Source organism: Quercus lobata, chromosome 8 (assembly GCF_001633185.2).
Source record: "Quercus lobata isolate SW786 chromosome 8, ValleyOak3.0 Primary Assembly, whole genome shotgun sequence".
In the NCBI taxonomy this organism is placed as follows: Eukaryota; Viridiplantae; Streptophyta; class Magnoliopsida; order Fagales; family Fagaceae; genus Quercus; species Quercus lobata.
The window spans coordinates 6,834,845-6,906,933 of NC_044911.1; the positions used below are offsets into that span (position 1 = coordinate 6,834,845).

The window sequence follows — 72,089 nt, forward strand, 5'->3', positions numbered from 1 at the left end:
TGTTTTTGTTTTGATTCATAAAGAATTGAAATTTAGTGGGAAAGTTAGTGGGAAAGTTATAGTGACAGTAAATGGTCAGATCTAGAGATGGTCGGTTTTTGGGGACTCACGTTTGAGAGATGAGTTTTGGGGGAAGGAGATTATCGGTGGTTTTGTTTTTGGGAGAAGGAGATGGGTAGTGTTTGGAAGGAGATGGGTAATGTTTGAGAGATATGAGAAGAGAGAGGACTTGAGTTTTGATTTTTGGAGAAGGAAATGGAGATCGGTAGGAGAGAGTTTTGTCATTATTGGGTTTTGATTTTAGTTTTTAGAAGAAGTATCGGGTGGAAAAATAGTGAGAAAAAGATATATATATATATTTTAAATTGTGCTGACATGGAAAGATGTAAGAGCTCCAAATCCTTCGTGGCAAGCTCTAAGTAAGAGGTTTCAGTTATATAGTATTTATAGGTTATAAATAGATAGATATAAATAATATATTTTCACTTATATCTTTTGAAGAATTTGTATGTGTAACAAAAGAAATTCTAACGTAACACACGATGTGACCTTAATAGATTTAGTGTAAAAAAAAAAAATTAATGATTAAAAATTTTATATTTTATGAAATACTAATTGGCTCTTAATACTAAAATATATTTTCACCTATAGAATTTGGTCTACTGTATGAAATATTAATTGTATCATAATAATAAAATATATTCTTCATCTATAAATTTTGGATTAAATTCAATTTATCTAATTCGAAATTACAGGGTTGCAATTTTCTCTTTGAAAATTTTAAAAGATGTCAATTTTAACTTTCTATCTATTAAAGTATTAGTGTGTAATCTCGTGCATATGTATATTTAAAAATAATCACAGTTACATATATAAATGAGTTCAAATTAAATTTCGTGTAAGAATTATAACTTACACATTTTTTATGCCATGGATTTCTAAAATATGTAATAAGTTCTCATTATATATATATATATATATATATATGATTTAGAATCTAATCGGATCTAAACTCTTCGGTTTTTGCATCCAATAATTCACTTACCACAAAAATTAAAAAATTAGATTGGACACATGACACAAAATAGAACTCCAATTAAAATTCAATTTAAAATCTAATTGAATTTAGACTCTTTGATTTTTGCACCTAATAATTCACTTGACACAAAAATTTAAAAATTAGATGAAACACGTGGCGCAAAATTAGACTCTAATTTAGAATTTAATTAAATTTTCTCTTTGCTTTGGCTATACATACATACATACATACATATATATATATATATATATATATATATTGCATTTGTAACAAATGAAATTTTAACGCAACACATGACGTGGCCTATAATAAATTAGTTGTAAGACAAATCAGTGGTGACCATATTATATATATTCAGTTATACTAATTATCTTTTAATACGCCAAAAACTTTGTAGTTGAATTGACACATCTTCATGTATAAAGTGCTTAGGGGTCTAGGAGGAAAGGGTTCGAGCTGCAGAGTTAGCAGCATGTTGTAATTATTTCTCAAAAAAAAAAAAAATCTCTTAATACTTATAAAAAAAAAAAAAAAAAAATCATCTCTGTTATCAAAAAAAGAAAAAAGAAAAAAAAATCAATCATGTTTTAATACTTTAAAAAAATTATCTCTTAATAATAAAATATATTTCACTCATATCTATTCAGTGTAAGTGTGTAACAAAAGAACGTAATACATGACGTAAACTATAATATATTTAGTGTATGATAAATGGGTAGACAAATTGGATACTTCTTAAGTATTTAAAAACACAAAATTACAACTTCTTAATTCTTATATTTTAAAAATATAAAATCAATATTGAACTATTCTATAAATAAAGAAGTATATTCCAACCTAAAATCAATTTACTAGTTAATTGCAACTAATCACCCTAAATTATAGTAGCATTTGTAAATTGCACTCAAAGTTCATGATGCAAAATTTGCAATCAAACAAATATAATTCGAAAACAATTTGCGATATCCACTCACAATCCAAGTAAATGGTACAAATGCTCTTATACTTTAGGTTTAGGGTATACATTGCAAATTCTCTCATAGTTTAGGATGAACCTTTCTAATACTCTCATTGTCTCATAATATAAAGTTTAAGATATATTATTGCAACTTAACATCGAATTAAAGTGTTGATCGTAAAATTTTGAAGCCGAGAGTGGTTATCATAAAAATAGATAATTAAAAAAACCTTATAATTTAGCTAAAATGATTGTAATTACTCCTAAATTTAGTTGGCAAGCATTTATATATATATATATATATTTATATATTTAAAACCAAAGTTGAGAATATCTTTAGATTTTAATTGCTATCTAATTTTGCACCATATGTTTAATCTTTTTTTTTTTTTTTAATTTGTTCTAGATGAGTTAATGTTGTGTAAAAAATAACGGTTTAATTAATATAAATAAACTATAAAAAACTTAATAAAAATAAATAAATCTTGTGTGTACCTAAAAATAGACGAGAGAGTAAAACTTGTGTTTGTGTTTATATGTGTGTATATATATATGACTTAACAAATATATAACTTTTAACTTATGTTTAATTTAAGCTAATATATGTATATAATTGTACTGTACATGTACACGAATTATTCTCCAATATCGATAAAAATGAGCAAGGTTTTTAAAAATTTATTGTTGTACCTTTTTCGTGCAATTTGGGTATTCATGTAGATTGATTAATATATGAATTGGGCCCTCATTCATTAGTGTAAACCCGACCTCATTCGCAAAAGTTCACACCCCTTTTTGAATAGACGAGGCATAAGAGCCAACTTTAGGAAATTTCCTTTTGGGTACGACCAAAAATATCTCTTGAAGGTCAAGCCTTTGGCCAAGTATACACCATCCTAACCGTCCGTGGAGTGACTTCCACTTGGCTAGGAAATTCCCTGGTGCCAACGCTTTCTCGTGAATGTGAACTAAAATGCCCACGTAGGGACCCATCACACTTTGTGTTATTTGTCTAGACCTGCTAACGAACACGTGGGTTACAGCTTCAACTTTTGATAAGTCAGACAGACACTTGCCCGGTTAAATTTTGTTACAACGCTTTATAATATTTAATCGATAATTGTCAAACAATCTTGTGATACAATTAGTTAATACTAAAAGATATTTTAGATAAAGTTCTAAGTCTCCTATCCCTTATCTCTTATATCTTATTTTCTGTTTAATTATGAAATTATTATAAATAAATAAGTAAATAAAAATCTGGTCGGTAATTTGTGTATGCCATGTGAGTATTGTAATATATTTTTATCTTTTGTAATCTAAAAATTTGATATATATATATATATATATTTTTTTTTTTTTTGAGAAAGACAAATTAATTTGATAGTTATGACTAAAAAAATGATAATTATTATAATTAATAGAAATTTATTATGACTATGTTTGTATATGTAATTATATATTATAGAATTAAACATTTTATTATGATTATTTCAAAAGAAAAAAAAAGTATTTATTATGATTGTATTTGTATAGAAAACTATATATTATACAATTTAAAGAAGATATTAAATTCTATAAAGATGTGAGTTAAAACTCAAGTTTTACACCCTCCAATCCCAACATATTATATCACCATATCACATATTAAAAAATAAGTACATTCACATCCAATTAATTCAATTAAATTGGGAGTTTATTGAAATGTTATTAGATGTTGTAAGTAGAAAAAAGAGTTTTATAAACTTGACCATGGAAATTGAATATGTTTATTCTCTTATACTAAGCAAAATAAACTATACATGAAGGTGTCTATGTAATATTTATATAGACATAGAATCCTTGGGCGGTTAGTAAAATAATATTGCTAAAATAATATTTATATTTATGTAATATTAAAATTATCTTGCTTTCAGTTCTCAAAAAAAAAAAAAAAATCTTGCTTTGAGTTTACGTGACATGTAATGACCATATTATTAACTATTGTAGGTGGAAGGGTGACAATCAAAACACTTTAAAATATTAGGGACTAAAATATAAATTTTGAAACTTGAAGGCAAATCGAAATTGCCCAAAATTAAAAGGTGGATTTTTAATTTTAATCTTTTTTGCATAATTTGTCTAGTTGTGTAATTAAAATGAACACGTGAGTCTGTATCTTGGTAATTGGGACGACACTTGTCTAGTAGCGAGCGATTTTTACCGCCACTGTCGTAGTGTCGTTTGTAGTCTAGCACCAAGTACTTAAAAAAAAAAAAACTTTTCAATTCAAAGTCATCATCATTTGGCAACTTTAAAATTAAATTTTGAACTTCATCATTAGTCAATTTAATATATCCTTTTGTTTTGCAAATTTCTTAATTACAATTAACTTTAACTTAATATTTCATAGCTAGCAATGATGAATTTTTATTTTAAGTAATGCTACGATCACAAACTATTTTATGATAATATTTTTACAAATTGTTAATGTGGTTGACTTCTTATTGGTTTTCATTTAAACCGACCGTTAATATCAATTTTTTATTTACTAATAACCACTCACCACATCAGCAATTTGTAAAAAAAAATTATATCTTTAGCATTATTCTTATATCATGTGGCTATTAATTTTCATAATATAAACTAGCCTCTGAGCACGCACGTGAGACTTTTCTATTTTTTTGGTAAAGATTAATAATTTAAATTTATTATAATTTGAGATTTCTACTTTTTTCAATCACAAAAAAAAAAAAAAAAAAAAAAAAACCTAAGGGTGTAATGAATTTTTTTTTTTATTTAAAAATTGAACAAAAAAGAGGACAGAAGAAACAAATACATCATGATGAAGTAAAAAAAAAATGAATATATGGGATGAGTTTTGTAAATTGAAGGAGTTTTAAAACTAATAAAAGAATAATCCTATTTTGTAAGAAGTTAGTGAGTAGAAGTAGAAATTTAAATTAACGTAAAAGTAAGAATTTATTAAAAGCATGAAAGCATTTTAATGTAGAAGTAGGAATTTATTATATTTGTCAATTTACTATTTTAACCTCATTTGTAAGTTTTAGGTAGAGATATTTTTGATAATAAAAAAAATAATAACTAACTTTATGTTTCCAATTTACTATTTTAACTCTATTTTTAAGTTATTAATTTTAACACTATTTTTAAGTTATTAGTTAATTACTTTAGAAGTATTTTTGAAAAAAAAAATAATACCTAACTGTCTGAATCACTTAATATATACAGATAATAACATGATAGGTGTTTTATTGATAAATTTGACATTTCTCAAAAAAGAAAAGAGAGTGTGAAAATAGGAAGGTGGGATTGTCAAAAAACAAAAAGGAAAGCGGAGGCGCAAGCGCGACCAAACAAATGGATATGAAAAGGTAGAAGATTCTGGAATCTAGGCAGGGATCATTCTACATGATATAACTGCTTACGAATTTCACACGCCTGTCCTCTCTGGGACCACTCTACATTACAATTGATTCACGTTTGCCTCTTTATTGTAAATTGAGAATGGTGGTTTTCTTTTCTTCCACAAATGTCCCTAACTACCTTAGTATTGTCTATTTAAAAATAAACATTAATGATAAATCATACTTGTAATTAAACTATAATAATCGTAATAAATATTAACTAATAAGTGAAAATGCTTGCATCTTGTTATTATCTGAATATAATGTAAGTAGATGGACTCGGCCAAAAAGAGAAAAATCTAGGAAGATGATAAGTAAAGTGGCAAAGTCATACAGATTTTTTAATAGTGTTAAAGTTGTTATGTGATTGTGTGATGAACGGAACGATAAAAGAAATAGTATATATAAAAGTTTATGTAGTTCGGCTCAACAACCTACATTTACAATAAAAAAATAAAAACCCTTGACTGCTACTTATTAATATTAAGCACTTGTGTTACAATGAACTCAATGTAGAATTTGTATACTATGAAATATTTAATTAACTCTAGGCTAACCACAGACTAACCTAAGGTTGATTCATGTGTTCCAATTAGTAGAAATCTACCATCAACAAACACAAACTAGGTAATTAGAGGAAGGAATCACCAAGTAGTGCCCTCAAGGTGCTAACTAAAGATAAATTTGTATAGCATCTATAATAGCATAATTTAAAATAAAATTATTATTATTTTAAAAAATATAAAATATATTTTTTAAGAAAAAATATATATATTAATGCAAAACAAAACTTATACAAGACCAAATATAAAGTGTATGATTTTATTAAATATTAAGGGAATGAAAATGAAATAGAAGATAATAAAGGTCAAATCTTTACAATAATTGTAGTTGTAGACCAGTAGGGAACGATACGAGAGAAAACTATAGGATTAATTACATTTAATTAAAGCTCCACCTTCTAACATAAAATCAGTATACCTATTTCAAGTGAACTTTCCAATGCAAAAAGAGCCGCCTTAGCTCCCACCTCCCGTCGGATAAAGTTTGGTTACAAACTTAGTTATAGTATGAGATTACAATTTTTATTTAAAAAAAAAAAATTAGTATGATTAAATATTTTGAAAATCTAACAGTTAAATTGCATATTTTTTATGCTCTTAATACACATGTCAAATTTTGTATCAATCAGATATTATTTATTATATGATCTATAAATTTATTTTTTATGCATAATTTTAGACTATCAAAACTTGCAATTTAACCAATTTATTAATAACATAGGATATTTTTAACCTTTTGAAAATTTTGTAAACGTGGAGAATATAAGAAAAATATATATAATCTAACGGTGGATTTCTCAAAATTCATGTCCAATACAAAAATATTAAATGAAGTTGTAACCTTAAGGTACAACTAAGTTTGTAATTAAACTCTGTCCCTTCCTAACTATAAAGAATCACCTAAACCTAGGTTGGTAGTAGAAAACCAAAAGAAGACGATTATAGGAGTGAATAATTTTACTATTTTTTTTTTTTTTGGCCATTGAATAATTTTACTATTATTGTAGGAGTGAATGATTTTTTTTTATACAATTATTGTAGGAGTGAAAGATAAAGTTTATTTATTTATATATAATAAAATTGGAAAAGATAAAATCATTACTAAAACTTAACGGTGAGTAAAGCAATAAGGTTTTTGGTAAAATTTTGGGTATGATGGTTATGGATTTGTTGTGCTCTTTTATGGATTTTCTTTGGTTGTTGAGAAAATGTGGTGGTAATGAAAAATCATAGTGGGTTGTGAATTGTGGCAAGTGACAAGGATTTATAAAATATATTATTTTAATGTTATGTATTTTAAAATACGAAATAGAACGTCAAGTATGTTGTAAAAATAATTTCATAAAATAGAAAAAAAATCAAAAATTTTTTTTTTTTATGAGTTGAAATGCAATACTTTTTTAGAGAACCAGATAGGATAGGAATGCCGTTGTTTGAATCAAAGTTTTTTATTTATTTTTTTTTTTTTAGAGAGTTTCAACCTATAACTTCCGCTCTTGATAATGCTCTTTATTATCAGACCATACTAATCAATTTTTTTGAGAGCAATTCTTAAGTAATTACGAAGTACGGAAAATGATGTTTCATCTTCTCACATTTATGGTTGGACTCACTTATTAAATTTATGATAAAATCTACCATAAATATGAAAGAAAAGAGTATTATTTTTCCATACTCTAAAAGTATTTAAAAATTGAGTCATGATAATGAGTGCCTTTAGGTATTGGTTAACAATCCATTTTAGGAAAATTTTGACCACAACTTTTATGGAAAATAAAAAAAACTATCAAAATATTAATTACTTTTTTTTCTTTTCCCATCAAAACTTTTTTTAAATGGATTATTAATCAATACTTTAAGGGCATTCGTTAGCATTTCCCTTAAAAAATAATACTTTGAATGAATGGCGTGAATAAGGATTTGGTGATAAAGATAATTTATTGGGTAAATTCCACAAACCACCCCTGAGGTTTGTGATAAAACTAACTAAGTTCAAAACATTTTAAAACCTATCAATTTCATCCTAAAATACAATTTTGTCCCTGAACTTAAAGAAAAAAAAAAAAAAAGCCCTTACTTTTTTTTATTTTCCCTTCTTTCTCTGTCTTCTGTCTCTTTCCTCTTCCTTTTTCTTTTCTGAGTTCTCCATCTTAGAACTCTCTCCAACGGAACCTTAGCCAGGGCTAGGGGTGGCAATTTTTATCCATATCCATGAACTTGCCCATTACCCACCTTATTTGGATAAGTTTTAACCCAACTCATATAAGTATTTGGGTTAAATTGATAAAGACCCATTTGGTTATTTAATTAGATGGGTCTAAATGGATAAATCCACTAATACCCACTGAACCCATCTAAAATTTAAAATTAAATAAGCCTACTAATACCCACTAAACCCTTCTAAAATCTAAAACTCAAATAAACACCTTCTAAAATCTAAAACTTAAATAAATAGTATGACCTCAGTCTCACTCTCCTTCAGATTTTCTCAGTAACCAAACACTTTAACTTCTAGATTTCTAAACATTTTCTCAAAGAGAGAGAGAGAGAGAGAGAGAATTCAATTCTTTCAAGCCCTAGAAATTTTCAAAGAACGAAGAGAAACCCTAGCTTTTTCAAAGTCAACCATGGACAACGAGAATCAAGCAACGACATCGTCTTCTTTTACATCAAATTCAAGCGCGTTCTCCTTCATATCTAAAGGTTGGCGAGAGGTTCGTGACTCGGTTAACGCAGATATCCAACTCATGCGCCATCGAGCCAACTCGTTCAAGAACTTAGCAACGTCGTTCGACCGAGAGCTCAAGAATTTCTTAAACTCGACTTTGACTCTGTTTTCTATGCTGGCGATTCAATCGCCTCCGACGAAAATTTATTTCGTGAAGAGGCTCTAGCCGAAGCTTTTGGAGTTCTAGTGGGCGTACTAGTCACCGGATTTCAACAAGAAGGTTCTGGAAAAGTGGACTCCGAGGTCATGGCTTCAGATCAATTTGTCAGCGATAAGGAACATGATTGTGGCGGAGGTGGAGGATGGGGATGGAGTTGTTGATTTCGATAAGGTTAGGAAGAGGAACGTGGTGAGTTTCAGAGAGTTTTGAGGGGAGTGGAAAAGTGAGGTTGTAGGAGACGAAGCAGCATAGAGAAGAAAAAAGTCTTCTTCTTTTTTTTTTCTCTTTGTGTGGCTTTGTTTGGTTTAGGGGTGTCCACGGGTCGATTCGGGTCGGGTTTGTGCTCGACCCAAGACCGACCCGATAGAATTAGGTTGAGAAAATCCTGATCCGTCACCGACCGGCGAGGGAGTCAGATCAGCGCGGTTAGTTTTGCGCCGGAAACACGGTCGGTTCGGTTGGAACTGTCCACGGTGAAAAATCTAGTCAAAATAATTGATTTCAGGCGAAAAAACGCCAAATTTGGTTGAGATCTAACCAGATCTGGTGAGATCTCGCTAGATCTGGTGAGATTTCACTAGATTTGGACGAAATATCACTTGATCTACTTGATAAGTCGCCGAAATATGAAAATTTGTTGCAAGAATCTGAAAATTTGAAGTCAGAATCTGGAAATTTGAGGCCGGAATCTAGAAAATCTCGCCGGATTCTGGAAAATTTCACCGGATTCTGGAAATTTCTGCCGAATTTTGGAAATTTTTTGCTGGAAATTCTTAGTACATCGGTCGGATCGAGTTTTTCTGGTTTTGGAGAGGAAAACCGAGACCGACCTGCCGAAGTCGGTTTTTGGAACAAATGACCCGCCGTCGACCGGTGACTTGATCTGGTTGGCCGGTTTTCAGGTCGGATCCGGTCGAAACCTTCGGGTGGGTCGGATTGGATGGACAGCCCTAGTTTGGTTGCTGAGAAATGAATTTTGTGTAGGGAAAATGAAAGGAAAGAACAAGAAAAGTGATTTTTGAATTTTTGTTTTTAAAGTTTTTAACAAGTTATTTATTTATTTGGGTTATATTGGATTAAATGGGAGAGTTACTAATTAAATGGGTTGGGCGGGTAATGGATAATTAATTTATATATAAACGGGTCATAAATGGATAAATGGATAATTACACACCCAACCCATTTATGACTCAACTCGCCCATTTGCCACTCCTAGCAACGGCAAAGCCCATGACTTGGTCAGTGGCATCAACAACACCACCACGCAAGGTCTTCTAGATTCCCACCACAAGATTGACCCTATTAGTGCCATCAACGGACTCTTGCCCTTTCTCTCTGAAATCGGAACCCACACGGTGGTGGTGGTGGTGGTGCTTCGATCTAGAGCTTGCTGTTAACGGACTCTCGCCCCTTCTCTCTCAAATCAGAACCCACACGGTGGTGGTGCTTCAATCTATATCTTGCCTTCAACGGACTCTTTCATCCTCTTTATGGTGGCGTTGTGGATCATGGCACGACATTTGGATTCCAAATTTGGTTACTATCTCTTCAAGAAACGATGAAGCTAATCTTGTCATATGGTGTGTTTTTTCTGGTTTCTTTAATGAGGTTGACAGTTGGGGTTGTGTTGATTTTTTGTGTTGTTTAGCTAAGATTTTTGCTGGTTTTTTAGGTGGGTTTTGTTGGGATTTTTAGGAAATTTCATTGTGAATTTACAAAGGGATTTATGTGTTGTTTGGTTGAGATTTTTGCTGGTTTTTTGGGTGGGTTTTGTTGGGATTTTTAGGAAATTTCATTGTGAATTTACAAAGGGATTTATGTGTTGTTTGGCTTGGATTTTTGCTTGTTTTTTTGGGATATCTGTTGGGAATTTTCAAAGGGATTTATGTGTGTTGTTTGGCTTGGAATTTTGTTTTTTTTTGGGGGGGGGGGGGTTTCTATTGGTTTTGAAAGAGATTTTTATTAGTGGTGCTGTTGATGCCAGTGACCAAGTCATGGGTTTCGCCGTGGCTAAGGTTCCATTAAAGGGAAAGTTTTGAGATGGAGAACTCAAAAGAGAGGGGGAGGGGAAAGAGATAAAAGACCGAGGAGAAAAAAAAAAAAGTAACGGTGTTTGTTTTTTAAATTAAGTGACAAAATTGTTTTTTAGGATTAAATTGGTAGGTTTTAAAATATTTTGGATTTAGTTGGTATTATTACAAACCATAGAGGTGATTTGTGGAATTTACCCTAATTTATTAATAAATCAACACACGTGACTTGTCTGTTTGGGAATATAAAATGTTATTGAAATCATCATGTTCACCTGTCCGAAGATTTTGCCGTGATAATGTTGTTGAGAACCAAAGGACATTTGTTGGCATTTTCTTTAAAAAATTTCCATTTAAATCATACTTTGAATGAATGGCGTGAATAACGGTTTGGTGATAAAGATAATTTATTTTATTCAGAAAAAATAAAAGATAAAGATAATTTATTAATAAATCAACACGTGTGATTTGTCTGTTTGGGAATATAAAATATTATTGAAATCATCATGTTCAGTGTACGAAGATTCTGCCGTGATAATGTTTTTGGGGAAGGGTGAGGTACTGACTACTGAGGCCATATTATTGTATTATTCTATAATGTTTTTGGGGGGAAGGGTGAAGATTTTACTCGTATATAATTCCTGTATTATGCTATCTTAAAATAAAATAATCCTGTATTATTGCTTTTCTTAAATTATTTTATCACGAAATCATTACTTTATCTCAAACCTGACACATCTAAAATTCATTGCATTTTTTTAAATTTCTATTATTTTATTTTCTGTTAAGAGCATTAGCATCGGAAAACTTCAATGCTACTCTATTTTACTATTCTAAAAAGTCACTTTATCATTATACTATACCATTTTACAATACCTTTAACATCTCAAAACTTTATTTTTATTAAAATATTATTTTTTAACATTTCTTTATTATTTCTTTCCAACCGTTTTCAGTCTCATTTTCCTGGACTTTCCAACAGTCATTTTTATTCCTATCTCTCTCTCTCTCTCAACCTCTAGCACCGGTTCAACACACAACACACACACACCCATGATACATCGATCAATCTATCTAAACCCATCACCACACCTACACACACACAAACACAAACCATCAAACCAGCAACAAAGCCACACACAAACACAAACCAGTTGGAGCCAACAACGGCCACCACACCCACCACCCAAGCCATCGATCAGCAAACCCAAGCCACCGATCTGAAACCCACGTCGCCGATTTGAAACTAAGGCCACCGATCAAAAAAATCATCACCGGCACAAACCCATTAAAAAAAATCATCACCGGAGCAAACCCATTCAAAAAAAATCATCACCAGAACCACCAGAGCAAACCCATTCAAAAAAAATCATCACCGAAGCCACCATCGAAGCTATCGATGATCAACCCATCGATCAACAGATCCACCGTTTCAAACCCACCATCAACCAATCCCAGCCCACCAATCCAAACCCAGCTCGCCGATCCACGCTGATCCAACCTCCAAAATCCAAAACCCAAGGGATGGTGATGAAACTTCAGAGACGAGAGAGCAGAAGGAGAAACAGAGAAGGAAGAAAGAGAAGATAACAGAAATAATGAGAGACAGAGGAGAGAGAGTCAGAGATAAAATATTAATTTTTTTTTTTTTACAATACTGCTACAGTGCAATTCTATCTTTAGAATTGCATTGTAGTAGTATTGCAAAAAAATTTGCAATACTTACCTTTACAATTCTCTGATGCAGATGATTTTAAGACTGCAAATGCCAAATTTCCCTTAGATATGGCATTAGCATTCTCCAATGTTAATGCTCTAAGGAAAGATTGATGTCTTAATTATTGTGAAAATATTATAATAATTTATTACGTTTTTAGTACATTTTTTCTTAAAGTGTATGCTTACGGCAAATATTGGGAGGATTTTAAAAAATAAGGGTCAAATATTGGGAAAGAGCAAGGGTGGCATTAACTTTGATCCATGGGGTTCAAATGAACCCTTGAGCTAGCATGTGTGTGTTGTGTATATATATATATATATATAGCTGTTTTGACCCTCTAAAATAAAATTTTGAACATCTTAAGTCCCTAACTCTAAATTTTTTTTAAGTTCAAGTCTAATTGAAATAAACTTGAATATGATCGTTTTAACAATCTATTCTTGTAAATAAAGTTACAAACAATTAAAATTTTTGATCGAATATGCAAGTGGAGTGTTTGAATTTGAATGTGTTTTTTAATTTGTTATTTGTAAGTGGGGATTGGGGCATGAGCCCATCAGTCAATCAGTGGTTACTGGTTAGTAAATGTTAACAGTAAAAGCATTCATATTAGTCTCCTCAAATTTTTAGCTAAATTAACATGAAAAACTTTAATTTTTTTTTTTTAGTTTAGTTATCTATTATTTTTCTACACACACATTAGCCTTGACACTTTATTGATATAGGAATTAAATATTATTTCCTTCATTTCACATTTTTAATCCCAATTTCTACAACCACCGAGCACAACCATAACCTAGCAATGCAGCACAACTTGGCAAGGCAGCACACCCACAATCAGCAAGGCAGCACAACCCGACAAGGAAGCACACCCACAATCACCAACAAATGCCAAAATCCATTCAGCTTCCACAAAGAACCCAAATCACAAATCACTTCAATAAAAATAAAAAGATCAAACAGTAGCAAAAGAAGCTAGATCTAATCACTAGAACTACCGGAATACACCACCAAAACTGTACCACTACCATAAACACCAAAAACACCAAATCTAACGAAGAGAGAGAGACCAGATCACACCACTAGAACAAATTCCACCACCACCAATCCACTATCGCACCCACCAAAAATACTACCACAACACTATTGATCTACCACATGGCCCACCGGTTACAATTAATTTATACTTTTGATCGAATTTGCAAGTGAAGTGGTTGAATTTGAATTTGTTTTTAATTTTTATTTGTTAAGTGGAAGTTGGGGCATGGGCTAGTCAATCAATTAGTAATTAGTAAATGTTAACATTAAAAGACAACTAAACAATTAGACAATGGATGATTCTAAATAAATAAATAAAAATTAGACAAGGGGGTGGGACAAGGGAATGATTGAGTGAAAACAAAAGAAAATGTTAATAAAACAAAAATTTTCTTAACATAATTACAAAAAAACTAATAGTTGTCAAAATTGAGCTGAATTGTTAAATAAAAGAATGGCACAGAGTAAAGACATAAACTAATTGATAAAAATTTTATAAGCAATAATAATTAAAATTCACTTAACAATAATAATTAAATATGTTTATTGTATATATTTGTTTTAATATGATATAGAAATCCCACTCTAGTATGTTTGTTTCAATGAGAAAAAAAGTAAACATTCTTATCAAATTCTAAAGATAAATTCTTATTGTTGAATAAAGAACTTAATATTGAATCTTTACCTATATTAAATAGAAACCATTAAAATTTTAATTTGTTCAAAATTTTATTTTTGGTAAATAAATAAGAGTAATGCTACAGTGACAAACTATTTTACAATATTTTTACAAATTATTGATGTGACAAATTTTTATTAGTTCTAATATGAGTCCACCACTAACATCACATTTATGTTTATCAATGATTATTTGAAAATTATTAAAGTCACATCAGCAGTTTGTAAAAATGTTGTAAAATAGTTTGTGTCTAAAGCATTACTCAATAAATAATGAATATAGAAAGCAGGACATATTATTCAACTATAAAACTTTTTAGTGACTAATATTTGTGATTTGAACTCTAAACTCTCATTGTTCCAATAATTACTAAACTAAAAAAAAAAAAAAGCCTTTAGATTGCATATAAACATTTTGGTATCAATTTTTTTTTTCTTTTTTTGGTAGCTTATATGTATAGTATTTATCGAAAGATATAGTTTTTTTTTTTTTTTTATAACTTTTATGTTAAAAATACAACAAAAAGTGAAAAACTAAAACTAACTTTTTTTTAAAAAAGTTAAAAATTATATTATTTGAAAAAAAAATAAAAAGCAAAAAATAAAAATAAATAAATAAACGAAAGCCAAACTTACTTCACATATATCTGTTTGAAAACAATTTATTTAATTTTTGTTAAAAATATGCTAAAGTATATTTAATTTTTAAAAAAGTGAAATTTTAGAAACTGTAGGTAAAAACTAAAAAAACAAAATTATAAAAACAAAATATTTGCTTATAATCTTGTTCCCAAAAACACACACAGGTTCTCAAAAATAAAGTTTTTTTTTTTTATAATTTTTTTTGTATTTTTTTATTTTTTGTATTTTAAGGATAAAAAAGAAAATTTCGATATTTTCCAATCAGGCTGCAGGTACAGCAGCATGAATAGGCAGACAATACTGGGACAGAGGAAACTTCGGGCCACCTCATCAGATTCACCGAGTCAAAAATATTTTGAAGATAGCTTCGAAAGTTTTCGGTACTGAGAGGGACCCTGTTAATCCATCATATTCATGATCCTCACAAATGTCAAGCAACCACGAGGCCATGAATGAGAGAAATAGTGTAATCTCTCTCTCTCTCTCTCTCTCTCTGTGGGTTTTGCGGTCAGGCTTCACTATCTGGTTGACAATTTTTTTTTTGGTGGAAATCTGGTTGATAATTTAAGCACTTAATGGTTATTACTATACATAAGTCTTTTAAACCACAAAAGTTAAGATTTCAAGATAATTAATTTTGCTGAATTGCTGATTTGCAGTTAGACCGAATTCATTAAAATATTGGGAAATGGATAGGGGGATGCAAACAACAAAACTTGAATTTTATTTTGCTTGTGGATCAAATTCATTATTAATAAAAATAAGTGTAATATAAACTTTTTAAAGTTAGGAGCTGTTTTCATTTTCACTATTTATTTCAAATTTTTTATATTGGACTTTTGTCTTTGATCTGTTTTTATATTGGTTTTGTTGTCTATTATGTTAATAATTTAGATCGTTAAGCCATAAGTGTCAAATAAATGTCATATATTAAGACACATAGTCCATATAAGTCTAAATTTGTTAGCAATTTGATCATTAAATACTAAATAAGTGACATCCATTAATATGCATCACCCACGCAAGTCCATTATTGTTAGAAAACCATTTGTTAGATTCTAAATAAGTGTTATTCATTAAGATACATCACCTATATATTGTCACGTGTCACTAGATTACTAATAAAAATGAACAACATGACTAATATGAAAATATAATTAAACATAAAGGGTTAAAATAAAATTTTTGAAAAGTAAATGACAAAAATGAAACCAAATTTAATCTTTAAAGGGCCAAAAGTATACTTTTATTTAAAAAAAAAAAATAGTTTGAGAAAAAGTTCAAGAATGTTGATGCTCATTTTTTCTAAAGATCCAATTCTTTTTAGGCACATTATCGTTATTTGTATTATTTCATCCTCGAACATGGCCAAGCCCATGTAATTCAATGGAGAAATTAAAGGAGTGTGATAAAGAGGGTAAAAAGCAGGTCTATTTCGGGCTTAACTATGTGTTCAAGTGGTAAATTTTGCAAAGCAGGTTGAGAACACTAGTAATGTCTATGAGCCCATAAACAAGTTTATGCGTTGGCCACAAACACTTGAAAAAACATAAGACTGATCTGCTTTATTTAAATGAAATCTCGGTTGAATTGCTCTTAAGCCATGAGAAGCATGTTGGCTTCAATAAATGCCTATTGACATATTCCCATTTTAATTTAACCAGTCTCTTAGAAGTAGTTTCCCACATGACAAAGAAAATTTAGTCAACAAATTACCTGAAATCATTGCAAAACTAGGTTGCCCTAATATCTAAATTAGAACAGAGCTCAAGGTTGTCATTCTTTAAAATATCCAGCAACCAAAAAACTTCGATTCTTATTTTAGAGAGATTAGGCATGTTCTAGACCTGCTATAAAATCTTGTCAACAATTCATGCATTAATCAAATTTATCTACCCACCAATTATACTTATTCTCCAACTTAATCCTAATCTTTTAATATAAGAAGCAGTTAATCTTAATGCTTTGTGTGTATGTTTTAGAACAAATACCTCTCTCTCTCTCTCTCCATTTTATTATTTGTGACTAAATAAAGATACGAATTATTCATCGTTGATTTTGCGTTAAACTGAATAGTGGGCTCAACTCTCTTCATTTCAAATCCAGGTTGATTGGCACAACTTCATTTTCCATTTGCCACTCCAAAATCGACCCCAAGAAGGAACAAATGACTCTTTTTTTCTTTGATAATTTGATAGTTTTAAACTTATCTCTAACAGCTTTATAATTTATTTTTAGTAAATTATAAATTATACCCTTAAAGTTTAGCAGTGTTTGAATTTTACATCCTGAAATTTCAGAATTTAGAGGTGTAAATAAAATCCAAACACTCTCAAACTTTAGAAGGTAAAATCCAAAATTTTAAATCTCAGGATGTAAAATCCAAAAACTCCCAAATTTCAGAGGGTAAAATCCAAATTCTAAAACTCTAAAGTGTAAAATTTACACACTCCCAAACTTTAAGGGTGTAATTTGTAATTTGTCCATTTGTTTTTTATTTTCTTCTTTGAGAATATAGCTTTTAAAACTTCAGGGCCACTTATCAGCTTAAACACCCTAGGACCACTTTTAACCATCTCGCTAATTGAAAAACGGATTGAAGACATCATATTAGCTTTAATATCAAGGATTTAGGACCACTTTCATTGTTGCAATGGGAACTGCATTAGGGACCTCTCATAAATATAGGACAGTATGATTGAAAGCACCATTATATGGTGAGATATGTGATATGTCCTACATTTTTCATTATTTTCTATCTTAAAACTTTTCTTATTTATAAATAAAACCTTAAGGGCTCTGAATAAGTAGGTGGTATTAGGTGTTTTCGGTGTATGCATCCCCTCTCTCTCTTACATGAGGATAGACCTTACAAATATGAGGTTCACACTGATGTGAGAAGGAAAATACATGGTGTTTTCCCCGGAACAAGATAAGGTTTGTATACTGACTGACACTAGGATATAGCCAACACCATTTCTCTTGAGATATGTTGTTTCCAAAAGGCAGCAGTTCCTTTCACACCCTTTGGCTTCAAAAACCAAATGAAACAAGGGGCTTCAAGGACATGAGTCTCTGTATCCGAGGACAATACCTTTTTTTTTTTTTTTTGATACACGAGGACACTACCTTTCCATTTAGGTACAGATATTCACATGGGTGAGCAGCACATAATGGCATGTGGCAGGCCCTTTCAGTTTCATGTGAATCTCAGCAAGTTATTTAATCCTCTAATATACCTTAAAGTTGGCAGTTGGGTATATTTTGGAACTTTCCTTCCCCTTTCCACTTATACAAAATTTACTGTTTCTTTTAGAATAAAAATCTATTTTTTGTATTTTAGATAACCATTCTTAAAAACAACAATGTCTGATTACATATTTTATATTCTATTTTGATTAAAACATCACATTTCCTTAATTGTTTAATCATGTTTCTTTTTTCATATACAATTCACTCCCGAGAAGTGCAAAGAAATAATAATAAATAATAAAAATAAAATTTTTTTTTCATCAACTACAAGACTTGTATATTTGCACAAACACATAGCAAAATTCCATTTTGCATATCCTGTTCATAATTTGATATGGATGATTTTTGGGATTCGTTGTCTATATTTTAGGCTTTATGCTATTTTACATGAGCTAGAATGCTCTACATACTTAACACCCAACCTTTTTTCTTACATATAATCATGGCTTGATACGCTTATATAATAAAATGCATCTTATATTTGTTGACATTTCAGACAGGAATATTAAGCAGCATAATGGGGTGTTCTACATTTTAAAACCTTCCTTTCTCAAATAATGAACTCTAATCTAGCTTATGAAAATAAAATTCATCATTTAGACTAAATTTTACTGAATGGATTGGTACTTGAGCTCTGGATCTTTGTTCCTGCATCTTAGATGAGTGAAGATAACATAGCATTTCATGTGTGGTTCTTGTACTAATTATTTGTATTTAAGAAGTTATTGCTAAATGCTAATTTACCAAAGAATTTTTTCCTAAGGTTGGGTATTCAGTCACATGTATCTGATTAAATGATAAAACATCTCAATGAACTTAATCAAAAGTTCCACAATTACCATAACTTTAGGCAGATCATATAATCAGGGTGGGCTCGAGCATTATTATCATATAATCCTTGGGGCCAACCCAAAGCCATCCTCACAATTTCACCAGGTACATTGTAAACGAGTCTGACTTCAGTAATCCTTCTCTCAATTGGACCAACCATTTCCACCTTCTCATTTACCAAAGCAACACATGAGCCTGATTACTAAAAAGCTATAGGGCAACTATTTGTTTGAACCAGAGGTGTATTACAAACACCGTCCATCCAGTCCAGCCAATTTCAGACTTCAGACCACCCATGTCATTGAACAACATTACTGCAAAAACATAAGAGCAATTTAAGAGTTATATACAAGTAAGCTAGATTAGGATAAGGCAAAAGGCAAATGGCCAAATATGGGTCACTTGTTGGTATTGGATCAATGGGGCATCCACTCTGGCCACTGGCCAACAGCACCACTTGACCTGGGATTATATTCTGTGTATACTTCACCTACAGTTTCATCCATAGAAAAAGAAAAGGCCTAAATTGTGCCCAGGGCACATTCTCCAATTGTCATAGTAACATGCTTGCAAACACATGAATTGCAAATTGCAGTCCAACACACTGCTGGTCCACAAATCCAGACTCAATCTGGAGGTTATACTTTAAATCCACCACGTGATTCACATGCCACTCAAAAGGAAACAAAAGTTTAAGCTACAAACAAATATACTTGATGCTGATCTTGTATAAATTATTCATGAAATCTACACCTGCTTTTTATTATTATTATTATAAGTAACCGAAATCTAGACATCTGGCGCATCAAATAGTTGAGTAAACTGTTCGATCATCAAAATATATGCAATATCCAGCAAACAAAGGAATTCAGAGAAGAAAAAGGTGTAAAAATTTAAATATAACTGCTGTTTTATGACAAAACAAAGAGACTTGGTCCATAGAGACATTCATAAAGAATGCAACAATTTAGTGTTTCTCAAGGAAAACATTTCCAAGAGATCCGAAAGGAGATGTGGCTATCTGTTGCTGGCAATTTGATGAGCCAACAGAATTCATTGTTTCACATGGTCCATTAAAGCAAAATAGCCATTTAATTTGTTGACATCTCACTTTTTGAGGAAATATCTACACAGTTGATCAGGTGACAAACAAAAAGATAGGGATGATACTATTATTGCAACCTGAAATGCCTATTTCTTCCCCTTGGGATCTAAATTCATCTCTTGAAGGTTCAGCAACAGATCACTTGAATCAAGGAAAACTTTGTTGGCTGAATTTGAGACAGTATGAGCAATTTCTCTCGCAGCTTCGATCTTCCTTAAAGTGGTAAATGCTGGATTGTTGGCGATAGCTTGACCAATCAGCTGGGCACTCTTGGCTTCACCCTAATATTGGCGGGAGAAGAAAATTAAGTGAGACATTTACATCATCCAGAATGCAACACTAAATCCATAAAAGACACCAATGCTTTTTAATTACAGATTAGCAATGACACTTAATAAAAAAATTACAGATTAGCAATGACATGATTCCCGTTTTTCCCACACTATTTCCCACTGCCATATTTCCAAATTAGTTCTACTAGCAATGATATCATGGGCAAAAATGTTGAGCAGGGAAAACACCAAGTTCTTTCTATAAAAGGTTCATAAACAGTTAAGAGCAAACACAGGTATGCAGTAACATAAATCCAATTTAATATCAGTATCTAAATTTGAGGATTAAGAATTTGTTCTATGTTACCTGAGCTCTGATAATAGCACTTCTCTTGTCTTGTTCAGCCTTCTCCACAATAAATTTAGCCCTCTCAGCTTCTTGTGCAGCTACCTGTTTGGCTTCAATAGCAGCTGTAAATTCCTTCCCGAAAGTTAAACTCGTAATTGACACATCATCCAGTGCAATATTGAATTTGGCTGCTCGAGCTACTAAAACTTCCCGTATTTCCCTACTAACAGCCTAGAAAGAAAAGGTCAGAAGCATCAGGATTAAGCAAATGATCCATATGATAAAAATATGCAAAACAGAACATCTGCACAAACACTTTCCATTGCCCATTGAACTTAATCCTAACCAGGAAGGATGCAAAATGAAGTCCAAACCATTGGTGATTTTCACTACTTTCAGTATTTAAATAAAGAATTGGAGTGCAAAATCAAACTGTGAAAAAGTATAGGCCTTGCTGCTAACCTCTCTCTGAGTAATGAGCTGGCTGGCATTATACCTTGCAACCACAGCTTTCAGAGTTTCATGAATAATTGAAGGCAGGACCCTTTCATTAAAATTCTCACCAAGGGTTCGATAAATTGTAGGTAACTGATTTGGCACAGGACGGGTAAGAACTCGAAGACCGATTTTCACCTATAAAGTGAAACCAAGATACATGTTATGTAAAAATCAGAATATATGACAGATTGTGATCACACAAGTATTAAATTTGAGCACACAAATTTAACCTTGCAGAAACAATATTATAACAGCCATCAGAACATCAACATCCTATATAAACTCTTCAGCCTTAACCATGAAGGCATTTTTGGGCATAGAACTGCTTCAACTGTATCTGTATGTGAGTACAGAAAACTCCACAAAAAATAGGGAGGAGCTGAGGAGAAGAGCGCATCTCATCTTCTCTCTCTCTCTCTCTTTGGTGGGGGGTGGGGGGGGGGGGGGGAGGGGGGGGAGTGGAGATCAACAAATTCGTGTTAACTCTTTAACTTTTTGAGATTACTGAAGCAGTAAACAAACTACAAGACATACAGGGAGGCAAGTCTAGAACCCATACAGGATTCAAACATCACTAGAAGAATTGACAAGTGTGACAACCAACCCCATAACTTGATACTATCCATAATACATCATTAAGGCAAAGTAAGCATTAACATCCAGAAAAAATCCGTGGAAGAAAGAGAGAGAAGAAAAAAACAAACATCAGAACAATCACAAAGGATCAGGAATACAAAAAGTTTCCTAGAGGTGCTACAAGAGGTTTACATAAAAATTTCAAACTTTTGGGTACATGGTTTTAGACAATGGTATCCACACTCTAAATGGTGAGTCAATGTCTGAAAAAATAACATCATGGTAATATAGGCATCTAAGTGCAACATCACCCTCATTTTTCCAGTACTGATGAAAAATAATTTCAACGAACTCCTCGAAAAATAATTCACAAAAACAAAATAAGATCTAGCAAATAAGGGTTCTTAGAATTCATTACAATATTGGCAATTAACATCTTCTATACAAATGGAGAAATAATTGAAACATGATAAGTAATGTACAAGATTCATCATGACACAGTCTACAAAAATCACATAGCATCGATACTGAGACCTTATGAGTGATATCAGTTGCTATATTTAAGTGCTTGATAAAATCACATTTCAAGCTCTATGATATCCCAAAGTGTTCAACCTGTAACCTTTTTTTTAACTGAAAAGATAGTCATGATATAGTTATTTTCATATTGCAGTGAAGCAAACCTAGTTAGTTCCCATGGTCATTGTTCACTTAGGAAGTTTGTTCTTAACATTATATAAAGCTAAAACAATGCTTATAGCCAATGTCAATCGGATCTCCCAAAGGGGCAAAAACAAAGCACACTCAAATAATTGCAGACATTCATACAAAAAATGATAGGCAAAGGGAAAAGAAAATCCAATGCGTAGAGAGAGAGAGAGAGAGTAAAATCTCAGTAATTCTTTCTTTTAAGCATACTGGAAAGAAAAAATGACAGGAGGCACCTCAATACTTAGTTTAAAACAACAAGAATAGAATTCCTGCAGTTTCTCATGACACATAACTAATTCCCCTGGGGTAGATCTACTCCAATGTTTTCAATTTTTATTTTTTATTTTTTTGGATAGGAATGGCTAAAAATATCCTGAACAATAAAGCATTTATGCCCCAACTTAAATTTATATATGAAATCAAGAAAAATGAAGAAAGAAATTATACAAATGGTTAAGAGAAGAGGGTAAATTATGGAAACCACAGCCGTGAATGCATAACATGAGGGAATTTAATCAACAACAGAGTTGGAGCAATTCTCTGTAACAGAAACAAGAAAGGCATTTACCATCTGGAGGTCACGGCTTCCTGAAGTACTCTCCACTAGATGGGGTCGTGCACGGACATCATAGATGATTGGCCTCTCAAACCATGGAATGATAATGTGTGTCCCTTCAACATAAACCTGCATAACCAGAATTTAAGACCCAGAAATTTGGAAAAATAAGGGAAAATATACATATACAATGATGGAAGGTATATGAATTTCATGAAGGTAAGAGAACAAAATAGTTTTATCCGGGCTCAACAATCACATTATAAAGCCATCACTATGTTATAGATCACATTTGATTTGACTTGAGCATCCAATTTTAAGCTCCAGTGGATGCAAAATTGTCTTGATTCTCAAAAGAAAATTGCTTAAATTAATACAAAATGACTAGCTGACATTGACATTTCAAAACATTTTAAGTTAATCAGTTCTGATGTGAATAGTCAATTCCTAGAGTACAAGAAAGCTATTGCAACATATTGACCTGATCTTTGACACCACCTATACGGTTGAACACAATTGCTCGATGCCCTCCGTCAACATTATAGAGACTGTTGGCAGCTGCGTACACGCCAACCCCACCAAGAAGTCCCAACTTAAGCAAAGTAGAAGCTGCGCCACCACCTGGAACCTTGGGAACTTTAACATTGTTGAAATTCATGTTCCTGCAATTTCAGTATAGTTAAAGTCAGAAAATCAAATGAAAGTGTTCAACCAACCCTTCCATCATAAGCAGGAACCGGAAATCCAACTAGAAGCCATATATATAAATGTAAGTATATAAACAATGAATTCAGAAGAATGGAATTCATGTTAACGATAGAAAACCAACAAAACTACAAAAAAGAAACTCGAGATGAACATAATAGAATACACATAGATTACCAAAAAAAAAACTTATTTGTTTCCAGTAGACACGAAATGCCCTCATTTTATTAGTCAGCACATGAAGTAAATCCAAATTTTCTTAATCGAACAGGCAACTCTTACTTGTTTTCCCAACTTCATTTTCTACTTAAAAGGATATTTAAAACTCACACTCATATCAAGTAGATTACAGATTCACAGTCAGTCATAGAAGCAGATTCTATTCAATTTCAAAATGGTGAAACCCCATCATTTAGCTGCCCAGAAAAATGATATTTTTTCTCAGAAAATGAAAAACCCAAGTCAAGAAATATCTAATACATTATAACCCAGAGCCCAAAATGTGTGATTTCGTTCTATTCCCACACTTTCTATGCAACCAAACTGAACACAACATAAACAGAAAATACAAAAAACACAATACAATATAGATTACTTTCTTTTTCCTAAACTTTCTCAGAGACCAGAAAGACGAAAAAATAGGGAGAGAGAGAGATTCATAGATCTCCATACCTTCTAGTCTTCACCGCTAGATGAGTACAGGAGGGTTTAGGGTTTAAGAGCGAGAAAAATAAACGAAGGGCCACTTAAAAAGAAATAGGAGTATGGGGATAGAGGTTTTGGGCTTACAGGGCCGGGCATTTATTGGGTCCATAATTGATTTTTGAGTTAAGTTATTTGATGTTTTAAGGATGTTATTTTTTTTTTTTTAAATATATATATATATATATATTAGAAATTTTTTTTGTAAGAAAATGAAAAATCAACTGAATTTTTTTTTAAATATTTAGGTTTTTCATGAAAGTAGTATCAAAATTTTTCTAAAATGGTCATTTAACAAATACTCTAAGAGTACTTGTTAATAGGACCCTCAATTTTTTTAAAATTTGTGTCCATTCCATGATAATCTGTAATTTTTCTACTTAGGTGTGTTCACCAAACCGCAAAAATTGCACCAAAACTGCTTGCAAAATGATATAATCACACTGCATTACAAGTAACAATGCACAACACTACATAATGTAGTGCAATTTGCGGTTTTATAAAAGGAAACCGCGCATGGCACCCTTTCTATATATTAATATATTTATTTTTTTAATATTACATATATTATTAATAGTTTAATGACCCTAGTTTTCAAAAAAAAAAAAGTTTAATAATCCTAGCAAGTGTTAATTAGAAAAGTCAACCCAAAATAAAGAAAAATTGCTCAATAGTTTAAAATTTAACCCAACACAAAGGGAAAAAAATAGTTTTGGGCTAGGCAGAAAATGCCCAAAAATTGGAAAATATACCGGTTTCAAATCACATCTTATACACTGCACCGCACCACATATGTGACCACATAAATGAGGTACGGTACGGTTATGGTTTTTGGCTAAACTCTAAACCGCACCGCACATATGACTGCAAAAATGAGGTGCGGCGCAATTATGGTTTTGGCTAAACCCCATTGCAAAGTACAGTGCTAAAAATTGCCAAAACAACACCACATCGCACAGCAAACACCCCTACTTCTACCTTATGTCTTCTTTTTTTTTTTTTTTGATGGATACTGTAGATTTTCAATCTATAAATCCGCTCCATGATGATTGATCTTTATTATTTTTCCAAGACACCAATTTACGTTATGTCTAGAGTTTCATTTGTTTCGATGAAAAATATTTCCTATCCGTAAATTATTTTAAGGAATATTAGATATTTTCAAGTGTTTGGTTGCATTCTTAAAAATGATTTAAAAAACATTTTCAAGTATTTTGTTGCATTCTTGAAAATGATATGAAAACCTTTTTTTTTTTTTTTTTTAAGGGGAGAGAAGTTTAGATTAAAAAATTCATGACTGGCGACCAGTTGCAGCATTAGCGGTGGTTGGCTACTAAAATGGATGAGTCTAGGCTTGAACTTGCTCCCAACAAGGAAATAAGCATGTCCAAAGCCCAAAACATTGGGCCACACACATTTTGTTGGTAGGAAAGGAGAAATTAATATATATAAATACAATTTAAGTATCAAATTAAAAAAGAATTAATTAAATAACACGTCACGGTTTAACTTTGATTGAACCTTGTTCCAACCTCAAAAATTTTGAACCTCTGATTTTTTTGGTTTTTTGAAAGGTTTGGTTTCAAAATCATGGATAAATCTAGTCAACTTGAAAGAAAACTGTTTTTTAGGGCCAACCTTTTGAAGAAAAAAACCATCTTTGAAAAATTCAAAACCTTAACCAATAAGTTCCACTTTTTATACTAACTTCCTCCTATAAGGGAGCATTCTTAGAATTACTATGAACTAAGAAACCTCCTCTGACAAGATTTCATAAACTGAACACATATAGATCTATTTTATGAAACTCACGGCTTGCTACTGCTGGAGGTATAGAGAACCTGAGTTAAATGTTTTTTAAAAATATTGGCCTCACAAGTTCTCTTTTATTATGGCATAATTTTTGGCCCTCAGAGATGAACTCAGTTTAGCATTTAACTTTGAAATTTCCAAAATTAGTGTAGAATTACATGTCAAAATGTAAATTAGTGTAGAATTAGATGCCAAAGTTGTTGGGGGGATCTTCTCACCACCAATTGTACTACTAACTTGGGTTTAAATTGTCACCCTTACAATATCCTGGATTTTGACCACTGGTTGCTACTTCGGTTTTTTGTGGAGGCACAATTCTATCACACCCACCATGAAGGAAACCATCTGGCTGATTTGCTAGCCAAAGTGGGAATTAAGAGTTGTGAATCTTCTACTTTTTTTTGTTGTGAGCCAATTATTGGAAGATGTTGAGGCATTTCTTACTCCCAATAGGCTATAAATGAACTAAATTGTTTATAAAACTTGAACTTAGTTTAATAAAAAACTTGTTCATATTTGTTAGTTTATAAACAAACAAATAAACGAGCCGAGCCCAAGCCTCTCTCAAAAAAAGTTCATGAATGGACTCATGAATAATATGACTTGATAAAAAGTAAGCTAAGCCTATACTTATTTATGAATTTGGTAATAAGTTTGATATGGTTTGACATATAAACTTGTGTCTTACTTTATTCGTTTAGGAACAACTTATTTAGTTTTTTGCTGATTTTTTTTTCCCTAAAAGTGTGCTAAAATATATTTTTATTCTTTAAAAGTGAGAAAAAAAGAAAATGAAAAAGTGAGGTTTTAAAAAGCAGAAAGCTAGCTTATAAACTATTCCTAAACAGGTAATAAGACTTCAATTAATTGAGAATTAAAACCATTTGTCCAAACCAAATGAGCTTGATAATGTACTTATGGTAGATCTTAAGCACAAATGTTTGATATTGAGCTTAAGTTTAAGCTTGATACTACGCTCGAACTTGAACATTTTACTTTTATTGTCAAGCTGAGTTCAAATATTCATTACTTTTATTGAAAAAATTGTGTTAAAATTTTTTTAAAATGGTATATTAACAGTTGTTTGTGTACCCGTCAACACTAACCTTTTCTTTTCTGTTGATGGGACATGACCCTTTACTTTAATTATGTCTTAAGATTTCGGCTTTTCCAAATTTAAAAACGAAAAGGAAATGCGGACAAGAAAGAGAAATGGACCATGTGGTGTGAACTGTGATAAAGTTATTGACGTTGTAAGGAATCACGATCTTAAAAAATAATAATAAGATATGTTTTTTTTTTTCTTTTTTTGGTTGATAAAATAATAATAAGATAAATGTTGACGAATCACGAACAATTTATGCGTCTCCAACTGGAAACCCTCTTGGCGACGCACTATCTGACGCGGCTCCACCAATAAACCCTTCGGAGTTCTGCATCTTTCTTTGCCAATTTCGATTAGTTTATTCTCTCTCTTTGCTGAGTTTGCTTTGCAAAAACAACACCTTTTTCTCTCTCACATTAACATTTTCATCCAACTGTAATTATTTTGTCTCTGTCTCTGTCTCTGTCTCTGTCTCTCTGTGTGTTTTTTTTTTTTTGGTTGGAAATGGACGAAGTGATGACAGCCGCAGATGCGTCTTCGAGAGTCAGATCGGAGCCGTCCATGATCCCCTCCAACCTTCCTCTCCTCACCGCTTTCCTCTCCTGCGCTCTCGCCCAGTTTCTCAAGCTCTTCACCACCTGGTAATACTGATACCCTCTCTCTCTCTCCCAATTTTTTTCTGTACAACCATAATTGGGTCCTCAAAAAAGTAATTGAAAAGAAAAAAGGGAAATTGAAAAAAAAAAAAAAAAAAACCCATTTTTTATTACTACTGTAGATTGCTTTGTTTGTTTGTCTTCATGGGTACTTTCTCTTTTGCAGTTTTGTTGGATTATCTAAGATTTTTAGTCAATATCTAGCCTCTCACTGAATTTGGAGCCTCTCTGTGTGTAGAGGAATAGTTTGGGTCCTCAAAAAATCAAGGGAAAGACAAAAAATAAACCCTTTATTGATTGTTGTGTATTGCTTTGTGTGTGGGTGGGTGTTAATGGGGATTCTTGCTTTTGCTAGATTATATACAAATTTAGTAAATATTTGGGTTCTCAGTTGTCACTGAAATTTGGTCACTCTCTCGGCAGAGGAATAGTTTGGATCCTAAGAAAGTAAGGGGGAACCTCGGTTTTAATTCTTGTGTATTAGTACATTCTTGGTGGGTGTTAGTGGGCAATCTTTGTTTTCCTGGATTATATAGGAATTTTGGTGAAAACTGATATTTGAACTCTCTGTGGTCCGTTTGGAATAGCTTCTTGTCATTGGCTTATTTTGCTTAAAATATAAGTTGGGTATAAGTGCTAGAAAAAGTGAGGCTTTAGGCAGAGGGTGGTGGACCAAAAATACGGCAGAGTGTGGGGGTTAGTGTTCAAATGGTTTCAAGGGCTGAATGTGGTGAGCCTCACACAATGGCAGGATGGGATAGCTTTTTTCTGATAGGTAGATAGTGGGGGAGAGGGAGGTGAGATTTGAACCATGAAGTAGGGGGCAGCCGTTGAGGGAGAGATTCCCAGAATTATTTTGAATAGCACATGATACAGAGGCATAAGTGCTGGACCATTTAATCATTTATGGGGAGACCCATCACTGGGACATCAATTTTGTCAGAACAATTCAGGATTGGGAGCTGGAATCCGTGGTAACTTTCATGGATCTCATTTATTCCAGTCCGATGAGCTGTAATAGACTTGATACACTTTGTTGGAATCCATCTTCAAGGAACATGTTTGAAGTCAAATCCTTTATAAACTATTAAATCCTTCAACCTGGTCTTCCTTCCTGTGGAAAAGTTTGTGGAAGCCTAAAGTCCCAACTAAGGTGACATTTTTTCTTTGGACCGTGGCTTTGAGGAAAATCCTACTATTGATGGAGGCGGCAGGTAATTGTGTTGCATGTATAAGTCATGTATAAGTTGGCTGGGAAAACTATAAAACATCTGCTTCTTCAATGACTTGTTGCTCAAGAGCTTTGGAGTATGGTGTTCATTTTATTTGGGGTCTTGTGGGTTATGTCGAGGGGTGTGTTTGGAGCTTTTTGCAAGTTGACAAGGCAAGTTTGGTTGTAGTGCAACAATAGTGTGATTTGGATCGCGATCCCTCACTATCTCTTGTGGTGTGAGAGAAATGTTAGGACCTTTAAAGGATGTGAAAAGTCTGTAATAGATCTCAACCTTTCCTTCCTCAAATCTTTATTTGGGTGGATGAGTCGTTCCTCTTTACACTTTTGCTAACATGTTTGAGATGCTTGATAGTTGTTCATTTTGTGCTTAATGTTGGTGTATTTTATTATGTACACATCCTGTTTACACATGTACCATTTTAATTGATAATAATTAATAAATGAAATGCTGTTTGTGAATTTTAATTTGTACTAGTTTTTTTTTTTTTTTTTTTGCTTATTTCCCCATATCATGAATGAATTTTTGCCTAATCTTTCAAGGTATCATCCTAGATGTGCAGGTACAAGGAAAAGAGATGGGATTCTCGAAGGATGCTTGGGTCAGGTGGAATGCCCTCGTCACATTCAGCAACTGTAACATCTCTTGCAGTTGCTATTGGCTTGCAAGAAGGAATGGGAGGACCAGCATTTGCTGTTGCGGTGGTCTTGGCATGCGTTGTATGTACTTGTTAACCAGGTCTTGTTCATTCTTTTGTTTGTGTCAGCATGCTCACTTATGATTACTTTAGTCTTTGCCCACGTGTACAAAAAGCTTGCAGTGAAAGTAAGGCAGTTTACTATTACTTTTTGTAATTTATTTTTTGTTATTATTATGTCAGAGTTTACTGCTGGTACCATGAATGAAGAACTTCTATTAGGTTTTTGGGTTATTGAAGTCCTTTTTATGGAGCATCTATCAAGTTTTTCACAGAAGGATTTATTTATGGTACTAGGTTCAATGCTAAACTTGTGAAGTGGTTGCTTTTACTTGCATAAGGGACTTACATCATTTAGGTGTCACTGATTAGCCTCGTATAAAAATTGAATGGTTGCCTATTATTCTTCAAGAAAATTTATTAGCTATCATGTGGACTCCTTGGGACTGGAGCTTCTGGTTATTTTGTCCAATTAATCATTGTATAACAACATTCCTTGTTTTAGTTTGTATCCCTATTTTATTATCAATATCTATAAACTTACATGGGATTGGGCTGCCTAGATTAATATTGATGGCTCCTTGCAGGTAATGTATGATGCTACTGGAGTTAGACTTCATGCTGGTCGCCAAGCTGAAGTAAGATCATATATTGCTAGCAGCGTACTTTGTTACTTGCATATAGTCTATATTGCCTTAGCAATAAATAAAGAGGAATTTGTTACATATTGTTGGATACCTTTGGATTATATCAACATCAGTCATGTTTATCATTGGCTCTATATTACCCTGTTTCTTTTGTTTTGCATAATGGCATTTGGCGCTAGTTTTTGTTATGGAACCTTGCTAATTTTATTTTGTATGTTGCTTATTTCAGTTACTAAATCAAATTGTGTGTGAGCTGCCTCCTGAACACCCTGTCTCTAATGTTAGACCTTTACGAGATTCACTTGGTCATACCCCGCTTCAGGTCTGTTGCTCTTCTTTGGTCTATATTTAATTATTTATACAGATATAATTGTTTCTGTTGTCCTCATGTCAAATACATAGACTTGAATGCTTGATCAAATGATCAGAATATTATTAGCATATGGATTGAAATTTCTATAATGAAAAACAAAAAGGGGCGGGAAAATGGTTTGAAGTTTGTCTATTCTAAAGAGGGAAGTCCACCTTTGGTGGTGCAAATGCTAAGACTCATTACACTTTGTATTCTATAAGACTATAACACAGAAAGATCTTGTATTCTATACTTCTCCATAGATCAAAATACCGTTAAAGAAAGATCTTGTTATGATGTTCTATACTTCTCAAGGCATGGAGATCTTACCTATTTAATTTCTTTGACATAAGTGACAAAACTTACCATTGATGTTAATGTATTAATACCTTAGGTGAAAATAATTAAAAAAAAAAATTGTTTTATTCCTTTTTATTTTTTATTTATTTTTTTATAATATTTTCTCAATGGATGAAAACCTATTTATTTACTCTTGCAGCTATTGATCTATTTTTTTCTCGAAGTTGTTGCTTCAATTATAATCATATTAGTGGTAGGAAGCTACTTTGAGAATCAATGTTTTGCCTTGCAAAGTCTATTGATCTCAAGAGGTGTCTATTATATGTCCATTCTAATGGGAACAAGTGAAGCTGATAATGTAGTTCTCACGCCAACAAAATGGCCTGTTTTAACCTCTTCATAGCTGTAGCTGGTAGCCTGGTACTTGTTCCTTTTACGTCCATAGTGCAATTGCATTTTTTGTTGAAGACAAAAAGGTTGCCAGAATTCCTTTTGATAGTCAAGGCATAAATGTTCTATTTGAAGTCATTCGTCCTTAAAGTTGATCATACACACACCATTTGCATGCTCAATCTCATGGTTTGAAACATGAGACTTGAGAGTGAATGATCTGTTTGTTTTTGTGTGATTTTTTTTCCTTGATCAAAATGACTAAAAACTTGTTATACTAATGATATAACTCTAAAAGAATATTGTTCTGTTGGTATTTCTGTAGGTTGTTGCAGGTGCTATATTGGGATGTGTGGTAGCGCTCCTCATGAGAGGTTCTAGTTAAGGGGATGATATAGTGAATGGCAATATTTTGGTCATTCTAGTCAACAATTACCAAGCTGGCAAGCTTTCAATGTGGTCAGAAGCTTTTCTGCATTGAGATTTGGATTTGGAAAGAGAGGTTTCAGAGTTGAGACTATAGTGATTCTTAATTTGATGTATGCATACTAGTCTTCATACGAGTGGCTTAATGTTAGATGTAATTAATTCCTTGTTATTGGTCTAAAATGTTCAACTATCTTCTATAATGGTCCTGGATTAACAATTCTTACCAAAAGCTCCGCAGTTTTTATTTTCGTTATAATTGGGGGAAGGAGATTTGTTCTTTTCCAGGGGAGAGTTGGACGATGCTACTAAGCAATAACTCTACAAGGCTCTTGGTAAAAGCTCCACATGTTTGTTCTTCTGAAGTACTAATATAGTAATATGAAATATCTGTTTCTGATGAATCTTTAAGATAGGCTACTTCGTTTTTACTCAATTCTCACGACAGTTTTGAGTTTACAAGGAAGATTTAAAAGAAAAATTATTAATTACTTTTTAATGAGAGGTACGATAAATAGACTGTATCATAAGACTAAGACAATAATTAGTTTTTGGTGTAGGTGAGGTTTGAATTTCAGTTTTTATTCAAATGACAAGAGACTTTACCAGTTGTGTTAAAGGGATCTCATAAGGGAGAATGAATTCTAGTAGCAATCAAACTAAACTCTAATGGCACATTTTTAAATCAATGAAGATAGTATTGAGCAAGTGAGACTGAGTTTTTAATTCAACAGGTTGATTAAAAAATTAGAGGCATGCTATTTAACTCAACAATTAACTTGTATACATCTGAATTGTGTTATTTAATTTTATTCAATGTGTATACATCTTGGGAAATAGTTTATGTCAATCCTGATATCACAAATGAATCTGACTTGAATTCCATCTGTATCCTTTTTTTTTTTTTTTTTTTTTTTTTTTTTTTTTAATGGGCCTGGGTAGGTGGGGTCGGTTCCAAAGTTGTTGAGGAGAAGAGACAAGAGGAGTAGTAAATGCATTAACACCCATCAACTGTCTCTACATTAAAAAATGTCGGTGGATGGGTGGAATGCTTTAAATTGAGGCAAATGAAGGTCTCTGATTGTTTTGCAGTCGCAGTCAACAAAGAATAACAAGGATCCAGTATTATCTTCTGTGTCTTGCAACATGCCTAAAAATAACATCAAAAGTAGGTCAGTAGCCTCGTGGGACAGGTGCATCTTGGCTTATAACAATATGAAAGTTCTTTTATTTATTTATTTTTCTTTCTTTTGTAGCAAATTTCTTTGAACCCTACAAAATAGCATCAATTAGATTAAAAAAAAAAAAAAAAAAATCTAATGCTTGCATGATGCATCATGAATTTGTCCAACCCAAGATCCAACCCCATCCCTTACCACTTAAATAAATAAATAAATAAAACTTGTTTTTAGACATAAATCCAAAATTGAAGACTTTTGCTATATTTTGGGAGGGGAAATGGTGCCTAATGTTGAGAAGCTCATGTTTCCTAGGCAAGATTGTTAAATGTTACCTCGCATCCACTTGGGGTAGGAAAAGAAAATTCCAACTCATATAAGCATTCATTTAGTAAATAGAAAATCCCAACTTGGAGTACTATTTAAGAATACATTAGTTTCATACATCCCAACTCAAATAATGATTGAAAAAAAAAAAAAAAAAAACTTATTTTTCAGTCATGGATAGAGTATTAAAGAATCCTTTGTAATATTCATTTTGGGTTGGGAAGTGTGCGAAATAATTTGGGAAGATCTTGTACTTGTAGTGATCTTCTTGGAGGGTTTTTTTTTTTTTTTGATAAGATCTTCTTGGAGGTTTTGGTTGTAGAAAGTTGTGACACAGACATGTATTTGTTGGATATATATAGAGGGCTTTAGGGTTGTGGTCGTATACTATAAATAATGTATTGTGTTACTTGTGTGTGTTGCGTTTGGTTGGTTTGATACTTTGATTTATGTCCATCTCAACAATTAACCCATACCGAGCTAGCCACTAGGTACATGTACGATGTATGCTAGCTATTAAGCTTGTCTATTTTTTTTTTTTTTTTTTCCAACCCAAAAATATAGCCCAATTAGCCCATATTGGGTTAGCCTAGGTAAAATGCACGCTAGCTATTATGCTTGTCTAAATCTTATTACCCTTCCCAGTTTTCGAGGGTCAAGTTAACCCAATATATATATATTCAGCAAAAAAAAAAGTTAACTCAATATATACAATTTTTTTTCCACATGCCAAAAAAAAAAAAAAAGAAAAGAAGAAGAAGAAGAAGAAGAAACTTGATTATATTCTGTTTGTCTTCTTTTCAATATTTAAGAGAACAAATAAGCTCATTTATTAGCAGTGTAGTGTGTACTTTTTTTTTGAGAAAGAGTGTAGCGTGTACTTAATTTGTTATTTTAAGTTGGATTTAGAATTCATCACTTCATTTAAGTACCACACATTTTCACATATACTTTATCTCAACTATCCAAATTGGTAGAAAAGAAAACGTTACAAACTTGCGGTTTGATGATTAGCGGAAAAAAGAAAAGAAAAGAAACTTGCGGTTTGATATTAACTATTTTAACAGAAGAAGAAGAAGAAAAATAAAATGGCTAAATTCTCCTCTAGGTAGGAGCTCTCTCTCTCGTCTTTGAACGAGTTTACTCCCTCCCTTGGCTGTACCAAGGGGCTGTCTTTTCTTTTGTTTTGTTGGGTGCGATGGCGGATGAGGTGATTGATAGATTGGAGAATATGAAACTTACAACGGAGGAGGAAGAAGTTATAGTGGTTTCCGATGAAGAAAGGAAAGATGAAATCGAAAGTTGTGAACAGAGTTTAATTGGAAAATTCCTTACGTGCAAACCGTTCAATAAGAGGGCGGCTTATAATACGATTAAGAAGGCGTGGGGTTTACACGATGGTGTTCAGATTATTGAAGTTGGTCCAAACCTTTTCCAATTCAAATTTCACACGGAGTTTGATTTGGAGAGGGTGCTTAAAGGGGGTCCGTGGTCTTTTGATAATCAAGCACTAATGTTACTCAGGTGGCAGAAAGGTATGACGGCCAAAAATGTGAAATTTGAGACGGTCTCTCTATGGGTTCAAATTTGGGGGGCTCCCTTTGACATGGTGTCTCCAAAGGTGGCGGCAGAGGTGGGAAGGAGGCTTGGGGTTGTTGAGGAAGTAGAGAGGAAGCAGAAACATGAAACGCAGAACCTCTTTATGAGGGTTAAGGTTGCGCTACCGATATCGAAACCGATCCGGAGAGGTGGTTTTATAGCAGGTTCGGAGGGGGGCCGTACGTGGGTTACCTATAGGTACGAGAGGCTCCCAATCCTCTGCCATTACTGTGGCTTGCTGGGTCACGACGTTCGTCATTGTGCGGGCTTCTTTGCGGCGTCAAAGAATGGAGGCGAGGTGGACTGTCAGTACGGCGAGTGGCTGAAGTCTATGGGGGCACGTTCATGGTCTCCACCTAAAAGTGGACAGGGCCGATCCATACACAGGGCTGAAGCAGCGGAGAAGGAGTCTTACCGGGGTAGGAAGCAGCAAACCCAGGCGGCGGCGGAGGATGCCGCTTCAGCAGACAAAAACGGAAAGGAGTTGCGCAATAATGAGGATGGCAAAAGTCCTGTAACTGCTGCGGATTCTCCGGAAGTTAATGCTTGCATGATTAAAGGAGACGTGACTGTTACGAAGTTAACGGCTTCAACAGACATGGAAAGTATTTTGGTAGGGCCAGGTGGAGCTGAAGCAAAAGAGGAATTGTTTTCAAAGGGGGAACACGGGCTGGGTAAGTCACATAATGGGCCTTGTAAGCCACGGCCCAAGTGGAATAGGCTTCTCCGCATGGATTGTGGGCCTACTGAGGAAACTAGTGGAGACTTAGTCACGTATCTGGGGAAAAGAAGTGCGTCGGCCATTATGGAAGAGGAAAATGCAGACAGTGTTGGGATGCCTGGGTCCAAGCGGGGAAAAACACAAAATGATTTAGAAATTTTTGCTGAGGCAGGGGTGTCGGAACACCCTTGCCAGTCACAATGAGGCTCTTGTGTTGGAACTGCCAAGGGCTTGGGAACCCTTGGACAGTTCGGAGCCTTCAAAAGCTTTTGAAGGATCAAGCACCTACGGTTTGTTTTTTAATGGAGACAAGACTTAATAGAAAAGGTTTTGATAAGCATTGCAGGGAGATTAAGTTTCCTAATAAGTTGATAGTTAAGAAGCATAATTCAGGGGGTGGTTTGGCTTTGCTGTGGAAGAGGGATGTGTCTTTGGATGTTATTAACTTCACTGAGAATCACATTTTGGCTAAGGTGGTTGAGGAGGATGGGTTTGTTTGGTATCTCACTTGCTTTTATGGCTGGCCAGAGACTAGTCAGAAAGCTAAATCATGGGCTCTGCTATCACACTTGTCTTCTTTTGTGGATGGTCCTTGGATGTGCATTGGAGACTTCAATGTGATATTGCACTCCGCCGAGAAGCTTAGTCATCGGCCGCCTTATTACAAGCATATGGATGAGTTCAGAGAAGTGCTGGAACAATGTGCCTTATCTGACCTGGGCTTTCTTGGCTATCCCTACACATGGAATAATAAGCGACCCGGTTCCGCCAACACTAAAGAACGCCTTGACCGAGCCGTTGCAACTCTGGAATGGAAAAATAAGTTTCCAAGGAGCACGGTTACACACTTGTCTTCCCACGCATCAGACCATTTGCCAATTATCCTCCAGACAAAGACTTCTAAGTATCGCCCTTCAAGGAGCAACATGGGGTTTAAGTTTGAAGAAGCTTGGTTATTATGGGAAGATTGCGAAGCGGTGGTTCAAGAAGGTTGGAATAACAGGGGAGGTATGGGTTCAGCTATGACCAACGTGAAAGAGAGGATTGAAGGGTGTGGGAGGGAGTTGCATGCTTGGGGTGCATTAAAAACACATCCTGACACTGACAGAATAAAGGCCCTTCAAAGGAGGATAGAGGTGTTGAATATGGGTGAGTGCACTGAAGAAAGTAAAGCTGAATTTCTATTGGCTAGTAAGGAGTTGGATGATCTCTTGCTTAAGCAGGAGATTTTTTGGGCACAACGGTCTCGAATTTCTTGGCTTAAACATGGGGACAAGAATACAAAATTCTTTCATGCCAAGGCCTCACAACGAAGACGAAGGAATTTTATTCAAGGGATAAAGAATCATGAGGAGGAATGGGTGGAGGACGTGGAAGAGATAGCAGGTGTGGCTACTAGGTACTTTGAAGATATTTTCAAGGCCGGTGAATGTGATAGGTTGGAGGAGTGCCTAGCTGCAGTTCATCCTAAGGTGTCTCCTGATATGCGAGATTTGTTGTCCAGTGCATACAGCCCAGAGGAAATTAAAGCAGCGGTGTTCCAAATGGGACCAACAAAAGCTCCTGGACCTGATGGTATGAACGCTCTCTTTTTCCAAAAGTTTTGGCATATTGTTGGAGATGATGTGATTAATGCAGTGCTGGATTTTTTGAATAATGGAATTATGGAACCTGATGTTAATTATACGCAGATTGTTCTTATTCCTAAAATAAAGTCACCGGAAAAAATTACTGATTATAGACCCATTAGCCTCTGCAACGTTATTTACAAAATTATTTCAAAGGTCATGGCAAATAGATTGAAACAAATCCTCCCCCATTTGATTGCCACCACGCAAAGTGCTTTTGTTCCTGGCCGGCTTATCACTGATAATTTTCTTGTTGCATATGAGGCCTTACATGCCATGCACTGTCGCAAAAAAGGTAGAAGAGGTTCCCTTGCCTTGAAACTTGATGTTAGTAAAGCATATGACCGGGTTGAGTGGACATTCCTTAGAGGCATTATGACTAAACTAGGCTTTCCTGAGGTGTGGATAGAGCGGGTTATGAGCTGTGTAACTACTCCCTCGTTCTCTATCCGGATCAATGGTAAATCCTATGGTCACATTATTCCGTCTAGGGGGCTCCGCCAAGGAGACCCGTTATCTCCTTATTTATTTCTTTTATGTGCAGAGGGATTCTCATCACTTTTAGCCAAAGCTGAGGCGGAAAACAAGTTGCATGGAGTGTCTATTTGCAGGAGGGCCCCAAGGATATCCCACTTACTTTTTGCGGATGACTCACTTCTCTTTTGCCGAGCCACTCAAGATGAAGTGCAAGAAATAGAGGATATATTGCAGCTCTATGCCATGGCTTCTGGGCAGTTAATCAATTTTAATAAATCCTCTATATATTTTAGCAGCAACACAGATGGTAGGCAGCGAGATTGGATAAAAAACAAGTTGCATGTTAAGGAGGTGGACCGCTTCGAATCCTATTTGGGCTTGCCAACTTTGGTTGGACGTTCAAAATATCAAGCTTTCGCTTTCCTTAAGGATAAAGTGTGGAAGAAGCTTCAAGGATGGAAGGGGATAATGTTATCTAAAGCTGGGAAAGAGGTGTTGATAAAGGCCGTTGCTCAATCTTTGCCAACGTACACTATGGGGGTGTTTCAGCTCCCTGCAAAGCTGTGTGATGAGCTCAATGCAATGTGCGCAAGATTCTGGTGGGGGCAGGTGGGAAATGAGAGGAAAATACATTGGATGAGTTGGGATTCACTATCTAAACCGAAGAAAGAGGGTGGTATGGGCTTTAGGGATATTCGCTGTTTCAATCTCGCAATGCTGGCTAAACAAGGTTGGAGGTTGCTGCAGAAGAAGGATACATTGCTTTATAAATGTTTCAAAGCAAAGTACTTTCCACGGTGTAATTTCTTGGAGGCAGAGGATGTTCCCAACGGGTCCTATGTGTGGAAGAGCATTATGGCGGCTCAACCAATTTTGAAAAAGGGTTGCTGCTGGAGGGTCGGTGATGGGTCTGAAATCCGGGTAATTAAAGACAAATGGATCCCAAACTATCCTACTAATAAGGTGCTGCACCTACCAGTGGAGGAAGAGTGGGAATGGAGGGTGTCGGAGCTAATTGATTGGTCTACCAAGCTGTGGGATAGGCAATTACTTGATCTAAAGTTCCACCGTGATGATGCGGAGGCAATTTCTCGGATACCACTCAGTCGCCGACACACAAATGATGCTCTGTTTTGGCTGCATTCTACAGAGGGAGTATATTCAGTTAAAACAGGGTACCACTTGGCCAGAGAATTAAAGAAAGAGACGGATGGTAGGGGTGAGGGCTCTGTGCCGTTGGGAAAATGCATGGTGTGGGGCAAGCTATGGAAGCTTCATATCCCAAACAAGGTCCGCAATTTTGCATGGCGAGCTTGTCACGATATTTTGCCCACTCAAATGAAGCTAGCTCGACGACGCATTACAGAAGACGACACATGCCCCCTGTGCAAACGAGCAGCGGAAACTGCTATTCATGCCGTTTGGGAGTGCAGCGTGGCTCAGGATGTGTGGGCGGGCTGTGGGAGACAGTTGCAAAAATCGGTGGGAGGTCAGCGTGATGTGTTGCAACTAGTGGAGGAGTTATGGACGAAACTGACCACCGAGGAGCTTGAACTATTTTTTGTGCAGGCCTGGTTGATATGGAGTCAACGTAACATTATCATCCATGGAGGGAGCATGCAAGATCCGTCTCGGCTGACTTTGAGAGCAACAGAACTTCTGGAGGAGTTTAGGGAAGCCCGACAACACCTGCAGGTCCAAAACACCGTTGCTAGAGATGCCCAGTGGAGGCCACCACCGGAGAATGGAGTTAAGCTAAACTTTGACGCAGCTATTTTTCAGGATTTAAATGCGACGGGATTCGGAGCGGTTATTCGCAATGAGAAGGGTGAAGTGTTGGCTGCCTTGGCGGCGAGGGGTCCACCGGTGTCGGATTCAGAGGAGGCGGAGGTGCTGGCCTGTCGTAAATCCTTGGAGTTTGCCGTCGATGCGGGCTTCTCCGAGCTTCTTGTTGAAGGTGATAACAGGTCGGTCATGAGGAACATTTCCAGCTCACAGCCGAATGGTTCACGCCTGGGAAATTTGTATGGGGATATTCAATGCTTATGTTCAGGCCTACGGGTTGTTTCTGTTGGGTGGGTACACCGCACAGCCAATGGTGTGGCTCATTGTTTGGCTAAGTTTGCTAAAGGCTTGGGTGATGAGGTTGTATGGTTGGAGGAGTCCCCTCCCCCTGTTTTAGATGCTCTGTTTTTGGACGTGGTTAATGCTTAATGAAATCCATTTCACTTTCAAAAAAAAAAAAAAAAAAAAGATATTAACTATTTTAACTTTAAAGTTTCAGCCTTGCAATAATCAATAAACACCCATTATATTAGAAGCACACCAGCAATAAGAAAAAGTAGAATGAAATAAAATCAATACACGAGAATCATAATACAGAACGACACATGATCATTAACCAAAAAATATATCAAAAGAAGGAAAATGAACACACTGTTCTAATTTTCATTAAAAAAATAATGAATAAAAATTCTAGTAGTTTGAGAGAAGAGGGTCTCTTTGACCAACATTCCTCTTGCACAGTTGACATTTAAAAAAAAAATCCAAAATATTTCAATAAATAAAAAGATTTACCATGTTGCATAAAGAAAAATAGCTATATATGTGAATGTCATTTCTTAAATCTAAAACATATATGGAAGATCTTGCTTTGGTTGTAAGCTGTTGGGACAGGCATTCATTGGAATTTTCTTCGCAAAGATGGCAGAAGCCATGTAGTTTCTTCACAAACATGGGACCAATACGAGCAAAGTGACTACAGCGGCCTTTGCCATCATTGCAAACAAATTCTGACCTGATCAAGAGCACCTCAAACTGCACCAGGTAGAGGGGTAGCAAAGCTCAAGAAAAGAAAAAAAAATTCACTAGAAGAAAGATGTTACATATATGTCGTGAATTGTGAATTGTGATAAGAGTGAGAGAATGGTTTTTAGTGTAGATTTGGTTGTGTTTGAGAAAGTTGGATATATATAGAGCTCTAGGGTTGCGGTGTATTGTGTTATTTGTGCGTGTCCTCTCTCTCTCGTGTGGACTATTTAAGTGGTGAGTTCAAATTAAAACCAATAACAACTTACCAAATTTGTAGTGAAAATATTGTTGATATAACACTTTTCATATGTCTTTGTAAAAATTATATATAAATATATGCGCGTTTGAGAGACAGAGTTATTGGAATCAAAACCAATTAAAGGCAAAAGAAACCTGTATATGTAATGCAGACTTTGCAGTGATTAAGAAACAAGTTATTTTAAGTTTGTTTGGTTTTTGATGGATACACATATAGCTTGGATTGGAATCGTGCGTGTGTGCACAAATCAATGAAAATTTCTCTATCAAAAAATTATTTGTGACTAGCTAGTAAATTTTATGTCGATAATTATAGCCAGTACGATAATTTATTGCTAGTTTTGTACTTTAAACAATTAATGGTCTCTAGTGTTTGTAGATATTAGTTGTTTAAATTATTAATTTGGTCCCTTAATTATTAATTAATTGTGGCAATTTAGTCCCTTAACTTTCAAAATCAAATCAATTTCATCATATGATCTTCTCTTTGTTAAATTTTAAGTTTTAACATAAGTACATAACTAATAGTTCAAATTGACTTAATTATGAAAATTTCACACTTTTCATAATAACATAACATTTGTCCCCTTGCCACATCAATTAATTTTGTTAAACTTAAATGGAAGTGAGATTTAAGGATGAGATTGAGTTGATTTTGAAAGTCAGGGGTTATATTAACACTTTTTTGATAATCTAGGAGTTAGATTAACACAATTAATAGTTGAGAGACTAGATTGTATTTATTATCCCATAAATCATAATTGGAAGATCAAATTAGTAACCCATTACACTGTATTATTTTATTTTTCAAACGACGTCGTTGTGGATCCCTTTCTTCTATTCATTCATAATTGGAAGATCTCTCTCTCTCTACTTTTTCAAAATTTCCCTCTCTCTCTCTCTCACACAGAGCAAGTGAGAAAACAACAATGGCTGTGGAACCGTTAAGCCCTAAGCCAACAGCGCAGAGAGGTACAACCACCAACCGTCTCCAATCACCGAACAGCCCGTTATTTCTGGGCTCCAACGACGACCAACTCGAACGCGCCCAGGCACGCGCTGCACGCGCCGCCGCCAATCGCCGCGTTGCCCCTACCACCACCTCTGCCGCCACCAACACCACAACAACCGACCCTTACCTTAGCAAAGAACAGATCGTCGACTTGTTCCACAATTGCATTAAGCTCGCCAGCGAAAATGTCAGTATTCGCTCTCTCTCTCTAAAGTGTTGCTTATTTATGAGTAATTTGAGCCTAATTTAATTCATGTGGGTTTATGTTACATTGTTGTTGATTGTTGAGTAATTACACTCTAATTTGTCATATATATATATATTTATAGATGATTGAAAATCTACTCTAGTTTAATATCAGTGTATATACGCATGAAATTCTCTTGTGGAGACTTGAACCTTTTGCCCCCACCCACAAAAACTTTGTATTTGTGGAGTGACCATCAACCCAAAAGCGTGCAATGGTAATTTGTCATTTCTCAAAAGTAAACAAATGATTAGAACCATCATAGACTTTACTGTAAACATGTGACTTCAAGTCATGATTTTTATGTGCATTTGAGTATGTGTCTGAAAGTGTGTATAACAGGGTGGGTGAACTAGTTTTTACTCTTATTACATTTTTTGTTAAATGAGTGGTTTAGATTTTGTTATTTTGTCCATATTTATATAAAAGCAATATTTTGGGTACCTTTTTAAGTTATTGATGACTTGGCAAAATTGCTACTGGACATGAGAATAAACTACTTAACCCGTAAGGAGTGAGTGGGGTCAATTGCCCGTAGGTTTTACTCCTTATGTTATCAAAAGAAAAAATTGATGACTTGACAAAATCTAATCTTGTCATTTATTTAAGAATGGATAGGATTTGAAGAACTTAGAACTAATAGCTCGCACCCTCGTACCAATACATACACAAATATACACCTCTTTCTAATTTTAAATTGTTCAAAGTTTTGGCTATAGTTAATGCTGAGTTGTTGAGCATTTTAAATTTTTTTTTTTATTATTTTTTTATCAACAATCATTTTGTGACTTTCTTGTTTTGTTTTATTATCCTTGTAATGTAGAAAATAAACCAGAAGAACACTTGGGAGCTGAAGCTTATTGATCATCTTAGTGAGATTATCAAAGTTGAATCTGAAAATGATACGGAGACTAATTTTCAAAAGGTTCGAAAATCGAAAACGCTTTTGTGAAAATTGATTGGTTTTTTTGTTAAGTTTTTTATGGTTGGGATTTTGGGTTTATGGATTTTGAATCGTAGGCAAGTTGCACATTGGAAGCAGGGGTGAAAATTTACTCAGTGAGGGTTGATTCAGTGCACTCGGAAGCATATAAGGTTTTGGGAGGGATCAACAGAGCTGGAATAGAAGATGAACAAGGTTAGGCCATAATCTCAGGCTGAGGGCTACAATTGCTTCTAAATGGCATTTGCTTTCATAGTGAACTCATGTATAGACTAATAGAGGTCACTCGTAGTTATGTACAAGATACTTCATCATTGAGATTGGTGAATTTAATTTTGCTGAACTATGTGGTAAATTTGTACTCAATGACATCTCTCAGAATGTGCTTAAAAGTGGCATGTCATTGTAATCTGTGTCTTTTAATGGCCAAGTTATGGAATCTGGAGCTGCTACAGGTTCATGAAACCAAGAAGGCTGACATATGTCAAGAAGAGATAGTAGAACCAAAATATTTATTTTAGGCAAGTTTACTTTGCACATTTTATACTTTACTTGAAAAAGCTGATGCCTTAGACCCTTGTGCTTCAAAAGGCCCTCGTGAGTCTGTTGTTGTATATACACAGATACATGCCACGTTCATTGCCATATGTGTAACTTCTATTTTTAACATGTTTTTTTTTTTTGATAAACTTCTATTTTTAACATGTATTTCTTCCATAACTTGCAATTTTTATCTCTTAATTTTTAGCATTTTCTTGCAGTGGGAGATCTTTACTTCTGCACTTTGGTCTGTTCCCTAATATAATGCTTTGGTGACAGAAACTATTTTAGATGGTGACAATGGGCAGGACACGGCTCACTCTAAGAAAGAGACTGCGAGGAAGGTATGGTTTGTTTCTGATTAGATGGCATTAGTGAGTTAATCTGCAATTGCAAACTGATGCAATTGGTTGTGCAGATTTCACCACTGTCAACATTGGAATCCTCTTTTGAAGCTCTTAATGTAAAGAAATTTGATGGTAACTTCGTATCCTACTTCCATCCCTTCCAGTTATTGATCTCTTTTCCTTTTTGAATTTCTAATTTGTATATATATATATATTTTTTTTGGTTTTTTTTAGTTGCATTTTCAGTGGATCCACTATATCATCAGACATCTGCACAATTTGATGAAGGTGGAGCCAAAGGTCTTCTACTGAATAACCTTGGAGTGTATGGAGGATGTCGGGTACTTTTTGATTCTTTTGAAGTACCAGGGAAGTGCAAATCATGTTCATCCCAAAATGATACTTCTGATATGGTTGATCTCTCTTTTGCCAAAGGTATGAAATTGCCATCATGATCTCTCTAGTTCACGTTCACATACAAATGCACAAATATTTTACCTTTTCCTTTTCTTTTCTTGTTTTAGCCATTTGCTTATTTTCTTTGTAGAGTCCATTGAGCAGATGGTGGTGAACATGCGTGCATCAAATGAAATTTCTCCTACTCTCAAGGAGATTATCTTTCAATTTGATAAGGATAATCAAAGGCCATCACAAACATTCAATGTCGGTCAGCAATCAGATGCGACTGCTGATGCATATGATGCTAATGAAGTTGATTTTGATTCTAATTTATTTGGGAATAATGATGCATGGACCTTTGATCACGAGGCTGAGACAAGTTCTGTTAACCAGAGCTCCAGTTTTGGAGATCCTAGTTTTCAAAGTCATGAGGTATTTGCTACATCCTGTGTGTGAGAGGTTACTTATAACATATTCTTTTCCTTCTGTGTCTCCCTTTACTCCCATGGATCTGGTGGTGAATGTAGAGATTTTTCCTTGAATAGGCCAGCTCATAATTAAGAATTTGGTGGTGGGGCTGCTCTTATTTTGTTAGATTCTTTAACCAAATAAGCACAGATAAATAAAAACTTTCCAACCTGTGGGGGTCTGGGCCTTCACTACCTCTATTTCATTTCCCTCCTAAATTTTCCATGACATGGAGCCTCACCGAAATGAAACAAATATAAGTAAGGTTACTTCCATAATTTTGTCATTTTTCTGCAGGAGAGTGATCCCTATACAATGTGTGAACCTGATGTGGGTGACAGATTCGAGAAAGTTTCCATGTTTCTGTTTCAAGGGCTTGGAATCACTTCAAAACAAAATGCATGGGCAGGTCCTGATCATTGGAAGTACCGGAGGTCTAAGGGTAGGTAACAGGTGAAAATTATGTTGTCAGTTTCTGTAACCTATGTTGTTTGTGTCCATTTAATATACCGTATATGGTATCTATTTTGTAGGTTCAGAGGATACTCCTGCCCCAGAAAGTGGATCAACCATCACAAATAAGAGAATGAAGAAGAAAATCCTCACTGAAGTTGACATTGACTTCACAAATTCCTTGAACAAGGAAGTGGATGATATCTTTCTTCCCCCCAAAAATCCAAAGTCCTTACTTTTACCTGCAAATAGAGCACCAACTAGTAACAGACTTCCAGATGATTGCCATTATCAACCTGAGAATCTTGTCAAATTGTTTCTTCTTCCCAATGTTCTGGTATTGTAGCTTAATCCCTAACCATAAATAACTTTACTATATGGTTTCCAGCAATGTAGCTTAAAATTTGATTAGGTACTTAGGCAAGCTATTTGAGGTCAACTTGATCTCAACTTTTTTTTTTTTTTTTTTTTTTGTGTGATAGGGAGGTGCCAATCCAGCATATTAAATTATATAAGCATTGGAATGAGTTTGTAATGGATGGAATACACACACACGCATACATCTATAGCCCACAAAATCATTTTAAATTGTACTTTGCTACTAATGAAGAAAGTAAAATTGGTAATATGTACTTTGAATTTTATAGTCTAAAATATCTTATATATTTTTCTGTAATGTTGAGAAGAATTTGTATTTGAAAAATCAAGTTTCTGCCCTAATTTGGAATTAATTCTTTAGGCCTTCTATTGTTTGTTGTGGTTGATAATGGTATGCAAATTTTGATTGTAGTGCCTTGGGAAGAGAACATGGAAATTTTCAGGTACAGGCCCTTCTTCCTTTCTCACAATTTTCTAAAATTGCAACTGAACTGTTTTTCATACTGAATTTGAGTGCAAAACACATATGCGGGGATAAATTCTAGGGATGTACATAATACTTCTTTTTCCTTTATATTTTATGGTATCTATCTGATGATGTGAGGCAGAGAATCCAGCATAGTTTCTATAGGATCTATCTTCAATATATTGGGCACAATATATTGAGCGTGCCTTATTTGCTTCTTAACTTCTCATTCCTTAACTGTCTATTTAGTAAGGCATCATCTCACAAGGTTCTAATGTTCTTTGTCTCATCATTTTATGTTAAATAATCATTTTTCACTTTTCAAAGAGTACAGCAATATTGTTTCTTTCTTCTCTCTTGTGATATTTTAGTATGCATTTCCAAGAAGAATTGGGGAGGAGTGTTAATGACCTCTAACTCAAATGGCAGCTCCTTCCCTTGTCAGAGCAAGGTGGAGGGGTGAGGTTGTTGTGGGTGGAAAACCCATAGGGTATGTGTGCAACTTACCAATAAAAAAAAGGAATCAAATTGTTTCCAAAAAGAAAGGGAAGGGAATATTATGCCATCATCTCACAAGGTTATAGTGTTTCTTTCTTCTCTCTTGTGATAGCATAGGAAGTATCTTCAAGAAAAATTGGGAGAAGTGTCAATGATCTCTAGCTCAAATGGCACCTCCTAACCTTGTAAGAGCAAAATGAGTTTTTGGGTTGAAAACCAATGAAGCATGGGTGTGTTTCTGGATTCAGGTGCGGGACTCGACAATTTTTGAAAAAATAGGGTGCAGCGATTAAAAAATTATTAAAAATATTTTTATTTATATTTTCTGTATATTTTTACTATTAAAATATTCTTAAAAAACATATTACTATGCCTTGATTCACAAAACAAAGGAAGAAGAAGGCAAGAAACACAAAATAAAAAAGAAAACACAAAAGAAGCAACAAATATTCAGAATAAAATTGAGGAAGGACAGATTTAGGATGTTTGGGTCTTATTCAAAGCTGATTTCGGCTGTTCCGGCATAATTCAAGGCCGATTTCAGCCTGTTTCAGCCGTTTCGGTCGCTGGTTGATACAACTTGATTTGGCCGATACGGCCCGATTTTGGCTGAATCGGAGTGAATTGAAGCCGAGTCGGCGTGAATCAAGTTGAGTCGGTGTGAATCTGTGAAAAAAAAAGAAGCTCAGACCTAGCACCGACGAGTGGGCAGCTGCGTCGGACATTGCACCCCGCGTCGGGCCGCGTCAGACTCTGGTGCAGCACCCTCCCAGCCGCGTTTGTGCTTCATAGTTGAAAACCCATTGGGTGTGTGTCTAACGTGTCTAACTTACCAATTAAAAAAAAAAAAGAATTGGGAAAAGTATTTCCAAAAAGAGTTGGGGAGTGTATATTAATTGCATTGAATGATGATTACCTTCCTTTTATTTTCTCCAGATGCTAACTCATGGCAAGGAAACAATGATTTTGGTGAAGCGTTGCCATCATGGGACAATGAGAGTGTGCTTAGTGGTCAATATGATGATGGATGTGTTCATAATGATGTGGAGGAGATAGATGGACTTGTCTCTCAACCTCGCCGGGTTTGTTTTTATTCTATTTTCCATTATTTTCTTTTGAAAGATTCAAGTCAGTCATGTTATTCTTTTGAGTCAGGTCTATAGGTGTTTCAAATAGATTGGATGTACATTATTCAATAATTATTAATGAAGAAAATTTTGAGCCTGGTGAAGTTTGTAATATAATTTGTTGGTTGAAGATTACTTGTTAAAATAAATAATTTCTTAGAATTGCACTAATCATTATTACCCATAATTTTGTATGTGTGTGTTTCTTTTTGTCCTGGCTCATGATTGCTAATGTTTCAGGTAAACAAAATTGAAGTTCAATATGACAAAACTTCAAAACAAGTTGATGTACATGCATTGAAGGAAACTCTTTGGGGTCAGATTCAAGAATCTACTGAAGTTCCTGAGCCAGTGAGCCTCTTCTTTTCACTTGTCGTAGATTCATTTCTGACACAAATGTATGTGTGTGTATTATCATTCATTGTTCAAAATGTTCCATTGGACTTGCATTTTTAGTTCATTACATAGAAAAGTTAAGTTCAAAGAGCTGATCAATTCAGAAGTTTGATATATTTAAGTTACCCCCACTTGGATGAACCACATAATTATTGGAACTCTTAAGCCTATTTGCAGAAATTCAAAATTCACAACTTTTGAATTTATCTGCAGTTTATTTGCAATTTGATGTGTAAAGAGATGACATTATTGATGTGAATACAATTCATGTAAAGTTCATGATAATGAATGTTTTGGAAAGTGAACTACTTTTCCTATCAGCACTAAGGCATTACTAAATGCTTATTGATTTTGCTGCAGCCTGCCTGTTCGTAGCATCTTGCAAGTTCTTTTATGTCATAATTCTAGGAGCTAGAAATGAACTGAGTTGTTTGTGAATTGCTAGGACTCGGCTCGAGAAAAGATTATTTTATTTTATTTTATTTTTAAATTTTATTTATTTTATTTATTTTATGTTCATTTATTTAGAAAATGAATCAAGCTCATGCTTAAATTTAGGCTCTACAGTTAAACAAGTTGAACTCAAACATAATATTGTGTTTGTGAACAAGCGCATGAGTATGATGCTCAATTTAAGTAACATAATACCATATGTTTATATGTATACATGTATAAAAATACAATTATATAGACTTGAGATTAGATTGTTTAAGTTTGTAAATAAGCTTATAAGAATATCAAATTATTATTTGTATGTATTGATAATATAAATAGTCCATTTTATATATAATTTTTAACAATACATGATTGGTAAATCTAATTTTTATGTATATAAACAAAATTTTTATCTAATTAAATTAAATAATATAATTTCAACTATAATTTATTAATTAATTATTAGCATAGATTTGGGAAGGGGAAACAATTTTAGTAGTACTGTTTACTATAAACCAGAAAATGATGAGTAAATCAAGTCGCTCATTGACAGACTTGAGTTTGTTCAACAAGAAAATGAACACTACATATATCTATCCACACACACACACACATTTTGCTAACTCGTTACCAGGTTTCTGTTTTTGGCTGTTTTCCATTTGCATTATTTACCTTGAAAAGTATGTTTCTTATTATGAATTATGTGTTTCTTGTCAAAAGGTGTGCGAAGATACAATTTCTTTCAGACATCTCTTGTCCACCTTTCCTGCCGAATGCCAAGCTGCTGCTCCAGAGGATATCTCTCCCCATTTGTGTTTCATCTGCCTATTGCATTTGGCCAATGAGCATGGTTTAAGCATCCATGATTGCCCCACTCTAGATGATCTCAGAATATGTCTTCCGTCTTCTTTCTGAAACTCAGATGGAGTAGTTCAGGTTTCATCCTATAACCAAGATGCCACTTGATTTTTGTATTATAAAAATTGGGAAAATAGCATGTATCTCTCTCTCTTTTTTTGGGTGGAAATAGCTTGTATCTCTTATATGCCTAGTTCTTGCAACCATTCAAGCACTAGAAATCAGAATTCTTAAAAAAAGAAAAAGAAATCATAATTGTAACAATTAGCAGTATTTTCTGGTCTTTGTTGTATGATTACGTCTTAATTTTGTGTATAGGTGGGTTTTATTGTTTTCAGCATATCTGGCTTTGTATATGCTGCTATATGCGCACGAGTATAGTGTTATTTGGAATCATATCTTCACTTCCTGTGTCATCACTGTGTTCAATTGGTTGTTAAAAACAGCTTGTTTTGTTTTAGAAGTTTTGCTTTAGAGAGGTTTCGCGTTTTGTCCATGGTACACATTGGATTTCTATTCCTGTTAAATTAAGATTCCATTGCTGGATGAATGGGATAAGATAGATCTGTGTCAGGATGACATGAACATGCTATGTGAAGGATTGTCTTACACGAGTGGTGGCAGCAAAAGTAAAAGAAAAAGGCGACTTAATCTGTTTGATGAACTTGGAAAGAATCTATTGTGGTTGTGGTCATTTTGTATCTATGACTTGAGATCCAAACGAAAATGACATCCATTTGTGCATTTTGTTACACAAAGGTTTGGATAACTCTAAATAAATTTGTCAAAAATGTGACATTTAATATTGACGTAACGTGACAGCTGCATATACAGAGCAGGGTGGGCGGTAGAGTTCAATTCTTAGTCAAAAGAAAAAGAAAAAGAAAAAAAGAAGAAGAAGGAAGATGTTAATAACTAAATTTCATTATTTCAATGTAATTGTTGAGTACTTTGGAATAATACTCTCTTCTCGTATGATAGTTTTACTAATTAATTCATGATATTTCTTATTATTCACGTCATCACGTGAGAGAAGGGATTATTGCTCCTGAAGTGTTGAGTAAATATAATTTGAAGTAGGGATGACAGTAGCATAGGGTGTGCCTTGTCCCTATCTTGGGGAGGGACCAATAGGGGCTGATCGTGGGCTAGAGGTATTTTTTCCATCTTTAATTACATGGTTTTGTCATTGGTGAGAGATGAGAAGGAAAAGAAAGAGGTGGCAACAAGAGAAAGAGACAAACCAAGTGTGTTCAAGACAAGGTAATGGAATATGTATATAAAAAAAGGGGTATGTGTAAAATAAATTAAATCTTATATATAACTAATATAAATATATATTAAATAAAAAGTATCTATATACACTTGGAGAAAGGCGGGAAGGGATAAGATGGGGCAAGCAAAACTTGTCCCTATCATGTGTCTTTTCAAGAATGAGAAAAACCTATGCAAATAAAGTAGGTTGGATACGATAAAATTTTTTTATCATCCATAATTTTGGGTACTACACAATGGAAAGTGATCTAAGTCTCTTTTGTTATTATTCCCTTACAAGGATCAAGCTCTCTCATATGTCTTTTGCCGTCTGCATAAACTAAATCTAGTGTATCTGCATTTTCAGCTAAATTTCACCAAAAGAAAGTTTGGATTAGTTGGCACCTAGTTGGTGAAAGGAATCTCTAATTTGCTGCCACATTTTTTAACATATATTTATTAAAAAAAAATTGATGCAGTGCATAATGTTGTCTTTTGGAGATTGATTTTTCAGATCTTAAATCAGTTTAAAAGAGAAATTTGAATTTGACTTCTCTAGTAATATGATAGGAAATATACGCAGTGAACATAACTTGCTAAAAGAACAATGCATCTATATCTTCTAAATCAGTACAATGAAATCCATAAGATTGTGTCACATTAATCTTTAATAAAAATTCTATCCTTCACTAGAGATTGTCTAGTAGGGCCTAGAGATTTTATATTTGTATGCCGTAGAATTGACTACACAGTCTACAGTTGCTTTTTAACTTTGTTGCATCCATTTTGATTTATATAATACCCTTTCAAGCTTAGAGAATAAATTATAAAAGTGAAAAACTGCTTTTGACAACTTATGGATAAACTCAAAGCAGAAATGGCAGAGGATTGCTATATCTTATTCTTCGTTACAAAGGAGCAACTTGGAAAGTAACAAAAAACAGAATCATGTTTAAAATACCCTTTTTTTTATCCACTTTTTATTGGAGGCTTTTTGTTATTTTCAAAGACTATTAGGACTCATGGGCGATAAGCGTGCATGTGAAAAAAGAACAAAGGGAGAGAAGAGTTGGGCCGACCATGCAGGTCATTAAAAAAAAAAACTATTTCCATAAATTTTAATTAATTTATAATTTATGTTTGGATTTAAATTATTTCAATTTTAAATCTTTGTTCTTAAATAAAAAATTTAGGATTGAATCCTCCTACCCAAAAAAAAAAAATCCTATTTTGATTTGATGATGATAAACAATTATCATGAGCATTATCTTCCGAGATTGTAACAAAATGTTATATTTTACCATCTAAAAAGCTATTTTATCTATTATACTATCTCACTTTATAATATACTCAACATCTCAGTTTTTTATTTACTATACAACACATTAAAATAATATATCTACACAATAAAATAATATAACCTAAAAGAGATGAGAGACAATAATGAGAGAAATGAGAGAGCAGAGAAAAGAAGAATTAGAAATAATATAAAAGAGATGAGAGACAATAAAAAAATATTTAAAAAAATATATTATTTTGCTAAAAACTATTTAAAAAAAAAATATTATCTTGCTGTAAAATGTTACGGTAACTGAGTTGTAAAATATTTTAAAAATAGTCTCTCGGGTAAGGACTCATTTTTGTGGTTTGATAGTATAAAATAGCAATTTGGGGATTTACAACCCAATGCTAATGCTAAATCTGTAAAACAAAATTGTAATTCATGCACAATTTATTTTGTATTTTTCTTTGGTGATGCATCTAATTTCCAAAAGCTTTTGGGGGTCAAAATTTTTGGTTAATTTTGTGATAAGGTTTCAATGTATGTCCCCCAGCTAAATCGCTGAAAGCCCCAAGTAAACGACCAATGAGGCAAGTGGGCCTTAAAAGTGAGAGGTTTGTGGGTCCACATTAAAAGTGAGAGGTTTGTGGGCATTATTACAAGTGGGACTGTGGGAATTGGCGGGGAAGATTCTCTTTGGGTCCGTTTGGATTGAGCTTATTGTTGCTGAAACTGAAAACTGAAAACTGAAAACTGAAAACACTGTAGCAAAATAATTTTTAAATGTGTGAAAAGTACGTGGGACCCATTTTTAATATTTTTTTAATGCGTGAACAGTATTGCTACAGTATATGAACAGTACTGATACAGTGCAAAACAGTAACTTTTGTCCACCAAAGTCAACCACCAAAGTCAACTTATGCGGGCAGAAGAAAAAAAAAAAAAAAAAAAAAAAAAACAAAAAAAACGCAGCACCAAACGTAGACGCAGATAAACGGGCAATCCAAACGCCCCCTTTGGGTCCAAATTTCAAAAATCAGAGATACTATAGCCCTAAGTTAAGGTCCTAGCTTTGTGGGATCCACACTAGAGGTCCATTGTGGGACCCATTGAGGTCCTAGCCTAGCTTACTGCTAAAAACTCATTTTCCTGTGGGAAGGAAGAGGCCTACAGCTTTCTTCTTAAAAATCAGAAAACAATCAAAGATACATTTTTCTTTTTTGGCTAAAAATTTAGAAAACATACAAAAGTAAAAAGGCAATGCGGAATATATGCTTTCACCGACCTTATCTAGGCACTATCCAATTATATTCAAATCTCTTTGCCTCTTGCATGTTCTCTTGTCTCTACTCCAATTGCTTGCTTGCTTGTTTGCTACACTTTTCTTACCATGTATTATCCCTCTTTCCTTGTACATGCTAAATGACAACCTTAGCATTTCAAAGCTCTTTCATGAACATTAGATGGGGCTTGAGAAAATAATATGATCATATTTGATTATCTTTAACAAGAACCTTATTCAAATTATGTTAATGATTAATGAAGATTACTTGACATAATACGGTTAAAATGGTGGGATCCCATCCGGGTTATATTCTGATTTTGATATAATGGTAATCTATTCCATATATAATAATGAAAGTATTGTATTTGATATTCCAAGCTCCTGTATCACATCAACATTTTTTTGCTTCTTTTTGGGTTTTGTTTTTGTTTCCAAATTCATTTCCTTTCCTTTATTCAATTCTCACATTTATGTCTCCTTATATTCTACTGTTACATTTTGTTTAGCTTTCCTCTCCTCACTTTTTACTTCTCTTCTTCTTTCATAATTTCTTACTCTAACCTTATTCTTCTTTCAATCCTTTCTCTTCCATCTTAGTTTCTAAATAAATTTCTTTAGTATTCCCTTTGAACCTCTTTCCTTGATCTATTCCACATTCTACCTACAAAAAAAAAAAAAGTCAATACTTTCTTCTAACTTGTTTCTCTTTTGGTGGATTTTTTTATTTATTTTTATTGTTCTACAATTTTTTTCACCAATGATACTTTTTGTTAATATTTATTTAATTTTCGCTTCAAATTTGCATGTTTCGATATAGTTTTATCAAAGTATTATCAATTTTATTAGGTTATTCAATCTAATTCTATTTTGGGTTGATGTATTTTGCACTATTTGGCAAATTTGTATTGGTGTATGCATTTTGCATACAATAATAGATGATGGTACCATTATTTTCATGAATATTATGCATCGCACCGGTTTGCAACTAATTATATTATTATTATTGCTTTTGTTACTTCCTTGGGTACCTTGTATTTTATAATAAAGGTGTAGAGTTTGATGACAAAAATATCCTCTCCATTAATTTTAAATGAATTTATTTCACGGCTTAGATTAAAAATTCCAAAATTGTATTTAATTTAATGTTATATATAATTTTAAATGGTGGAACACTCTATATATTGTTATATATGAAAAATAAAATTTTAAGTGTAAAATGTTAAAAAATGACTAAGGGGGAGAACTTGATACGGAATATGCATGGATGGCATATATAACAAGAAATATGATATTTTGTAGTGAAATAATAAGACAAAAAAGTGATGGGGCATAGTAGTTGGGATAAGGATTAAAATATCATTTTTTTTTGGTAAAAGGATTAAAATATCTATTTGTATAGGGCATTATAACCTAATTACTAAAGCAAATCACACTATTGGCTAAGGAATTTGTGGTGACAACAACTCCTAATATTCAACAATAACTTGTGTTTTTATGGACTGAAATATTACACATTGACACACACATATGCAATTCTCACCCTTGGTACATGACAGTATATATCAATCTATCAACCTCTCTCTACACTCCCCCACCCTCCAAGCCCCTATATATATGTTCAAAATCTCTTATTTGGTCTTTACTAATCACTGGTACAACTACAAACTTCTCTAAAGTTTTTTCACTCATTCATCAATTCCCTCATCACCCCCATTTTCACCTTTTTCACTCACTTGAGAACAAAAACCATGAACAAATTCAAGAAATCTCAAGTTGTAATGCTCTTCCTTCTAGCTGTTCTTCTCATTATCACACCTCTCTTGTCCTCTTCACTAAGGCCTACTTACCTCTACTTTGTAATTAACATACTCATTATCGCCCTCGGGGCCGAGGCAGGCCTTCTTTCATCCTTCTCCAACCCTTCTGAGGACAGAAAGCAGACTGTTTTGGCTGCACCAAAACCTTTGGCATCCTCAGAAGTCTCTCCTGATAATGGTGTTGTTCGGACCACTAATGACAAAGTAGTTGCGCCTGCAAGTACTGAAAAGAAGGCTAAAGTTGTCGAGAAATCTGCCTCTGAGAAATTTGTAGGATCTGTGAAAATTGATAAGGTTACAAAGTGTCCCTCCATGCCAAGCCTTTTCTTCATAGGAGGTGGAGAGAGTGAAGCTGAAGATGTGGCTGAGGAAGCTTATGCTGAAGAAGAAGTAAAAGGAGAAGAAAAAGATGGGGAGGAGGAGGTCAGTGAGCAAGAGCTGTTTACTAAAGCCGAGACTTTTATTGGGAACTTCTACAAGCAGTTGAAGATGCAGAGAGAGGATTCGTGGAAGAGGATTCATGGGTTCTATCAGAAGGCCTTTTGAGTTGAGTTTTGAGCATTAATGCTATATCATAATATTTTGCCATTCTAGGCTATACCCAGTGGCGGAGCCAAGAAGTTTTATTTGGATCACAATTAACATAAATCATATATTTAAACAACAAAAAAACTCAAGAAGAAGTTTATTTTATATTTTATGTTTCTATTTATTTATTTATTTAGATGTAAAAGAATACTATGTAATTGTATATTATTTATCCTATAATATATATAAGTTATCTGAATATTAAATAAAACAAAGTTTTTTTAATAATTTGTTGACAGTCAAGTATTATAATTAAATCAATTATAAATTATAGATATGTAGTTAAAACAATTGAAAATTACATGGAATAAAAAAAAATACATTTGGAAAGATATTATTACATTTTACACAAAAAAAAAAAAAAAACACTAATGCTATTCACAATCTAATACACACACATATATATATCATCACTCTTGACATATATTATGAGAAGATTATTACTTAATTTTTTGTTGACTATGCTTACACTAAAATATATTAAGAAATTTAATAATAAATAAAGGGGGCCAAGTTGCATTTTCCCAATTAGTTACTTGTAAATATAATTACATCATATATTAAAAATGATATTTTCCAAAATATTTTTGGAGGGGGGGGGGGGGGGGGAGGAGGAGAGGGGGCCTAGGCCCCCTCTAGTCCCTTTGATCATCCGCCACTGGCTATACCATTGGTTTTAGGGTAATCATGATTGGGTAGAGGAGAACCACATTATTCTTTCATGGTTCCTACTTTCACTTTTTTGTACAAAATATTTTGGTTGCTACTGATAGTGGTCATGCTTGTTTTCCGTTTTTTCTTCATATATGATTCCTGCTGATATAACAGGTGAATGGTCTGGCCACACCGCATAAAGTTTGAGATAGAAGTTCCATGGAATATATTAATTGGTTTGGGTATTGATGATTTGAGATATCAATATAGATATATGGCTTATGTTATTTCTTCTTGGATCTGCACAATGAAAAATTTTCAATTTGATGTATGCTTTAGAATGATTTTCTAAGGAAATGTCATGGTCCATGGATTATTAATGCATCATGAGGCAATTATTTAGTGCTAGAAACTTTAGTAGTTTGTCAGAATTGTTTTTTACTAGAATGGGCTATCGACTTTTGGATTCCATTTTGGACAAAAGAATATGAATCCATTCAGGATTGTTGTCTTTCAAACACAGATCCCTCGACCCTAACTCTATTTAACTAGAGTAACTTCTAAGACATGTCCACACCTTTTATTGAAACAGTCTGTGTTCTGTCCTCTCCGGGAAAGATCACGGACATGGTTAACTCATACACAGAGAAGGCTACACAGGATTCTCAATGATACTTTTTTGGTGCTTTGCAGAACTCTTTTTTATGCACAAAGCCTAAAATTATTAGAGGATTCTCAATGATACTTTTTTGGTGCTTTGCGGAACTCTTTTTTATGCACAAAGTCTAAAAAAAGTACTGAGGCTCTACGCGGATCATGTAAGAATAATGGTTAAATTATTAAACTCACAATGGACTAATAGATAGAGCTTCATCTTTTGTGATAATGGTACTTCTATTTATTAAGGGAAAATTTGGGTACACGTGTGGGGTGTTAGAATAATGATTAAATTTCTTAAGAGATATTCATGAAATCCTAAGTTCGAACTCTTGCCAACACTTTAGGGCCACTTTGAAGGAATTTTCCCTTGTAATAACCTGATGTGTGTGGGATTGGAGGACTGCACATGCTTAAGGGAATAGTTAGATACTCGAAGAGATTTGAATACTTTTGTTTATATATAAAAAAATATAATTAAATTTACTATTTTTAAATTATTTAAGTTTTTGAGACAAAAAATAATTTTTCATATCACACATGATTTTTCGGTCCTAATATCTTCTGAATGGGCTGATGAGCAATTTAGCCTATAATTTTTCTCCCTCCTGTAACAAAGTCTATTGCTATTGCCTCCTTAGGTTGGTCCTAACATGTTGGCATATGCCATGTCATTAGTGCAGCAAATATTGGTCAGGAGATTCGATTGTTCCCCCTTATACAGGTTGGATGCAGGTATAGGTAACTGAGCTTGATGTTACTATCTGGTTGCCGTCGAAATATGGTGTCATGACATCACGAAGGCAGCCTTTATAACTTTGGTGAAGAAAGTCATGTAAAAATCCCAAGTGCACTAATAGAGAAGCATCCGCCGACAAAACAAGATTAACTTCTATAACATTACCAATACGTTATTATTAATTGTTTTAATATTAATCAATATGCTGAAGTTTTAACTTCCAAATCCACTTGTGTCTATATCTGCTCACTATAGCAAAAGGCCATACAGGACAATAGAAATATATGAACATATAAAATCCATTTAATTTGTACCACCTCCCATGCCATAGTGTGTTGGTGATGGAAAAGTCCATTGCATTTTAATTGGAGATTGAACTTTTAGAGCAACTCCAACAGCCACCGTAAAGCTATTTTTTGACCACCAATAGTTACTGTCCACGCTCCAACGTCTTCTCTAAACCCACAAATTCTCCAAAATTTTTTTTGAGTTGCTACAGTAATTCTCTTAATTTAGAGAATACTGTAGCAACTCCAAACCATTATTTTCTCTTAAAAAAATACCCGGTTGAATAAAAAAATATTCTTTCTCTTTACTTCTCTCTTCCTTGTTCATCTGTCTCTCTCTCAAACGGTAACACAATCAAAACACAAACACAATAACAGATCAAGAACAGGGAAAAACACAAATTTAATTAGAACAAAAAATATAAAATCAAAACAAAAACAACAGATCAAGAGCATGAAAGCCTATCTAAGCTCCATTGTAACAACAAAGTGAATCAGAACAAGATAAAAAAAAAATTAAAAAAAAAAAGATAGACGAAGGCCATGTCGGCTATGTGTGTGTGAGAAGTGAGTTGAAGAGGAAAGAAAATAGAAGTAGAAATAGAAAAAGTAAAAAAAGAGAGAGAGCTAGAGAAAGAGAGAGAGAGAGAGAGAGAGAGAGAGAGCTGAAGAAATGATCCGGAATGAACTAGAAGAAAAAGAAAAAGAAGGTAGATAGAGGAAAGGAGTGGGATACGTGGGTGGTGGAGAAAAAACCAAGAGAAAAAAAAAAGAAGAAAAAACGTGTCTAGATGGTGTGAAGGGAAAAATAATATAAAAAATAAGAAATTGTAATTAAGAAATGCTACTATAATATTTTCACAATAAATTTTAAATAATGGATTGTTATTAGATAATATTGGTAAGTAAAAAAATAATTTCAATAGTAGGTTCAAATTAGAACTAGTAACAACTTTCTACATAAATTTTGTTGTGAAATTATTGTATAAAATGTTGTGAATATAACACTTTTTATTGAAAAATATAGTTGTTAAAAAAAGAAAAAATGATGATTAAAAAAAGAATAAACAATGAATGAATAAATGATATTTAAATGAGATAGAAAATTTGTTGGAAAGTGTATTTGAAAAAGTGGGTAGGTAAAAGTTAAATGTCACTGTTCATTCTCCAAACAGTACAAAAATTTGGAGAAGCGGCTGGAGATACTCTTAGCCACCCATATATTTGGTTTTTCTTTTTTATTGGCTTATTTGTCATTGATGGGTCAACTTAGATTTTTTAGAAACTAGTTGTGAACAAATCACTAATGGATAGGAGCTTGGTATGGAGTAAGTTTTAAGTTTAAATATTTAAAGGCAACTACTTGATGTCATGTTATGACTCAGCCCACTTGAAGAAGTAATTGTGTCATGCATGATGCGTCTACTATGGTCACACCTTGTAATTTCTTACATTTTTTTTTTATAGGATTTCATTAAAGGCATTCATTAATATATTATTTTAAGAATTTTTTTATGAAAAAATGAAAAATAATTGATTTTTTTGATAATTTTTTCAATTTTTTTCTAAAATAGATATTTAATGGATGTCCTAATAGCACCCGTTAACTAAACACTTTCTAATATATAAGAATAATTTTTATAAATAATTTTCCTTGAAAAAATAAAAAAAAATTGAAAAAGTTGTTTCAAGATTCACATATAGTTGACGACAACCAAAAAATTCTAAAGTGCATTTTTCCTTTCCCTCAAATAGATTGCTAAAAAATCCTTAAAAACTTGACGGCATGTCTTATCTCTCTAAAGAAAGGTGCTCCACGTACGGTTCCACCTGCTCTTGGTGTTATGCGTGGTGTCAGTTTCCTGGAATGTTCTGGCTATATTAATTTCTTGTCCAAGATTAGATTTTTCTTATTATTGTGTGTTTTACCTTTTTTCCATAAAGTTGAACCCGTTTTCCTCTTTTAACATGTGTGGTGTGTGAGATGATAAGGAATAGGAACATTCTTTCCTTTCTTTCAAACTTCAAATTCCTTTTGTGTTTGTCTGTGGCCTATTGAGGGGTCCATGAAGAGGCTGCTTGCATAGAACCTCATCTTACTTTTGATTTTCTTATCAGTGTATCATATAACAGACAGAATGCATGGAACGCAACCTTCAAAACATTTCCATGGTATTTGCCTAAACCTTTGAGAGATTTGATTTATATAATAAATCAGAGTAACATGTCAAACCTTTGTGTCAGCATGATTAGTGTGATTTGTCTTAGTCCCAACTGATAGCCCCCGGATATGTACCAATAATGATAACTACACTAATCTGTCTCCCTCTCTGATGCAAATATCTTACTGACTTCAAGACGTATCACTTTTTAAAATAATAATGAAGTATTATATTATGTCCATGACTTTGGAAATTACACTGAATGCTTTTTTGACCTTGCTTAAAAATATTGACAATCAACCTAAGGTTCAAATTCACACTCAACTTAAATTGACTGAACAATCAACAAATCCTTGTCAGAATCTCTTAGAATTGAATGCATGAACCATTTTCCATTTTGGAAGGATTTGCGCAAGAGATTACCTCATGTATTGTAGCTACCTAACATATGAAAGACTCATCCTTTGAGATTTGAGACCAAACCATGTCATGTTAAGGCTTTAAACATGGCAAATTCTGAGTTTGGAGTTGTTCAATAATGTATATTGACATATTTCAAGATAACTACTATTTGACAGAAACAAAGACCCATTATTATGCTTCTCTGGTTCATCCAACATATTATGCACAAGTTATGCAAAGCATTTAGCAGCACAACTTAGTAGTTAAGAGTAGGCCTTGTTGCGTGGAAGTATATTACTGTCTTATATTAACAACCTAGACAATTATGCAGGAAAACCCTCTATTATTTTCTTTTACTTATCCAAGTAGGATGTAGCCTGTTAAGTATGTGTTTAACATGTATTGGTAAGGCTTATGTTTTGGCAGCTATTTAGTTAAAGTCATTTTCGTCATCAGATTTAAACAAATAAGCTACCTAAACATAAGTTAACCAACTGTGTCTTTCAAGTTTTAACTATAATGGATAGATTGTATTTTATTTATTTATTTATTTTTTGGTAAAGATGGATAGATTGTATTGGAACTTCATAGAGGGTGATCTGGCTATTATGTATTTTCACTTGTATTTATAGGTCTAAGTATGGTTCATGACTAGATTGACCTAGCTTACAGTTATGTACCCAACTGTGCAGAAATGGACATAAAGAAAGTTGTTGTAAAAGAAACCTTAGCATCTCTAGCAGCTTCTCCAAATTTTTATACTGTTTGAAGAATGAACAGTGATATTTAACTTTTACTTACCCACTTTTTCAAATACACTTTCCAATAGATTCTCTATCACATTCTCTATCTCATTTAAATATTATTTCTTCATTAATTGTTTATTCTTTTTTTAATCATTATTTATTCTTTTTTTAACAACTATATTTTTTAATGAGAAGTGTTATATTCACAACATTTTATGCAATAATTTCACAACAAAATTTATGTGGAAAGTTGTTACTAGTTCTAATTTGAACACACTATTGAAATTATTTTTTTACTCGCCAATATTATCTAATAATAATCCGTTATTTAAAATTTATTGTGAAAATATTATGGTAGCAATTTCTTAATTGTAATTTCTTATTTTTTATATTATTTTTCCCTTCACATCATCTGCACACATTTCTTCTTCTTTTTTCTTTTTCTTTTTTTTTTCTCTTCGTTTTTTCTCCACCACCCACGTATCCCACTCCTTTCCTCTATCTACCTTCTTTTTCTTTTTCTTCTAGTTCATTCCGGATCATTTCTTCAGCTCTCTTTCTCTCTCTCTTTCTCTAGCTCCCTCTTTTTTAACTTTTTCTATTTCTACTTCTATTTTCTTTCTTCTTCAGCTCACTTCACACACACACACACACACACAGCCGACATGGCCTTCGTCTATCTTTTATTTTTTTTATTTTTTATCTTGTTTTGATTCACTTTGTTGTTACAATGGAGCTTAGATAGGCTTTCATGCTCTTGATCTGTTGTTTTTGTTTTGATTTTAGATTTTTTGTTCTAATTAAATTTGTATTTTTCCCTGTTCTTGATTTGTTATTGTGTTTTGATACAGCCGACATGGCCTTCGTCTATCTTTTATTTTTTTATTTTTTATCTTGTTCTGATTCACTTTGTTGTTACAATGGAGCTTAGATAGGTTTTCATGCTCTTGATCTGTTGTTTTTGTTTTGATTTTAGATTTTTTGTTCTAATTAAATTTGTATTTTTCCCTGTTCTTGATTTGTTATTGTGTTTTGATCTGTTATTGTGTTTGTGTTTTGATTGTGTTACCGTTTGAGAGAGAGACCGATGAACAAGGAAGAGAGGAGGAAAGAGAGAGAATATTTTTTTATTCAACCGGCTATTTTTTTAAGATAAAATAATGGATTGGAGTTGCTACAGTGTTCTCCAAATTAAGAGAATTACTGTAGCAACTCAAAAAAAAAAAATTGGAGAATTTGTGTTTAGAGAAGCCATTGGAGCGTGAACAGTAATTATTGGTGGTCCAAAAATAGCTTTACAGTGACTGTTGGAGATGCACATAACTTTTTTTTGAGCAAGAGAAACTTTTTTTTTGAGCAAGAGATGCACTTAACTACCAATAATGGTATTCATAGCTCAAATGTGGGATAAGTTGAGTTGATGCCAGCTTTGTTAGTGAAACAATGCTAAAAATAAATTAATAAAGTAATAACTACCCATTCTGACAAGTAAATGTTGCCAAATGTAGCCTAAATGAAATTGTTTTTCATTGGCCCAAATCGTCTTCTATTTTATACAGTAAGTAAATAGCTGTGAGCTTATTCAAGTTTGGGCTTACAAACTACTTATAATTTAAAACGTGATTGGGCTTGGTCCTGAATCCTAATGGCTGAGAAATCTATGTAGTGGGCTTTATATCTATTTTGTTCAGTCCTCATAGAGAAATGCAAGATGGAGCTCCAAGTCTTGGGCTTGTATTTAGGCCACAATGAGTTGGGAAGGATTTCGAAACCCTTTTGTTCATCATTTGCCACAACTTAATAAAGAAAGAATAAAAAAATGAAATTATATATATATATATATAAAATATATAATAGAGTAATAAAATAGAAAAAAGAGTGTGAGACATAGAGTGTATTTTAAAATTAAGTAATTAAAAAAAAAAAGATATAATTTTTTTAATATATATTTTTTACCCTCTAAAATAAAATAAAATTTGAACACCTGACTTAAATCTCTTTTAAGTCCAACTAAAATAAGCTTGAATATAACTTTCTTAACAATCTATTCTTGCAAATAAAGTTACAATTAAATTATATATTTGACCAAATCTGTGAGTATAGTAGTTGATTTTGAACGTTTTTTATTTGTTATTTGTTAAGTGGAGACTGGGGCATAGCCAGTCGCTAATTTAGTGAGTAGTTAGCAAATGTTAATATTAAAAGACAATTAAAAAATTAGACAAGGGGTGATTTTAAAAAAATTAGACAAAGAATTTGGGATAGGGGAGTGATTGAGTGAAGAGAAAAACAAATGTTAAGACAACAAAAAATTTCTTAATACAATTACAAAGACCAATAGCTGTCAAAGTTAAGTTGAATTGTTAAATAAAAGAATTGTATAGAGTAAACATAAACTAATTGATAAAAATATGCTAAGCAATAATAATTATAGTTCACTTGAAAACAATAATTAACATCTTTATTATATTTTTTATTCTGAAATAAAAATTCTACTTTAACATTGTAGTTGCACGATTTTCCTGGCCCAAATTCTACTGATCAGGTCTTGGTCCAAAGCGCAACCCACAATAAATATTTGTAGAGGATGGGTCAAAGAACTTAGCCTCAGTGAGCCTATTCGGTCTGATACATGGACAGTATTGTTGCAGAAAATAAAAACACAAGAATGGATCTCTCACGTATGATTCTATTTCTTCAGTTCATAATACAGTTTTTCCGTCCCCCTCTTTGAGGGACTCCACTACATTATATAGTTCCCCTCCTCTCATCTCAACCTTACACTTGTTGATTATCTAAGCATCTACTTGAGCACCTGTCCCATCAGACGCCCTCATCTCTCCCTTTGTGAGTTGCAGAGGCCAAGGTGGTACTGTTCAGGGGTTTTTTCCTCATTAATGCGGCCAAGAGGGTGGTTGGGGCGCAATTAATGTGGTGGTGGCAGCTTTCCATGAGATATTTTGGATTTTATTCATTTTATATGTTGGGAGGATGAACTGAAATGGATGGGGAGAGTTCCTCGTCTGGGCTTCGTGATGTCCGAGGAGGAGTTACTCCTCGGACAAGTTTCCTTGGCGTTATTGGGATTGAGTAATGCTTCATATGTGGTTTCTCTTCGGACAGGACGCTCCTCGGACGGGCCTGAATTTGGAATAGCCCATTATTTTTGGGCCGGGCCCCACAATAGCCCCTCAAAACTCCGATTTTTATCTCCTTCCGAGGAGAAAAGCGGGGTTTTGATGTTAGTGAGAGGATGGAAATAAAGAGAGCTTGGGGCGCGCGTGCGGACCGTTACTTTTGACGCGCTACAATTTACGAGGCGCGGCCATTAACTTCTGGAGGCGTTATGTTCCCTTCATCCAACGGTGTGGCATGGATTGAACGGCCATCGTTTCTTCTCGTATTTTTAGGCAGGAGTGATCTTTTCTCTCTCCTCCCGGCTATATAAAACGTCAGAGGGGTTCAGTTCCTTCTTTTTATCTGCATTTCATAAACCTCAAAAGATTCCAGAGAACTCCATCGAATCCCAGAGATATACGAACACTCGCGTCCGTTACGCCACCGTAGCCGTTTTTTGTGAAGCGTTTCGTCCAAAAGAGATTTCCAGGCGTCCCATCGAGCGTTTTGTGAAGGTACCGGTACATTTCGTTCATCTCGTCGTTTCAATTCCCTCCTCGGACTCTACTTTTCTTCTCAGTCTTTACTTTCGTTTCCCCAATTCAGTTCAGATGGGTAGATTTGAGAAATTAGTAAAAACTCCAGCCACTATGGAGGCCTTTAGGGCTAAATACCACATTCCCCCGGGGGTTGGGCTGCAGTACTGTCCTCTTGAAGGAGTATTGACAGATAGAGGTGAGGGAGAAGTCGTTATCCCCATGATTGCTTTCATAGAGGGAGGGATGACACTTCCCATGCGTAGGATTACAAGAGAATACCTGTTCAACCATAGGTTGACGTCGTATCAGTGTGCCCCGAATATGTTCAAGATACTAGGCTGTGTAGATGTCTTAGACGAGCGGATGAATCTAGGCCTTACTTGGCATGATGTGGCTTATCTGTACGAATGTCACCGCCTCGGGGATGATGGGTATTATCTTAAATCCCGGAACGAGGACGTTAGGTTGATCTCTTGTCTCCCAATATCCAATAAAACCGTGAAGAATGACTTCCTTATTACTTCTGGGGAGTGGTTCGACAGTATTCATTGTCCAACTCGGGCAGGAAACCCAGGTGCGGCGTTTTTAGGATCGGTCCTTTTTGGGAAAGGATTTAGTATTGAGGGTTTATTTTTCTTGCTTTCTTTGTAATTGGAAAATTTCATGAACTAACCCCACTTGGTTGTTTGCAGATAAAGTTCACGTCGCTCCTCGGCTAAACTTTGTGAACGTGCCAGCGTTGAACTACCTTCTTAGGTCGGAGATTTACGTTTCCGAGGACGGGCAGTTGCGTGCGGCCCATCTAGTTCTGGGCTATCAACCTCTGAGCAGCTCTTTCCAGGCTATCGGTCACGCTATAAGGGCCGGCAGTCCGAGGTTGGCTAGGATTGACGTGTCCAAGGACGGGTTCCTAGCTGAACACGATCTGCCACCAGTTGTGTTGCTCGGTGTTAGAAATCCCTACTTAGCAGAGCAGTTACCTTCGCCAAACGAGCCTGGTGTTGCCGTTCAGGTTGAAGAGGAAGCTGAATCATCTCGTCTTTCCCTTGAGGAAGAGATAGACGAGTTTTATTTTGAGGAGGAAGTTCAGCAAACCCCCTTGGTGGAACTTTCCGATCCTGAAGGAGAGCGGGACCGACATTCTGCAATTGGCGTTCCTTCCATTGTTATCTGCTCGGACGACACTTCGGACGAAGAAACAGAGCCCATGGCAGGAAAAGGAAAAACTCTAAAGGAGTTGATGGCCTCCTGAGGGAAAGGCCAGTCATCGAAAGGACAGTCATCAAAGGGACCAACTCCACCACAGGTCAAGACCCTCCCTCCTGTGGCCCCTCCGGACACCTCGGACCTTGGCCTTAAGGTTAATCCGGACTTAAAGAAGAAAAGGCCGGCTGACACTCCTGAGGAGGGCGAGGTGGTTGCCCAGCCGACCAAGCAGCAAAAAACCACTCGCGCGCCAAGGAGCAGAAGGGGCAACTCCTCGGAGAGTCGGGACGAGGAGAACCTTACGGAGGTACGCGCTACCCCGCGTGTATGGAGCCCAAGTTGGAGCTGGATGGGGTTGCCATCCCCTACAATGCTTCAGTCCGAGAGTACAACCGAGGCCGAGCAGGGTACGTGGTCGAGGCCTTAGAGCAACCCCTACTCCTTCCTCGGGACATGGAGGCTTATAGGCGGTTCTCTCAGCCCGAGATCTTCCTATCCCTTAAAAGGGATCTCGCGATGATAAGTAATCCTTCTACTGTTTCATTAATTTATTTGACCTTGTTAGATTTTTTTTTTAAAGCACTCTTGTTTCGTTCGTAGATTACTCAGCAGGTATTTGTTGCTGAGGAATTCTGCCGAGGTAACCGTAATCGGGCTGAGGCTGAGACCCAGGCTCGGACGGAGATGGAGAAAGCCTTGGGGTCCCTCAAGCACGATCACCTTAAACTCACGGACGAGTTCAAGGAGTCGGAGAACCGGCGCAAAAGTGCAGAGGCTGGTTTGAAGAGTGCTGAGACCCAGGCAGAGGACCAGCGCAAAGAGCTGTACTCGACACAGATTAACCTCACCACCGAGAGGCAGGCAGTGCAGGATCTCAAGACTGCCCTGCAAAAAGTCGAGGATGAGCTGAGGCGGGTCAAAGAGGAGGCCCAGTTGATCCGAGAGGCTACAGAGGCTGAGAAGAATGCTGCTCGCCAGCTCGGGGCCGAAGAGACTGAGGCCAGGCTATCCGAGGAGATCCCCGAGATGTGCAGGGATTACTGCAGTATTTCATGGGCTCATGCTCTCGATGCTGCAGGAGTTCCTGCGGATTCGGCACTAAGACTGCCCGAGAACATCTTCTATCCCCAGGAGATCCGAGAGAATCCTGATGGCGCCCAAGTGGCTTCAGAGCAGGACCTGGCGGTGCCTGATGCTGTCCTTGTGCCTAATGTGGCGAAGGATCCCGCCGCAGACTCTACCATCGAGGTTCCTCCTCCTCAGCCCGAGCAGAAAGAAGATCCTCCTGCTAAGGCTTAGCCTTTTAGGCTTTTGATCTTTGTACTCTTTCCCCTTTTTTTTTGAATGAGAGTCGTCCTATTTTTCCATTCTTTTGTAAGGACCTCTCTTTCTAATGTACTCGGAATATTGATATAAAATGTTCGTTTTGCTTACTATGGATGTATGTCAGTAGCGCTCTTCTTTAAACATTTGCAACGATGTAGATACAGGTAAACGGTAAAAATAAAATGGGTTTTTGGGCTGCGCATTTGAGGGTTGCGATGGTGCCAGACTACGCGCTCGCATTAAAATGATTTCCTTTAAGTAATAATCCCCCCATCTATCATAAGTAATAATTTCCCCTAAGTCTATGGTCCGAGGAGCCATGCAGGACTTAGGTTCTGTTTAAAACTATGAGTAGTTGCCTTAAGTATTAATTTCCCCTAAGTCTGTGGTCCGAGGATCCATGCAGGACTCAGGTTCTGTTTAAAACTTATAAAAATTGTCATGAGTAATAATTTCCCCTAAGTCTGTGGTCCGAGGAGCCATGCAGGACTTAGGTTCTGTTTAAAACTATGAGTAGTTGCCTTAAGTATTAATTTCCCCTAAGTCTGTGGTCCGAGGATCCATGCAGGACTCAGGTTCTGTTTAAAACTTATAAAAATTGTCATGAGTAATAATTTCCCCTAAGTCTGTGGTCCGAGGAGCCATGCAGGACTTAGGTTCTGTTTAAAACTATGAGTAGTTGCCTTAAGTATTAATTTCCCCTAAGTCTGTGGTCCGAGGATCCATGCAGGACTCAGGTTCTGTTTAAAACTTATAAAAATCGTCATGAGTAATAATTTCCCCTAAGTCTGTGGTCCGAGGAGCCATGCAGGATTTAGGTTCTGTTTAAAACTATGAGTAGTTGCCTTAAGTATTAATTTCCCCTAAGTCTGTGGTTCGAGGATCCATGCAGACTCAGGTTTTGTTTAAAACTTATAAAAATCGTCATGAGTAATAATTTCCCCTAAGTCTGTGGTCCGAGGAGCCATGCAGGACTTAGGTTCTGTTTAAAACTATGAGTAGTTGTCTTAAGTATTAATTTCCCCTAAGTCTGTGGTCCGAGGATCCATGCAGGACTCAGGTTCTGTTTAAAACTTATAAAAATTGTCATGAGTAATAATTTCCCCTAAGTCTGTGGTCCGAGGAGTCATGCAGGACTTAGGTTCTGTTTAAAACTATGAATAGTTGTCAGTAGACCAGCAAGCAGCGGATAGTCATGAAAGAAAACGTATGCTAAGCCATTCTCATTAATAACAATATCTTTTGAGGTTATTTACATTCCATGGTCGAGGTACAGCTTTTTCATCCAAATTTTCTAGGTAGTAGGCGCCTATTCCGACCACGGATGTGACACGGTATGGTCCTTCCCAATTGGGCCCCAACTTGCCCCAAGAGGGGTTTTTTGCGCTGCCAAGAATCTTCCTCATCACGAGATCGCCTGGACCCAGAGGCCGCAGTTTGACGTTAGCATCATACACTTGTCTCAGCTTCTGGTGATAATAGGCCATATGAATCATCGCTTTTTCCCTTCTTTCCTCGGCTAGGTCCAGACTCCGTTGCAATAACTCATCGTTATCGCTTGGGGTAAACGATCTAGACCTTAGTGTGGGAAAGTTGTTCTCGATTGAGAGCACGGCCTCAGCCCCATAAGTCATCGAGAAGGGGGTCTCACCGGTCGATCTTCGCGGCGTCGTCCGATAAGTCCATAAGACGTGGGGGAGTTCTTCTACCCATCTCCCCTTTGCCTCGTCCAGTCTCTTCTTCAGTTCGTTCACTATGACCTTGTTCACGGCTTCGACCTGCCCATTTCCCTGAGGGTAGGCGGGGGTGGAATATCGGTTAATAATTCCAAACTCGCGGCAATACTCCCTAAAGTTCTTACTGTCGAACTGCAGACCATTGTCGGAAATGAGTGTGCGCGGAGTCCCGAAGCGGGTGATGATGTTCTTCCAGATGAATTTTCGGACATCCACGTCCCTAATGTTGGCCAAGGGTTCAGCTTCCACCCATTTAGTGAAGTAATCAGTTCCGACTATTATGTATCGCTTGTTCCTCGCAGCTTTGGGGAAGGGTCCAACTATATCAAGGCCCCATTGTGCGAACGGCCATGGGCTAGAGAGGGGGTTGAGAACCCCTCCGGGTTGGTGAATATTCGGGGCGAATCTTTGGCACTGGTCGCACTTCTTAGCGTATTCTTGGGTCTCTCTTTGCATGTTCGGCCACCAATACCCTTGGGTAAGTGCCCTGTGCGCCAACGACCTTCCTCCGGTATGACTTCCATAAATCCCCTCGTGTAACTCTTCAAGTAGAGATTCGGATTCTTCTGGATGCACGCAGAGTAGGTACGGTCCAGAGTAAGAGCGCCGATATAGTTTGTGGTCCTCTGATAGCTAGAACCGAGGAGCATTCCTACGTATCTTCTCGGCTTCCAATTTTTCCTCCTGCAGGATGTCGTTTTAAAGGAAGTTCTTTATGGGGTCCATCCAGCTGTGACTCTTTCTGATCTGATGGACTCTGGCCGGGCTTCTGCTGATGGGACTTGCCTGGGCTAGATCTTCAACCAGGATCATCCGCGGCAGATTATGTGCCGAGGACGTGGCGAGAGTGGCCAGCGAGTCTGCATGGGTGTTTACACTTCTGGAAATGTGCGTCAGATGGAAGGATTCAAAATTCGTCTGCAGCCGCTTGACTTGTCCCAAATACTCTTGCATCCTAATATCTCGAGCTTCCAGCTCACCCATCACTTGTCCGACTACCAGTCTGGAGTCCGAGAATACTTCTATTATTCTTCCGCCCAGTCTTTGAACCATCGTCATCCCTTGGAGTAAGACTTCGTATTCGGCTTCATTGTTTGTAGCCGAGAATCCGAGCCTCAGTGATTTTTCAATGGCAGCACCGTCCGGGGATATTAAAACTATCCCAACTCCTGACCCTCTCTGGTTAGCTGCACCATCCACGTAGACCTTCCAATGCATGGTCCTCCCTGTTGAAATCGCACCAACCGATTTTCCATCCATGTCTTTCTCCTCAGTTATTGTTTCTACAGAGGGTTCAGCAAACTCCGCCACCAAGTCTGCGAGGACCTGTCCTTTGATGGAGGATCTGGGCATATATTTAATATCAAAGGCTCCCAAAAGCGCACTCCACATGGCGATCCTTCCTATATAGTCAGCGCTTCGAAGCACTGCTTGAAGGGGAAGCTGAGTTAGAACGATGACCGTATGCGCCTGAAAGTAATGAGGAAGCTTCCGTGTGGCATGTACTATCGCTAGGATTGCCTTTTCTAGAGGTAGGTACCTCACCTTCGCCTCATGTAAGGATTTTCTCACATAGTAAACCGGTCGCTACACCCCATTATCATCCCGTACCAGTACCAGGCTCACAGTATGGGGAGTTACAGCGATGTACGCAAACAGCACCTCATCTGCCTCAGGGCTGGACATGATGGGTGGTCGTGACAAGTATTCCTTAAGCTGCTGGAAAGCCCGAACACAATCCTCCGACCATTCAAACCCTTTCCATTTGTTTATCAGGAGGTAAAAAGGTCGACATCGGTCCGCTGATCGCGATATGAATCGGTTTAACGCTGCAATCATACCAGTGAGCTTCTGCACTTCCTTTGGGTTCCGAGGAGCCTGTAGATTGTTAATTGCCTTGATTTGGTTGGGGCTTACTTCTATTCCCCTGTGGGTTACCATGTACCCCAAAAATTTCCCCGACCCGACCCCGAATGAACATTTGGAAGCATTCAGCCGCAATCGATGTTCCCTCAAGATAGCGAAGATTCTTTCAAGGTCTTTTACGTGCTCGGACACCCTTTTACTCTTCACAACCATATCGTCTATGTAAACCTCAATGATCTTGCCCAGCTGTGGCTCGAACATTCGGGTCATCATCTTTTGGTAGGTTGATCCGGCGTTCTTCAACCCAAAGGGCATTACCTTATAGTGATAATTTTCGATGGGTGTCATGAAAGCCGTCTTCTCTTGGTCTTCTAGCGCGAGGGGTATCTGATGATAGCCCTGGAAGGCGTCCAGGAAACTCATTCGGGGGTGGCCCACGGTTGCATCCACCAATCTGTCGATTCGGGGCAGGGGGAATGGGTCCTTTGGACACGCCTTGTTCAGGTCCGTGAAGTCCACGCAGACCCTCCATTTCCCTGTCTTCTTCTTTACCACCACAGTGTTTGCCAACCATTCAGGGTAAAAGACCTCTTTAATAGCCCCTGCCCTTTTTAATTTCGCCACTTCGTCTTTTACGGCACTGGCATGTTCCTTCGAAGGGCGTCGGGGTGGCTGTTTCTTCGGAGCGGAAGAGGGGTTGACGTTCAAGTGGTGACAAATAAG

General features: G+C 35.1%; 4 protein-coding genes across 6 annotated transcripts; 3 read left to right on the forward strand and 1 right to left on the reverse strand.

Moving 5' to 3' along the window:
• Positions 1-18,875: 18,875 nt before the first annotated feature.
• LOC115958392 (prohibitin-1, mitochondrial-like) lies at positions 18,876-24,584 on the reverse strand. Of its 2 annotated transcripts, XM_031076807.1 has the most exons (7): positions 24,491-24,584; positions 23,595-23,775; positions 23,126-23,242; positions 21,235-21,405; positions 20,791-21,003; positions 20,229-20,432; positions 18,876-19,360 (listed from the first exon to the last, which is right to left on the reverse strand). In XM_031076807.1, exons 2-6 carry the CDS (start codon positions 23,769-23,771, stop codon positions 20,238-20,240), a joined length of 873 nt encoding a protein of 290 aa, XP_030932667.1. In that variant the 5' UTR covers positions 23,772-23,775; positions 24,491-24,584; the 3' UTR covers positions 18,876-19,360; positions 20,229-20,237. The 2 variants fall into 2 exon arrangements, with proteins under 2 accessions (XP_030932667.1, XP_030932666.1); XM_031076806.1 differs by lacking the exon at positions 18,876-19,360 and having other exon boundaries at positions 19,914-20,432.
• Positions 24,585-27,661: 3,077 nt separating this feature from the next.
• On the forward strand, positions 27,662-32,484 carry LOC115958262 (uncharacterized membrane protein YuiD-like). Of its 2 annotated transcripts, none has more exons than XM_031076671.1 (5): positions 27,662-28,078; positions 29,880-30,044; positions 30,610-30,660; positions 30,899-30,991; positions 32,037-32,484. In XM_031076671.1, the coding sequence occupies exons 2-5, from the start codon at positions 29,880-29,882 to the stop codon at positions 32,094-32,096; spliced, it is 369 nt and encodes a 122-aa protein (XP_030932531.1). In that variant the 5' UTR covers positions 27,662-28,078; the 3' UTR covers positions 32,097-32,484. The 2 variants fall into 2 exon arrangements, with proteins under 2 accessions (XP_030932531.1, XP_030932530.1); XM_031076670.1 differs by having other exon boundaries at positions 27,859-28,078; positions 29,888-30,044.
• Positions 32,485-41,978: 9,494 nt separating this feature from the next.
• Positions 41,979-50,105, forward strand: LOC115958555 (condensin complex subunit 2-like). The gene is made up of 13 exons (XM_031076980.1): positions 41,979-42,335; positions 43,219-43,320; positions 43,416-43,533; positions 44,158-44,222; positions 44,297-44,357; positions 44,460-44,660; positions 44,773-45,056; positions 45,390-45,534; positions 45,626-45,882; positions 46,336-46,366; positions 47,824-47,969; positions 48,255-48,365; positions 49,566-50,105. The coding sequence occupies exons 1-13, from the start codon at positions 42,066-42,068 to the stop codon at positions 49,758-49,760; spliced, it is 1,986 nt and encodes a 661-aa protein (XP_030932840.1). The 5' UTR covers positions 41,979-42,065; the 3' UTR covers positions 49,761-50,105.
• Positions 50,106-55,126: 5,021 nt separating this feature from the next.
• Positions 55,127-56,732, forward strand: LOC115958181. The gene is made up of 2 exons (XM_031076571.1): positions 55,127-55,942; positions 56,598-56,732. The coding sequence occupies exon 1, from the start codon at positions 55,273-55,275 to the stop codon at positions 55,885-55,887; it is 615 nt and encodes a 204-aa protein (XP_030932431.1). The 5' UTR covers positions 55,127-55,272; the 3' UTR covers positions 55,888-55,942; positions 56,598-56,732.
• Positions 56,733-72,089: the final 15,357 nt, after the last annotated feature.

Bases quoted from the DNA above. Each gene is read 5' to 3' on its own strand.
- LOC115958262 (XM_031076670.1), top strand. From the start codon at position 27,942: ATGGACGAAGTGATGACAGCCGCAGATGCGTCTTCGAGAGTCAGATCG. The intron at 28,079-29,887 runs GTAATACTGATA...CTAGATGTGCAG, and splicing joins CTCAAGCTCTTCACCACCTG to GTACAAGGAAAAGAGATGGG. The intron at 30,045-30,609 runs GTATGTACTTGT...GGCTCCTTGCAG, and splicing joins CGGTGGTCTTGGCATGCGTT to GTAATGTATGATGCTACTGG.
- LOC115958392 (XM_031076807.1), bottom strand. From the start codon at position 23,771: ATGAATTTCAACAATGTTAAAGTTCCCAAGGTTCCAGGTGGTGGCGCA. The intron at 23,243-23,594 runs GTCAATATGTTG...CTGGTTATGCAG, and splicing joins TAGGTGGTGTCAAAGATCAG to GTTTATGTTGAAGGGACACA. The intron at 21,004-21,234 runs GTTAGCAGCAAG...TTTTCTTTCTAG, and splicing joins AGCTCATTACTCAGAGAGAG to GCTGTTAGTAGGGAAATACG.
- LOC115958555 (XM_031076980.1), top strand. From the start codon at position 42,066: ATGGCTGTGGAACCGTTAAGCCCTAAGCCAACAGCGCAGAGAGGTACA. The intron at 44,223-44,296 runs GTATGGTTTGTT...TTGGTTGTGCAG, and splicing joins AGAAAGAGACTGCGAGGAAG to ATTTCACCACTGTCAACATT. The intron at 45,883-46,335 runs GTATTGTAGCTT...TTTTGATTGTAG, and splicing joins TTCTTCTTCCCAATGTTCTG to TGCCTTGGGAAGAGAACATG.
- LOC115958181 (XM_031076571.1), top strand. From the start codon at position 55,273: ATGAACAAATTCAAGAAATCTCAAGTTGTAATGCTCTTCCTTCTAGCT.